At 44.7% G+C, this 72089-nt stretch overlaps 1 protein-coding gene across 1 annotated transcript; it reads left to right on the plus strand.

Moving 5' to 3' along the window:
- The first annotated feature begins 915 nt into the window (after window positions 1–915).
- Window positions 916–18521, plus strand: CLU (clusterin). Its single transcript, XM_052644838.1, has 9 exons — window positions 916–1026; window positions 5101–5217; window positions 6610–6758; window positions 9066–9236; window positions 11134–11542; window positions 13348–13449; window positions 16918–17147; window positions 17850–18019; window positions 18270–18521. The coding sequence occupies exons 2-9, from the start codon at window positions 5139–5141 to the stop codon at window positions 18277–18279; spliced, it is 1320 nt and encodes a 439-aa protein (XP_052500798.1). The 5' UTR covers window positions 916–1026; window positions 5101–5138; the 3' UTR covers window positions 18280–18521.
- Window positions 18522–72089: the final 53568 nt, after the last annotated feature.

Here is a 72089-nt window from a genome sequence, read left to right on the forward strand (position 1 = left end):
CAAAGCCCCTGCCACAGGGAGTCTGTTGGCAAGCTTCCTCCTGCCAGCAGAGGGAACTTGGGGCTGGTGGAGATGAGTGAAGGCTTTTGCAGATAGGATCAGCAGCATAATTTGAGAGGCCCTGGGCACAAGGAAAACGCAGGGCCCCTTGTTCAAACACGATTGAGAATTTCAAGACTTGGACAGTAGCTTATCAAATAACGCACGGGGCAGCAGGGTCCCATGTTCATGAAGCCCACCCGGTTTGGCTGAGTCTCAAGTGGATGGGGACAACATTTAGTTAAGGTCCAGGAATCAGAGAGTCAGGGAGGCCTTATGATTTCCCAAACGGATGCTCTGTTCATTCCCAAGAACCTGTTTCTGTTCCTGCCGCCTAGCAGGTCTGCCATGGGATCACCAGGTCACTGTAGTGGTTTGGGAAGCGGTCATTTCACTCTTTCTGTGTTCCTTCTCTATCACGACATCCCTCTCCATTACAGCCCTGTTATTTCTGATGCTGTTAAATGGAGCCGGAGGAGTGGCGCAAGTGAGAAACTAACGTTCAATCGGGCAGCGGAATTGTGAGTTTTGATTTGGGAGTAGGCACCAGCCTGGGGCGCGGAGCATCCCTCCACTTCTGCGGAGCTGGGGGCTCGCCGTGCACGTTAATTCAGGCTCTTCCCTCCTGGGGGCGCCGTGCCCCAGCTCTGAGCCCCAAGGGTGCGATCCCGCACCCCAACGTCTGTCTCCGCTGGAGCCTTTCGCGGTGCCAAAGCGCCCCCCTGCGCCCCCCGCTGAGTGCTGCACCGGATCTCTCCCCCCCTCCACCCCCGGCCAACTGCCCGCCCCCCGCATCTCAGCACCCCCTCCCGCGCAGGCTTCCAGAAAGCTCCCGGTGCTTTCTACGGCATTCTTTGGGCGTGAGTCATGCAGGTTTGCAGCCAGCCCCAAAGTGGGTGTATACGCAGCGGAGCGCTATAAATACGGGCGCCTCACGGTGTTGTGCACGCGGCGTGGCCAGGAGGAGCGCGCGGGCAGCGGTGACCGGTGAGACGTCCCCACCGTTCCAGTTCCCTACGGGGAGCCCCGCCGCCGGGACGATGAGCGAGGGGGTGGGGGTGGAGGTGGCCGCCGGGCTAGGAGAGGATGATCGCTGGTAGTTACAGGGCTGTCAGAGGGGCGCTTTGGGTGGAGTCGGGAGATCAGGGAAGGCAGGTGACCGGAACCCCATCGCCTGCGAGCCTGGCGGGGTCCGAAAATTGCTGGGGTCGGCGCACAGGCAAGGACTCGGGAGCCCTTTTGTTCATGAACTCCAATCACAGTTCTGTGGGGATAAACAGGATAGGTGTAGTGAACCTCTTTTTGTAAAGATGGAGAAATTGACATTTGGAGGACTGCCGCAGACGCTGGAGGCCAGGCTAGTTAGTGGCAGAGCTGGCCCGCTCTGAGAGCCTTCCTGCAGCATTTTCCTTGGAAAGGCGCTGATATCTCCAGGGGTGGCAGTCAGCTTGAGCGCGTGAGTCATCTTGTTTGCTCCCGAGTTCTCTAGTTCTCTGGCTAGTGTGTTTATAAGTATGATGTTTTAAGTATACATTGTGTGCGTGCTCCATCGTGTCCGACTCTGGTACCCCATGGACTGTAGCCTGCCAGGCTCCTCTGTCCACGGAATTCTCCAGGCAAGAATACTGGAGTGGGTTGCCATTTTCTCCTTCAGGGGATCTTCCCAACTCAGGGACGGAACCCGCATCTCTTGAGTCTCCTGCATTGGCAGGCAGATTCTTCACCACTGAGCCACCTGGAAAACTCTTTCTCCTTCCTAATGCCCCAGAGTACATCAGAGAAACGTGTCACACAACCTCCATCAGATTTCAGACGTCTGATTCAAAACTGTCACATTTTAAAGATGAAAATCTGGAAGAATAAACAGAAAGAAAAGTCTCCAAAGATAAACAGAAAGTAGGTATAAGAATTGGGATTAGAACCCAAGTCTTGACCTTCCAGAATTTCTGGACTTACTGAAAAAAAGAAGCTGATTATTACTATTTAAGAGTGAGGTTAAGAATTTAAGAGTAAGTACAAATTCTATAAAAGGATGCTCTTGAGAGTGTTCGTTATAATAATAGTCAGAAATTAAAGACAATTTAAATGCTCAGCCTTGTGGGATGGCAAAACAAGGTACACCAGAAAAAAGACTATTACACAGCCATGAAAGTATGCTTTTAGAGTGTATTTGAAGATAGTAGATGTAAAGGACCCAATTGCATAGAAAAGAGGAAAGATACTGCAGTGCTATTGTTTGCCTCTGGAGGGTGTGAATTACAGGTGAATTGTTTTGTTTTTCATTTAGATAGAGTTTACTTATTTGGGGAGAGAGTAGGAGGGGAGCTTGGGCTTTGAACCCTGCAGCTTACTCTGCCTGATGGTGTCCTCCCCAAGGCTTCTTCTGGGGAAAGGAGGGCCTTTGAGTGGCTTGTTTAATCAGAGCAGTTGGCAACCAGGTGCCTTGGTCTGAAAATGGGAGGGGAGGGGAGTTAGTGCAAAGGGAGGGTAATTTGGCTGCACAGCCGCTGTTCTCATACTGTCTGTTCTTCGGCTAGTATCAGTATTGCTACTGCTGCTGCTGCTAAGTCGCTTCAGTCGTGTCTGACCCTATGCAGCCTCATAGATGGCAGCCCACCAGACTCTGCCGTCCCTGGGATTCTCCAGGCAAGAACACTGGCGTGGGTTGCCATTTCCTTCTCCAATGCATGAAAGTGAAAAGTGAAAGTGAAGTCATTCAGTCATGTCTGACTCTTTTTGACCCCATGGACTGCAGCCTACCAGGCTCCTCTGTCCATGGGATTTTCCAGGCAAGAGTACTGGAATGGGTTGCCATTGCTGTCTCCAAGTATCAGTATTACTTGGAAGCTTTTTAGCACAGCAGTCTCGGAATCAGAATCTGGTGTGATAACAAGACTCCTGGCTAATTCCCAGGTACTTTTAAGAAGCCGATTGCTTCATTAAGGCAAAGCCTGGAGCAGGGAAGGACTGCAGGTGGCCTCTGTGTGCCTGCTTCAGTTTCTCTGTCCCTGTCTCTACATGTGGGACATGTCTCTACATGTCCTCCCACTTCCCTGAAAGATATCGTGCCAGTGCCCACAGTTGGTCCTACGTCTATTTTTGAAGGAGTCAGAATTTCCTGTGGTGACATAAGACTCTTGTGTTTACAGAACAAATTCAAATCTCTGAGGTCTGTATTAGGTCCGTTTTACAGATGGAAAAACTGAGGCTCCAATTTCAGTGACTTGGTGTCAAGGAAAGAACACTGGACTGGGGGATTGGGAGGGCTGGGTTCTCAATCCTGGGGTTGCCACCTGCTGGTAGGCCTTGGGGAGCCCCATCGTGTTTCTGGGTTCTGCCTCCCCTCTGAGGTGGAGGATTGAATGGGAGACAGGTCCCTGTCCCAGCTCTCAGCTCCATGGCTCCGGTGGTCTCCAGACTCCTGATGGCAGATCCTGTACTGACCCCTGGGTTTCTGGACTCCTCATCCAGTGCTCTTGCCTTTGACTTCCCTGACTTCCCTGCATCTCTTTTCCTTCGGACCCAGTGCCCTGTCTTCCGGTCCAAGCCTATTTCGAAGGCTGGTATATGGGTTTCTCAAAAGCCTTCACTTATGGGGGGTGCTCTGCTGGAGGGGTGTTTCTTTCTCTCTGGCTTTGTCTCTCTGGCATGACAAAGCCTCTGTCCCTGCTTGAGGCGTTTCAGGCCTCAGTGAGCAGCTGGGGCAGTGCCTGGCAGACCCGAAATAGCGCCCTGGCTCAGCCGCCCACCCACCATCTCTGGAGAGGTCAATGACCCGCTCTTCTCTCCCACGCTGCTCAGGGACCACAGCCCAGCTGCCTTACTAATTGCATCTCAGGAGAGACTTGCCTTATTCATGTTCTCCCAGGGTCTCAGCCTACGGAGCTGAGAGCAGCTTTGGAGTGAGCGTCATTCCAGGAAGGGGAGAGCCCCTTCCCTTTCTTGTTAGGGGAAGCGGGTGAGTTCAGATGATAAGTTGCGGGGAGGGGTGCAGCGGAAGGGATGCGGGGGGAGGGGTTTCTGTTTTGCAACAACTTCAGCTTTGGGGAAAGGATCCATTGTGTAAGACCAGCTGGTCCAGGGTTCAGGCAGCCAGCCGAGTGTGGTGGAAGGACCTTGGCAGACGCGCTGTGGTGTGTTAAGAGAGACCAGCTGAGTGAAAGGGACCTGGCAGAGCAGAGAGGTGCTCCTCCCAGCAGGACTTCTTCTGGGGAGGCTCCTTGCCCTCCCCGCCCCTCCCCCGACCTCGCCACATCCCCCTCCCCAATCCTTTGGCTTTGCCCCTCCCTCGCTACGCTCCCTGGAGACCACTGTCCTCGCCTTGCTCTACTCTCATCCACACCTCCTGCCTCAAGTCTCACGCTGGTGATGACAAATGGATTTATTTTCCTGTGCCAACCCAGAGGGTCTGAGGCTGTCAGTGCCTCAGGCCCTCAAAACAGCCTCAGACCCTCGAAAAGCACTTTCAGGAGGTGTCGAGACGCGGCTGGGGACAGTGCTGTGATCGATTGGTGATGCCTGCTGTGGGCAGGCTTGGTGATGTCAACAGCAGGGGGCTGGCTGCACTCTGGGCTGCAGTCCCCACGTTAGGGGGATGGAATAGGCCGGATGAGTGACCCAGGAGAGGTGTGTTCAGAGTTGAGTTTGGTGTGAGCAGGTATCATCAGATGGATGTCCTCTCTGGATGCAGACAGTTCCTGTGCCTTTTTCTGGCACAGTCAGCTGTGATGAGAAGAGGAGGAGGAGGGGGAGGAACAGGCGGAGGGTAGCTTGGACCTGAGTCCGGTGGTTCTGACTCCAGATCCTCGTTTCTTCTGTGTGAGGCTGCTTTCCTGCGGTTCTTCCCGGTACCTGCTGCCTCCCACTTTCTTTTGAAAGTGCCCATTGGCAAGACTGATCCTTTCTTGTCCAGTCCCTGGGATAAAAAGGCATTGATGCAAGTAAGGGCATAGCAGAGGGCCAGGCCTCAGCAGGGCTCCAGGAGAGCAGGCGGCAGGCTGGGCCGGAGACCAGCGGGCTGTCTAGCTGTTGCCATGACAGTTCCCTGTTCTCTACAAACAGAGGCGTGCTGGGATTCCAGAAGTGGAGAAGGAGGCAAGATGAAGACTCTACTGCTGTTGGTGGGGCTGCTGCTCAGCTGGGAGAGTGGCCGGGCAATCTTGGACAAAGAGCTCCAGGGTAAGTGACCAGGTCCCCAGGGGTCAGAGACCATTTCCGCCCTGTGCATTGGATCTGGTTTGCTCTGCTCAGGCCCCTCTCTGAGCCCTCTGTCGCCAGCCCAGGCTCCTTGTGGTCAAGTTGTCTTCAAGGCACTTTCAGGTGGAACCCAAGCCCTTTCTGACCGCTCCATCTCCTTCAGCTGTTCCCTTCCCAGGCCGCTTGGCCCAGCGCCCACACTTCCCCCATGACGCTCCTTGAGGCCTGGACCACTGGGGCCTCTGTGGACTTCCCTTTGAGTTTCCATAAAGCTCACTACCTGTATCTGCCACCTTGCCACCTAGAAAACCAATGCTCTGGATTCAGGAAAGAGGAAATATCATTTATTAGGAGGGCTTGTCATCCTTCAAAGCCCAGCTTTTGCTTCCCCTCTTCTCCTAGGTCCTTCCTGACACCTGTCTTCCCTCTGCTTCACTCTCGTCCTACGAGCTGACCAACTCTCCGGGGTAGTAGTTAGAAGCCCTAATGTTGAGATCAGAGGTGGGTGGGAATCTGTCTCTGCCCTCCCCAGCTGTTATAACACTGGGTTATTCCTCCTCTGGGGTGTGTCGGCTCCAGTGTTCGCATTTCTGAGCAGCTGGCTGTAATTGATTCTCAGGCCCTGGGTCTTCAGTGTGCCCTGGAGATGGAACCCGGCATGTGAGTATCTTGACCTCACTATGATTCTTCATCCTCATTTGTGCAGTGGGGTGAAGGCAATGTTGAGAGTCTTAAATAAATTGCATGTGAAGCATCCAGTGTGGTGCTTGGCCCAGGATAAGCACCAGAGAAGCATGGGCTGTTACTTTCAGTACCTCGGTGACATTATCTCATTGTATTTGTCACACGATGTGGTGTCTGATCACAGTCTCACCTCCGTGTCCCTGTCACCTGATACCATCCATCAGAACAAAGATGAAATTCAGATGTTTGCTTAAACTGCATTCCAGAAGAAATTGTATCCAAAAGGATACTATTTTATATTTTGATGCTTAAACAATTACGCTTCCAGGATTTTTTTTTTTCCCTGAAAATTTTCTTCCGCAGCTGGTTAGGCTGCTCTTCCAGCGTCCCAGGAGAACACTGGGTTATTCCTCCTCTGCTGTGTGTCTGCTCCAGTGTTCGCATTTCTGAGCAGCTGGCTGTAATTGATTCTCAGGCCCTGGGTCTTCAGTGTGCCCTGGAGATGGAACCGGGCATGGAACCCGGGTCAGGGTGAAGCTGGGACCCTGAAGGCTGCCTGCCAAGGAGACCCCAGCCATGGCAGCCCCTAGACCCCCTGGCCTTTCAGACCCTGTAAACTGGTTCCAGGGTTGTATTCCCAGCACCGTCCCTTCCTCTCACATCATCCACCTGCCTGCCCTTTTCCTGCAGAAATGTCCGCTGAGGGGAGTAAGTACGTGAATAAAGAAATTAAAAATGCCCTCAAGGAGGTGAAACAGATAAAGACCCAAATAGAACAAACCAATGAAGAGCGCAAATTACTGCTCAGTTCCCTAGAGGAAGCCAAGAAGAAGAAAGAGGTAAGGAAGAGCTGAGCTGCCCCCACCTTGATCCTCTGTGCTGGAGGGAGGGCATGGGGAAGCCCTGCCAGGTTGCCATGGTGACCCTCTGTCTTTCCTTCCCGGCTGTGTCAGCTGATATCCAGGGCTGTGGTTAACAAATAGGGAAGGTTTATTTGCTTTTGAAAGCTTCAAGGGGTGAGATTTTGGATCTGGTTTCGTTTCAAGCCTGGCCTAGAGCCTGCTGCCCAGATTCATTTCAATAGATTTTTCTAAACCCCGATTGTGTGCAAGCTCCAAGGTCGGCTTTGGGTAGGGTCTGTCATTGTCACAGGTTAGGAGGTGGATGTCACCCTTCCTTCAGGAAGCTTAATCTAGTGTGAGTAATACCTTTGGGGTACAGCAGGCACACACTATTGCTCACATCTGAGTTCTGGACTACTTTGTAAAGAGACATCTAGGTCCACTGGTAAACACTCAAAACTAAACTACTGTTGTTCAATAAACAGCTTATTTGTGTGGTGCTATGTCGCTTCAGTTGTGTCCAACTCTTTGAGACCCCATGTACTGTGGCCTACCAGGCCCCTCTGTTCCTGGGATTTTCCAGGCAAGAATACTGGAGTGGGTTGCCATTTCCTCCTCCAGGGGAATCTTTCTGACCCAGGGATCGAACCTACTTCTCTTCAATGTCTTCTGCATTGGCAGGCGGGTTCTTTACAACTAGTGCCACCTGGGAAGCCCAGCTTATTTGAAAAATAAATAGTCTCCTTGAAGATATCCTCAAATTCTACTTCTGTTGCTACCCTAACCCAATGACAGAAATGCTGAAATGGGGCCTACGGTCCCTAATGCATGGAGTGAAATCATTATAAAGACTCAGAGAAGTTCTGCAGTAAAGGAGCATATGTGACTTCATTCAACCCGAGTGCTTTCCAAATCCAATTGACCAGGGAATCCATTAATTTTTTTCCTGATAACTTGTAGCACAATTTCATGGAAGCCACTTACAGAAATGTTGGCCTGGGTGCAGCCCTTTCTTTGAAACTTAGTGGCCTTTCTTGGCATGAGTAGAAATTCCCACCATGCTATGAGAAGGCTTCTAGAGTCCACGGAGAAGTGGCAAGTCTTTTTCTTGAATATTTGTGCTACTCACTGGAATTTGATAGTTGACAATCTATGATAAAGCACATCATGTTTGGAAAAAGACTCCATGACTTCTCAGTTGAGGAATATGGGAACGGGAAAGAAAGGAATTGCCTGTGAATTGGCCTAGTAGAAGGCATGGTGGCCTTCCCCATTTGGGAGCAAGAGGCAGTGGACACGGACCAGAGGGACAGGGAACATGAAGCAGGGAAGGACCTCACATAGCTCCTCCTCGTCACACATTCCTAGTGTAGCTTCATTTGGGGGTTTGGGTGGTCTACTTAATTCCTTGAAGAGTAATACACTCATTTATCAAGATTTTAATATAGAAAAGCAGAAGAGGAAAAGTTTTTCCATAATCCTTTTACCTTAGGACAATTCCTTAGGCATCTAAAGATACCTGCATTTGATCTATTTCTTGCTACTTTTTCTCCTCTATACTTTTTGGACAGTGGCTATACTCAAACTCATGAATTTTTTAATGTGAGAAATGCTTATTATAATATTTAACACTTATTATAAGCACCCTTGGTAATGCTACCCTGTTTACCATTTGTAGGTACCACAGTTTCCTTAACTGGTCCCCTAGTTTTGAGGATCTGAGTCGACACCAGTATTTTGTTTTTGCCATTCACAAATATTGAAACAAATATCTTCAGGCATATGAACTTCTCCTTTATTGCAGGAAATCCTTGGGATAGATTCTTGCAGACTTACCGGGTCAAATGTCATGGTCGTGTTAGAGAGTTTTGGTAGTAGATGTGACCTTGAATTTGGAAGCTTACCTATTACCGTGGTATGCCAGGGGCTGTGGTTGCCATAGAGAAACAAGATTCGGGGAAGCTTTGGAAGATGACATTGAAAGTCCTGAAGTTGAGAGTAGAAAGTGGGGTATTTAGTGCGAGGGGAGAAGTCTTGGGGTAAAGACTGTAGGTGCAGCGTCAGAGAAAGAAGTCCAGATGAGCTCTAGGGGCCAGAAAGGAGTAAGGAGCAGGATGAAGATGGGAGGATGTTTAAAACCAGATGAGAACGGACATCCACGTGGCAAATGCAAACCAGGGCAGGGATGGAAACAAGCACCCCATGTGCCCAGGTTGGGCAGAGGTGGGAGGGCCCACCCATGCCTACCTTGGGCAGGGGAAGCCTGTGGTTTCTATGGCTAAGCCAGCCTGTGTCATCCCCTAGGATGCCCTGAATGACACCAGGGATTCTGAAAACAAGCTGAAGGCGTCCCAGGGGGTGTGCAATGAGACCATGACGGCCCTCTGGGAGGAGTGTAAGCCCTGTCTGAAGCAGACCTGCATGAAGTTCTACGCGCGGGTGTGCAGAAGCGGCTCGGGACTCGTTGGCCACCAGGTGATGAGGGCCCCGCTCCTTCAGCACAGCATGGCTTGGGGTGGGGAGTGAGGAGAGCTGAAGATGCTTTTTTGATTCTGCACCGAGTTCCAAGTCAGGGGAGGGATTTCCCCACCAAGGGCTTCTCTCATACCATCTGGGTGCCCTGCAGTTCAGCTCAAGTTGGACCCCATCTACCCGGAGACAGCCTCAGACCCCACAGGTTCAGGGCTCAGTCCCACAAGACTGCCCCATCACACCCACCCCCAACTTCAACAGCCAGTCAGAAGTCCAGGTGGTTACCTGTGCTTCTGACTGACTGGCTGTAGATTAGAGGGTTCCATGACTGCTTCCTTTTGTTGCTGTTGATTCGCTGAGTCGTGTCTGACTCTTTGCAACCCTATGGACTGTAGCCTGACAGGCTCCTCTATCCATGGGATTTCCCAGGCAAAAATACTGGAGTGAGTTGCCATTTCCTTCTCCCAGGGATCTCCTTGACCCAGGCATCAAACCCAAGTCTGCTACAGGTGGCTTGCCCCCTTAGGTGCAATTAATTTGCTCGAGAAGCTCACAGAACCTGGAAAAACATTTCACATAGTAGATAATCAATGTTATAGAAGGATATAACTCGGGGGATTTCCCCAGTGGTCCAGTGGTTTAAGTATCTACCTTGCAGTGCAGGGGACATGAGTTCGAACCCTGGTTGGGGAACTAGGATCCCACTTGCCATGGGGTAAATTTCACATAGGTAAAATCATTTTTAAAAAAGCCACGAATGGGTGACCAGCCCATTGGTCACCCATTTAAAAAAATAATAAAAATAAAAGGATATGAGTGAGGAACAGCAAGATGGAAGAGATGCCCAGAGCTAGAGATGGGGAGTGGTGGGTGTCCTTCGTGTCCTCCCCAAGTGCAACAGTTTCTTGCATCTCCTTGGTGCATGTGTCTATCAACCCAGAAGCTTTACGAGCCCATCCTTTTGGATTTAATAGAGGCTTCACTATACCAGCATGACTGATTAAATCATTGGTCATTGGTCACTGATTCAGTCTCCAGCCCCTCCCCTCTGTAGAGATCAGGGGCTGGGGCTGAAGGCACTAGCCCTTTAATTATGTAGTTCGCTCCGGACAGTCAGCCCCCATCCTTAGTTGCTTTCCAAAAGTCACCTCCCTAACGTAACAAAAGACACCTTAATTGCTCTTATCACAGGAAATTCCAAGACCTTTAGGAGCTTCTTGTCAGGAACCGGACTATATATATGTATATGTATATATACATATTTCTTACGATAAATCACAGTATCATAGCTTCATTTCGCATGTCAGTTGCAATTGATTAATTCTGGCTGCATTGGGGCCCAGAGTGTGTGATTGATTGGTAATGTCTGCTATGAGTGCAGTAATGCAGAAATGTGAAAAACACCTGTGCCAGGTATTTGCCATCTTAAAAGATTCTCATCCAGCTATTCTTAGCTGCATAAGTTAACAAATGGCTCCACGGTAGGGCAGAGCCCTGTGTCCTCTTTAGCAAAAGGAACTAAGAATTTTTAGTATGCTAATATTGATCTACCCTCCCCTGCAGGCCTTGCTCAATTAGGACTCATGAATTTTGCCCTTCCCCAGAGTCCTATTGGTTGGCACTTGGCTGATTGGGGAGGGGGGGGTCAAAGAGGACAGAAGACTAGTCTCACCTGACAGGTCTTGTGACTTTCTTAGCCTCACGGGTCTTCTTACTCCTCCCTGCTGGGGTCAGTAGAATGGAAGGGGGCTGGCCTGGACGTTTCAGAGATGGGGAGCCATGCCCAGCTGGGCCTCCCACCCTCGGCTGTGACTCTGAGATGTCCCAGGTGCAGCTGGGGTGGGCCTGGCCCATCTTGACAAAGGGGAAGCATCCCTGACTCCCCCATCTCCTGTCACAGCTCGAGGAGTTCCTAAACCAGAGCTCCCCCTTCTACTTCTGGATCAACGGTGACCGCATCGATTCCCTGATGGATAATGACCGGGAGCAGAGCCACGTGATGGATGTCATGGAGGACAGCTTCACCCGGGCGTCCAGCATCATGGACGAGCTCTTCCAGGACCGGTTCTTCCCCCGGAGGCCCCAGGACACTCAATACTACTCCCCCTTCAGCTCGTTCCCAAGGGGGTCACTCTTCTTCAATCCCAAGTCCCGCTTTGCCCGGAACGTGATGCCTTTCCCCTTGTTGGAACCCCTCAACTTCCACGATGTGTTTCAGCCCTTCTACGACATGATCCACCAGGCCCAGCAGGCCATGGACGCCCACCTGCAGAGGACTCCCTACCACTTCCCCGTGACGGAATTCACAGGTGAGAAGGAGGGGGATGAAAACTCAGTTCTTTGAGATGCTTAACCTAGTCACACAGGCTGTGATGCTGAACAGACGTACAAATAGCTAAGGAGCTAAGGAAGTGAGGAGGCAGGGAGCCTTAGATGCTCAGATCTATGCCCAGGACTTGGCCTGTATCGTCTGAATCCCCCAAAGAGCAACCTGGGGAGGGGGCTACCATCCCTGTTTGACAGGGAGTGTAGGAACATGCCCAAAGGTTCACGGACATCCCTGTTGGCTCAGCTGTAAAAAATCGGCATGCAATGCAGGAGATGTGGGTTTGATCCCTGGTTTGGGAAATCCCCTGGGATGGTCAAATCTAGCCCTACAGGACTTGTAACTCTGGTATTCTTTTGAATTTTCCAGGCTCCTTCCAACAACTGGTGGGCATGACACTATTTCCTCTAGGGTAGGGTTCCCCAGCCTCTGGGATTTAATGCCTGCTGATCTGAGGTGGAGCTGGTGTAATAGTAATAGACATAAAGTGCACGATAAATGTAACGCTCTTGAATCATCCTGAAACCATCCCCTACCCACCCCCTCCGTGGTCCATGGGAAAATTGTCTTCCACAAAACTGACCCCTTGAACCAAAAAGGTTGTGGACCACTGCCCTTGAGGGCTAGACCCCTTTGTCTTGGGAACTCAGGTGCTTTATATGGATGCCATGCATATATTGGCAATGAATTATATAATCAGCTCACTGTACAGTTAAGAAAGCTGTTTGTGGCTATAACCTTAGGGTCTGGTAGAGAATGGGCACATTGCGAGTATCTTTTGAATGAATGAACTCTAACACGGACACGAAAAGCCGAAACTTTCAGACGTGATTTCTTTCATTGAACCAGTAGACTCTGGTTGGCCAACCCCATCGCCTAAATGCTACGGCTGGGCCAGCACTGTGTTCTGGCTTGTAATGGATTGGAAGTGCGGGAGGGTGCTGACTTAAACAGGTCTCCCTGGTGGCTCAGTGTTGAAGAACTCACCTGCCAATGCAGGAGACGTGGGCTCGACCCCTGAGTTGGGAAGATTCCTTGGAAAAAGAAGTGTCAACCTGCTCCAGTATTCTTGCCTGGAGAAGCCCATGGACTGAGGACCCTGGCAGGCTACAGCCCATGGGGTCGCAAAAGAATCTGACACAGCTTAGCAGCTAAACAACAAATTGACCTGAACAAGCATTTCCTGCATATCCATAAGGTTGCGGGGGGTGGGGTGGTGGTGAAGTGAAGTGAAGTCGCTCAGTCGTGTCCGACTCTTTGTGATCCCGTGGACTGTAGCCCACCAGGCTTCTCCGTCCATGGGATTCTCCAGGCAAGAATAGTGGAGTGGGTTGCCATTTCCTTCTCCAGGGGATCTTCCCAACCCAGGCCCTGTGTTATAAGGAGGTTCCCAGGTAAATCTTACTCCTGCCTTCAAGGAGCTTGCTGCCTGGCCAGGGGGAGAGAAACAAGACAAGACAGAATGCAGAGCAAAACGGGTTATGATACCAAAGAGAAGTACACACAGCTAAGGGAGTGTGGAGGTGGGAGAGGTGTCAGCCGGTGAAGGAGATGAGAGGGTGGCCATGCCCAGCTCAGAGGGGCCTGGGAGCCACCTCCTGGTCCCACTGCAGGGAGTCTCACTGCTGGTCCGAGCCTGGAAGACCAGCGGTCTTCAGGCAGACAGCCAGATGCCAACCTGCTCTGCCCGCAGAATCATCTCAAAGGGCCTGACAGTGGTGTGGAAGGGCTCAGAGAGATGGGGGCAGCCCATGTTGCTCTGTGTGACTTGTCCCCGTGTGTTCCCAGAAAACAACGACCGCACTGTGTGTAAGGAGATCCGCCACAACTCCACGGGATGCCTGCGGATGAAGGACCAGTGTGAGAAGTGCCAGGAGATCCTGGAAGTGGGTGAGTCAGGGACCCCCTGGTCTCCTGTGTCTTCAGGTCCCCAACACCTCACTGGGGTTCCCTTGAGGGGCTCAGGTGGGTGGGAGTTTAATGCCAGCTCTGCTGCCTTCCAGCTGTGGCTTTTAGGTGGGGGGGATTGTCCTTTGCTCGGCTCTGCCTGGATCCCCATCTGGGGTTGAGGGTTAAGATGCAGAGTTGTCCCTGAGGTCAGGAGACAGAATGCTTATCACATCAGCTCATGGTTAACAGGCTGACTGTGGGAGCGGTGGCTGTGCTTTCTACAAAGCTGTCATCCTGTGACTTCCTCCAGTTAGTCTGTTCCCAGGGGCCAAACCTAGTATACGTCTTCTTTTTTGGCTGCAGACGAAAATTTAGATAGTATGTTGTTGTTCTGCTGTTTTGTCGCTAAGTTGTTTCTGACTCTTCGCAACCCATGGACTGTAACCCACCAGGCTCCTCTGGCCATGGGATTTCCAAGGCAAGAATACTGGAGTGGGTTGCCATGTCCTACTTCAAGGGATCTTCCCAACCCAGGGATTGAACTCAAGTCTCCTGTTTGGACAGGCAGATTCTTTACCACTGAGACATCGAGGAAGTGCTTCGACAGCACGGAGACTATTAAACTGTTGCCGTGTGTTTGTTACTAAATACCTTTCTTCTCAACACTTACAAACATTTACTCTTCTCCCTAGAATAACTGGGGTGGCTGCTTTTCTTACAGAGGAGGAGACTGAGTTAGAGGTTTGGTGACCTGCCAAGATTACTGGATGCCCCTCCTGAGGGGGTGTTTGGGAGATGTTCCCCACCAGGGCTGCTGTGTTCTCTGCCCTGAACATATGGTCTCTCCTTGGGGTACCTTCGCTTTCTGGCCACCTTCCCTGTGGTTGGTTGGTCCCTGAGTTAGAGGAAATAGCTCTCTTCCGCTGTTGCTTTCTGTTTTACCAAGGGGACTGAATTCTTTCTACTTGGAGGTCAACAGCTATAAAAGCAGTTGACACACAAAACTTCCTGGCTCACAAAAGTCTATGCCTGGAAGGAAGGAGTTAATTATTTCCCTGTACTGAGTGGATCGATCCCGGTTGGTGTGTCGGGGGGAGGTGGTAATGGTGTTTGCTTTGCATTTAATGCTTTTGGGTGCCTGGGCACCCCTTCAGAGTCTAGTTAAATATTTCTAGTCTCAGTGCTGTGATTTTAGAAGCCACTGCAAAAGTACAAGTGCTATACGAGGCTGATCTGTGAAGGAGTAAGGTGAGTCCACAAACCCGCCTCTTGGGTTTAGCCCATAACATACCATAGTTAGAAAGCCGTAAATCACATAGTGCCTCACGGTGAGAAGGTCACCTTAGGGCCAGAAGGAGAGACCTACCCACGCCCAAGCTCAGATTGGTGCCCCTGCTACTGATCTTAACCGACACTGATCACAACTTCCTGAAACGCTGGCTTTCTTTCCGCCATTGAGGAAGCATGTGTGTGCTGCCTGGGACCTCCAGCCTGGACTTTTGCAGTCTCCATTCTCCTGGCATTTTGAACCAGATCATTCTTTTTTTTTTTTTAATGATAGGCTTCATCATTTTTTAAATAACTATTAAAAAATGTTTTTATCTGGCTGCACTGGGTCCTAGTTGTGGCATGCAGGGTCCTCATTGCGTCATGCGTCGCAGTGGATGGGCTCAGTAGTTAAGGCATGCAACGTGGGATCCTAGTTCCCCAACCAGGGATCAACCCCATGACCCCTGCACTGCAAGGCGGATTCTCAACCACTGGACCCCTGGGGAAGTCCCTGGACCAGATCACTGTTTGTGATGGGGGCTGCTGTGCACTGTAAGTTTAGCAGCATCTCTGGCCTCTAGCCCCTGGATGCCAGGAACCTCCCACTGCCAGCGCCCACCGCCCCCGCCCCCGCCACCCCCGCCAGTTGTGACAACCAAAAGTGTTCTCAGACCTTGTCAAATATCCCTGGGGACAGCGCCGCCCCAGGTGAGAGCCACTGCCCTAGGCTGCATCCCGGTTGCCAGTGACTGTCCTTATTTTCAATGACTCCCTGGCGCAGAGAGTTTAGTCATGGTGCGTATTTCTCAGCCCAGCCGATTGTTCATAATCTTATGTCTTGCTCCACCTAACATTTTATTTTAATTTAATAGAAATGATTATAACCAGCATGATGAAGCATGCAAGAACTCCTCCTTTTCCCTGACTTGCTTGAGTTTCCCTGACTTGCTTGGGGATATTTTTCAGCAATTAAGGGAGAGAAAAACAGAGAGTGTTTAAAGAGAATGTTGTTTCAGCTCTTGTTTATCTCACCATCTGCAGTGGGTAGGGCTGGAGGTGGGGACCAAAAGCAATGAACTGCCCTACTCTCTGGTGAGGTTGGCAGCCAGCCACGGTGGGCAGGTGGGCAAACCTGGACCCACAGCCCTCAGTCCCTGTGTGCTCGTGGTCCGAGGATCCTGGCTGGCTCTTCTGCTACCTAGGTTCTTGGGTCCAGAATTTCCAACTCTATAGATACAGGCTAGCTTGGAGAACTTTCCGGAGCCATAGACTGAGCAGCAAGAGCCCAAGTTTAAGAGTGACAGCTCTGGGTTCACCATCCTGACCTCCCAAATCGTTCATCCTATGACTTTGGGTAAATGCTCAGTTTCATTGCTGGACATCAGAATACATCAGACCATTAGTGATCACTGCTATCCAGAGTGCTTGGTAATGCCTGGGCATAGGCATAGCTGCTGCTGCTGCTGCTGCTAAGTCGCTTCAGTCGTGTCTGACTCTGTGCGACCCCATAGACAGCAGCCCACCGGGCTCCCCCGTCCCTGGGATTCTCCAGGCAAGAATACTGGAGTGGGTTGCCATTTCCTTCTCCAATGCATGAAAGTGAAAAGTGAAAGTGAAGTCGCTCAGTTGTGTCCGACTCTTAGTGACCCCATGGACTGCAGTCTACCAGGCTCCTCCATCCATGGGATTTTCCAGGCAAGAGTACTGGAGTGGGGTGCCATTGCCTTCCCCGATAGGCGTAGCAGTACCGGACAGATAGCAGCTACAGATAACATCCACCATTTCTGGAAATGATTCCTGAGGGGACAGGGCAGTGAGAGGATCTCCTGGTCTGAGCACACGGAGTCCCGAGGCCATGCTTCTTGAGGTGTGGGGCAATGCCCCTCCTGCCCGTCTCCAGGGAGACAGGGCCTTGCACCCAAAGAGAAATCAGTGATGTCACCAAGACAGTTTACTTCAGCTGACACCATCTCTGAGAGCAAGACTTTCTCGATGAAGACAGCAGGTGCTGAGTCACACTCAGGGCCAGCTCTCTGCTTTGTCTTGGGCTGACCGCGGACGCTTGGTGGAAAGATGGCATTCTGAGTAGCTCTGGCTCAGGTCCCGGCTGCATGACTCTGTTGCTATTGGTCTTCATCCCTGTTGAGCTCTCCCTTCACATTTCTGTCATCTGTCTGTGTTCTTTGCCTCTCTGGGCAGACTGTTCGGCCAGCAGCCCGACTCAGACGCTGCTGCGCCAGCAGCTGAATGCGTCCCTGCAGCTGGCGGAGAAGTTCAGCAGGCTCTATGACCAGCTGCTCCAGTCCTACCAGCAGAAGATGCTCGACACGTCGGCCCTGCTCAAGCAGCTGAACGAGCAGTTCACCTGGGTGTCCCAGCTGGCCAACCTCACGCAGAGCGATGACCAGTACTACCTGCAGGTCTTCACGGTGAGTCCGTGCTGGCCGCGCACAGTCGCTGCGCCCGCGGTGCGGTCTGGAGGTCGTGTGGTCCTCCCCAGGGGTGAAACAGCATCAAGATGTTCACGGGGGCATGTCCGCTTTCGATGGAGCACTGGTCCTACCGCAGGAAGCAAACCCTCAGGCGCAGCGGTGCACGGAGGCCCCGTCGCCCACTGAGGCCGAGTGTCACAGTCCCATTTTATGGGTGAGGAAAGGGCGCAGTTCAACAGCTTACCCCGCATCCGATCACCGTCCAGCTGCAGAGCGAGAGCTGTTTCTGGAGAGCTGCCCTGTCCCACGTAGGAGGCCTCATCAACTGGCCTGTTGTTCTCCTCCAGTGAGAAGAAGTTTCTCTCTAGTACCAGGAAACGTTTCTTTTTCTCTCCCTGCTGCCATTTCTACTACCACCTGGCCAGTGGCTGCCCAAAGGAAGCAGGCAGCTCGAAACCATATTTTATTTGGTGGGGCTCCCCCTGGACTGGCCCTCCATGGAAGGTGTTTCCCCCCCAGCCCCTACACACACACAGACTAGTGTGTAGGGCATTTCTGTTCCCCGAGTTGTATAGAATGTGGAGGTGAGTGAAAAGCAAAGGAGCCCGTGGATCCGAGTGAAGCCTGACTTTAGTTGCCAGCCGAGTCTGTGTTGACTGTCATCCCCGCCCCTTCGTGAGCTTTCTTTTCTCCTTCCAGGTGAATTCCCACAGCTCCGACCCCAGCATCCCATCTGGCCTCACCCAGGTGGTTGTGAAACTCTTCAACTCCTTCCCCATCACAGTGACGGTCCCGCAGGAAGTCTCCAGTCCTAACTTCATGGAGAATGTGGCGGAGAAAGCGCTCCAGCAATACCGCCGGAAGAGCCAGTGAGTGTGTGCCCCCTGCCCCACCGCAGTCCATCTGGAGCCAACAGCATCCTGGGGGTCCATAAAAGGGGGGGCAGCCTGGGCATCACTGGAGCTACAGCCAGAGCCCAGGCAGGAAGTCGGGAAGCTGCTAGGAAGTTTCTTCTTTCTTTGGAGGCTGTTCTTTCTGGGTTGGAGAGAATCAAAGTGTTGGTTGCTGCTTCTCAGGGAGTATCAGCCCTCACCTTCCCCTCCCCTGCTTCTTTTTCAGTGAGGAGTGAGGCGTGAAAGTTGCTTTTGCAAGTATGCAGGCGTCTCCACCCACTTGCCCCTGAGATGAGCTTCAGGCCCCTTTAGAGAGCTGTGCACGTCGCCAGATGACCAGGCCCTGACTTGGAGGTCCTCCTGACCCCACCAGCCTCTCCTTTGAACTCCTCTGAAACGCACTAATGCCTGTGTTTGCCGATCACGGGAAGAACTTGCTCGCATGCCACTAACTCAATAAACCACCTTGTAATCTGAATGCTCTGCTGTGTCCTCTTTTTTTTTTGACTGTGCCCTGAGACATATGGGATCTTAGTTCACTGTTGTTTATTTGCTCAGCCTCTATTGATCTCTATCTATTACAGAACCTGGTAGCCCACCAGGTTCTTCTGTCCATGGAATTCTTCAGGCAAGAATACTGGAGTGAGTTACCATTCTCTTCTCCAGGGGATCTGCCTGACCCAGGGATCAAACCCTCATCTCCTGCATTGGCAGGCAGATTCTTTCCTGCTGAGCCCCAGAGAAGCCCCTTTTAGTTCACTAATGAGGGATCACACCCTCGCCCCCTGCATTGGAAGTGTGGAGTCTGGACCACTTGACCACCAGGGAAGTCCTGGTGTGTCCTCCTTATGCAGATTGTTCTGTTTGTTTGTTTTAACCCCCACATATCTTCATTTGGAATTTGAAAAAAAAAGAATAAAGAAAAGCTGGTGTCTAAGCTGGTATAGTCTCATATAATTGAGAATAAAAGGAGTGGGATGATGAAGCTGGCTCCGTTAAGGATTTCCTGCTTTTAGGAAGAGATGTGCCCAGCAGGCGACTAAAACATGTTTCTGAAAAATGAACCTTTTCCATTTTATTATAAAGCAGATGTGTACTCTGATTGAGGTTAGGGTGATCTCCTGAAGGAATGCATTGAAAATTAGGGTGCATATGGGGTAAAAATAAGGCATACCAGTTATTTTAATACATAATTGATATTTTCCTTCTGGAAAATGTACTCCCCCCAAAAGCAAAATGAAGTTATTTTCTTTTAATTGTGAGAGCTTAGAAATGAATCCCTGTGAAACCTTCTTGACTGTGGCATGGTTTCGTTACTGTCTGTTCTATACAACCTTTATATCCTTCCATCGACCTTAAGAAGTTCTCTTCTGCCTGGATTTTTCCTGGTAACTGTTTACCCCTCGGGGCTTCTCAGGTGTCTCAGTGATAGAGAATCCACCACCAGTGTAGCAGAGGCAGGATTGATCCCTGGGTCAGGAAGATCCCCTGGAGAAGGAAATGGTAACCCACTCCAGTATTCTTGCCTGGAGAATCCCATGGACAGAGGAGCCTGGAGGGCAACAGCCCATGGGTTGGCAAAAGAATCAGATCTGACTTAGCAACTAAACATTTCACCCCTCATTCGGAAATATAGCTGGCCTGCAGCACCCTCAGATTGCCAGCAGGTGGCACTGACTAACTGAGATACTTCTCTTCATATAAAGAAGCCTTTCCATTTATGGACCTAAAGAATCCTGTTCATCAAATATACATCAAAGGGAAATAAAAACCATCTGGATGCACCCCAGGTCTGTAACAAAATCCACATGTAAATTAAAAGCTTAAAATATTCTTAGTTTACTTTTCCTTGTCTCTCTTAAGTTATAAGCACCCTTGCCACACAGACAGCAAGCTTATGTCCACAGAAGCTAGTACTTTAGCATTGCTATCAGGGAAATTCAGAGGAAGGTGTGTGTGATTCACTTACACACACACATTAAATTAGGGTTATGGTTCAGAAGGTATTTGCTAAAATGACCGTAACTGTAAATTCACGTGCTTAGAGCCCATGCTCCACAACAAGAGAAGCCAACGCAACGAAAAACCCAGGCACCACAACTCAAGTAGATCCCACCTGCTGCAACTAGAGGAAACCCACATGCAGCAACAAAGACCCAGTGCAGCCACAAATACCACCTGATGTGAAGAGCCGACTCACTGGAAAAGACCCTGATGCTGAGGAAGACTGAGGGCAGGAGAAGAGGACCATGGAGGATGAGACGGTTGGATGGCATTATCGACTCAATGAACATGAGTTTGAGCAAGCTCTGGAAGTTGGTGATGGACAGGGAAGCTTGGCATGCTGCTGTCCACGGGGGTCACAAGGATCAGACAAAACTGAGCGATGGAACAATAAAAGCCAAAAAAAATAAAAAACCCACCAGAAACTGAATCTGACTCTGAGTTTCACTGGGTGCCCCTTTCCCCCTCCTGTTTCCCTCTTTGCATGGTGGCTTGGTTTGAGGGTCTTTGGACATCCCTCCATCTCCGATAGAAATCTCAGCCTGAGGCCCCGGAAAGCCTGAGGCAGGAGATGAGGTCACCAGGGTGCTGGATGAGACCCGGTGGGGATCTTCTGGCTGGGGGTCTGTGGATAACGGGCTCTTGGTTTCTGGCTTCTAGGATCTTTGTGGCAGACAGGGAGCAGGACTTGATGTTCTGAGAAGAGAGGGCTTGACCTCTGCCTGGCGAGGGCGTGGTGGTGGCACGAACCCCGCTCTCAACCTTTATGTGGACACTTGACTGCCTTCTGCCAGAAACTTGTGATAAGATATCGTCTCTGATGACCGCGAGGTGAAGTGACACCAGACTTGTGCAGCGTGCAGCCTGGGCAACTGTAACCAGGAACCCGGGGCCAGCCACAGTTCTCTAACCCCTGGGCCAATTGTTCTGTGTAATCCCATCAGGTCTCCACAGTTACCTTGAGGGCAGTGGTTACTTCCTCCATAGCCTGGAAAGTTGCCAGGGGTGGCTTTCATCAGAGAAGTGCCCTGTGACCAAGAAGGCCTAGAGGGGAGAAGACCACACCCTAGTTTCTTGTAGCCCGGGTTGCAGCACTGGCCTGAAAAATAGCAGGGAATAGGGGAGCGGTGGGAGCTAAGAAGCCCCCCAGAGCGTGAGGAGAGAGTGCGCCACCAACTGGTGGAGATGGGGATGACAGACAGTCACTCGGCTCAGGCCTCCCCGGGCTCCTGGCATCATCTCTCCTGAGGTTACAGGGTCACGGAGTCTGCCCCTTCCTATTCTGCTCAGGTTTGCGGCCCCCACCTCCTCCTCTGATGGGGGAGAGACAGAGCTCGGCTTTGGATGGGAGAGTGACGTTCCAAAGTAATCGGATCCTTTTATTACCTGTGAGATTTTCAGGAAGTAGAACTATCTGCTTGAGCTATTATCAAGGGACAGAACAGTGGTTAGAATGAATAAAATTACTTTTTGTGTGTGCCTCTGAAGGAATGGAAACTCCACAATTAACAGATTCCCAGAGTCGCATCCACAGTTGAGCAAGAGGTTCAGACAGAAAGTGGACCAAGGAGAGGTAATTGCGAGTGTGGTTGTAGACGTAAAGTGTGTGCCTGGTTGCCCAGTGGTATCCCACCCTTTGCAGCCCCATGGACTGTAGCCCGCCAGACTCCTCTGCCCATGGGATTTTTCAGGCAAGAATACTGGAGTGGGTCACCATGCCCTCCTCCTCCAAGGGATCTTCCCAACTCAAGGACTAAACGTGTGTCTCTTATGTCTCCTGCATTGGCAGCTGAGTTCTTTACTACTAGCACCACCTGGGAAGCATAGACATAATAAGAACCATTTATTTGCAGAAATGCAGAATTGGGATCAAACCCAAGTCTAACTCTGGGGTCCAAGGCCCTTGCCCCAGTGCCTTCTCACAATGAGCATTTGTCCGGTGTTTTCTCGCTGTGACAGGATGGGTTGGCAAACCCAGGAAGTAGCAATATTAAATAGATCTAAAGACAACTCAAGGACTCAGGTCTGCAGAACTTATTAACAGAACTGACGATTACCAAATCCGTCAATAAGATAGCAAGTAAACACTGGGCCACGTGGAACAAATGTACCAGGTTAATAATGAACTCTTTGTTTGCCTCTGAGATATCTCAACCCCTGGTGCACAATCCTCCCAGAAGGTGACATTGATCAGAGTGGGGGGGGGGGGGATGGGCTATGACGGTGCCTCCTGCCCCACCCCCACCACTCTTGCTCTCTAATGGTCAACACTTGCCTTCAGCCAGGTCAAGTCCATTGCAAAGGTGGGGAGAGGTATTCAGGCCACAGAAAGGGGAGGAAGACAGGTCAGCACATTTCTTGCCCTCACCTCTTCCCAGGTGGCGCCGGTGGTAAAGAATCCATCTGCCAGTGCAGAAGACTTAAGAGATGTGTGTTCAATCTCTGGGTCAGGAAGATCCCCTGGAGGAGGGCATGGCAACCCACTGAGAATCCCATAGACAGAGGCGCCTGGTGGGCTACAGTCTGTAGGGTCGCAAAGGGTCGGACACAACTGAAATGACTTAGCATGCGCGTTGACTCCAACATCAAAGGAATAAAGACGGTGATCTTCAACTGGTACCAGGTGTTCTATAATCTCCTCTTGATCTCCAGACCCTTCGGTGCCCAATTCAATAAAAAAAAGAGCACTTGACCCAGTCTGACCGCCAAGCAGTCCCATCACAGTGGTGGAGGTGACAGGTGAATTACTAACTCTAGCCGCATGTCCACAAGAGACTTTTGCCCTCTTTATGAAGGACTTTGTGTACACAGACCACATCACAGAGATGCCCTGACAACATCAAAGGAAGGTATTCGTCCCCCAAATTCAAGCCTGTGCCCCTTATCACCTGCCTGGAGTGAACAAGATATCATTCTTTAAAACAATATCCTCCGATTTTCTGGAGCCCAGCAAAACCATTCTTTTACTCTGAGTGTGCGTAAAAGCATCCATTTGTGGGTGTCAAAAATTAAAGCTAGCCAAAAGTTTGACAATTCTCTCTGGGAAGTTTCTGGAAATGTCTGGGCCTCTCTTGACCCTGTCACATGGAGAAGAAACCCAGGGTGAAAATGAAGATAAGCCAGGCTTGTGTATTTAGTATAGCTTTACTCAGGCACTGCCTTGGATTTTCCCCCTTTAGTTCACGGGTTCCTCAAGGAACCACTTTTCATATTTATTTATCCAGCTTCCACTGCCCCATTCTTGGAATAGCTCCTGCCTTTGGCCTCATTTTTTCATGTGGCCAAATGGTAAAGAACCCGCCTGCCAGTGCAGAAGAGATAAGAGACACAGGTTCGATCCCTGGGTCGAGAAAACCCCCTGGAGTAGGAAATGGCAACCCACTTCAGTATTCTTGCCTGGAGAATCCCATAAACAGAGGACCCTGGCAGGCTACAGTCCGTGGGGTCGCAAAGAGCTGGACATGACTGAGCATACACGGGGACCTACGGGTAAGATCTTCCTCGAAGGGGACCCAGTGACACCCCTTCTAAATTTGTTTTCATTTTTTAACTTTCAATATTTTATTTGGCTGCACCGGATTTCACTACAGCAGGCAGGATCTGTTTCCTTGACCAGGGGTAGAACCTGGGCCCCCTGCGTTGGGTGTGGGGAGTCTTAACCACTGGACCACCAGGAAGTCCTCCACCCCTTCTCAATTTGAAACCTGCTTTTGTAGGGAGAGGTCTGTTCCCTTTGGCCCCCCACCCCGTCCTCCAGGGTTTGCTCCCTTTCCTGAGGCCTTCTGGTGGCATCAGCATTTGAGACTAGCCAGCTTCACGCCTTTAGAGTCAGCCTTGCTTGCTTTCTTGTGTGCTGACTCTTCGGGACCCCATGGACTGTAGCCCACCAGGCTCCTCTGTCCATGGGATTCTCCAGGCAAGAATACTGGAGTGGGCTGCCGTTTGCTTCTCCAGGGGATCTTCCCAACCCAGGGGTCAAACCTGCGTCTCCTGCACTGCAGGCAGGTTCTTTACCACTGAGCCACCTGGGAAGGCCTTTAGGCTCAGAGAGGGAGGCTTCGTTCCTCTAGAGCTCGCACCTCGCAGGATCCCGACAGCTGCCACCAGGGGGCGCCATGAGTCCCTGTTTCAGGTCTCACAGTGGATGCTGACCTTGACAAGGAGGATCAGAGCTGTGCTGTGCTCCACAGATGCTGGGCTTCGCTGCGCCGCCCACTCCCGTCAGCTGACCCACCCAGTCCCTCGTCTGTCTTCCGATCCCAGCCCCTGCAGGTGGCCAGGCTGACTTGGTCAGTTTGGGGTTATCCCCACGCAGAGACACCTGCAAGTGAAGAGAGGGGGCGTCATCTTGGCTTTTAAATGTCCCACATCTTGGCATTCGAGGAGGCTTTCTGAGCAGTAGTACATCCTTCTGGGACCCTCAGAGGTCACCTGGAGCCCTGTCTGGAGCCCTCCCTTTCCCAGCTGTGCACTTGCAGGGTGCAGGGGCTGGGCGGCCCCCCGAGGGGAGAAGCTGCCCACAGTCCACTCACTCCACTTGGTGACAATTACACGTTGCTTTTCAGCCGGTGACTGCTCACTCCAAGTTCAATTTTGAGAACTGCTCAGGGCCCAACAGCCACGATGCTGTGCTATGACTGAGCTTCACACTGGCCCAGGGGACCCCTTGCCTCATCCTTCAAAGATGCTGCCGATGATCACTGTTCACTGTTAGGAGCACAGGTTCTGAGTCTCAACAGCCATGATTTTCTGAGTCCCCTCAGATGAGGAGAGTGTTTGCCTGAGGATAGCACTAAGAGATAGGGGAAGATGGCCAGTGGGAATCCGGAACAACGGCCAGGGTGGGGCAAGGGAGGAGAGAAACAGTGATTGGCATCAGCGGTGGGTTCAGGGGCCCAATTTATGGCCTCAGTATACACTCAGCCTCAAAAGGACTCTGCAATGAGAATTTGTGGGGCTAAGATGACATCCAGGCTTTAAAAATTCTCAAATCAAAGGAAGAGTAAATTAGAATTCATTAAAAGCCTGATCTAGAAAGGGGCCCCGGGTTCTCTGGTAATTAGAAAGTCTATTTCCAGAATATTCTTTGGCCTCAGCATTCCAGGAATTTAGGTTTAACTGAATCTCAAGGTTTTGCACTTAAGCCATTGCACTGTGTGTTCCTTGACCTGACCAGGAGAAGGGCTGAGAATAACGAAGGTTGGTTCTCAACAGCCTACTTTGGAAGAATGAATGCCCAACAATAGCTGCCAATTCGGCAACTATTTGTTGGATGAATGAATGAATGAATGAATGAATATAAGATAAAAAGTAGGTGAGATGAGGTAAGAAATTTTTAGATGTGTACATTTGAAGGCAATACAAAAACTATAGACGCAGTAGTTTTTGAGGAAAGTTCATGAAGGTTTGGAGGTTTGGATTTGGAAGTTGTAAGCATAGAGATAGTTCTTGAAGCAACAGAAGAATCTGAGACCACTCAACAAAAAGGCGTAAACCTTAAAGAGGACAAAGGCAGGGATACTAACCTTTGTGGGTATTTAAGGGGCAGACAGAGGAAGATTAGCTGGTAGAGAGGGGAAAGTGGCTGAAAAGAAGTTAGAGGATTGAGGGAATTCCCAGGTGGTCCAGTGGTTAGGACTCTCCATGCTTTCACTGCGGTGGCCTGAGTTCAATCCCTGGTCAGGGAACTAAAGTCCTGCAAAAAAAAAAAAAAAAAAGAAAAAGAGGATTAGGAGGAGGTATGTTTTGAAAATAAAGGAAAGAAACAGAAAAAGAGTGAATGTGTGTGAGTATGTGTGGGGTGTGGGTATGGCGGGTGGGTGTGCTGGAGGGCTGTATTGAGAGTATGTTTTCAGCCTGAATTCTGAAATGTGTTCTACCAAACTCTTCTTTCTAACAGTTTGCCGGTAGATTTAGCTCTCTTTTAAGGTCGTTCCTGGTTCCTGTCTGGTCAACAGCATAAAGGAAAATAGTAGTTTTCCTATTTGCTGTAGCTGGAGGGCCGTACTTATTTCAAGTAGGAGCTATTTCAACTTACTTAGACATAAGGTGGCCTAGGACATGTTACCCCCATCCCCACAGCACGTGTCCCCTTGCGGTATTTAGCCTAGAACTAGCCTTGTTTGAATTTCTCTTGTACTCTTAAGCTTCCACAGCTTTTGAAGATATATTAACACACTCCCCAGTAGATACAAGGGTGCCCATCTCTCTTTCTGTGTGTGAAAATTATTATTAAAAAAAAGCTCTGCTAATGTGTTTGGCAAAGCAGATAGCTCATTTTAATTTTAATTTTGATTTCTACCCCAGGCAATGGATGGTTGTTGTCATTTTCAGATGGTTATGAAACATTTGTATTATTATGTTTTTCTGTAAATTCTGCTTGGTATTGTTCTCCACTTGTGTTTTGGGTCTTAGAGGTCTTTGGATTGATATGTCTATGTTCATTTTCTATTAATGGCATTAATAACCCTCTGTTAATAATCATTTTTCCAAACAGTCATTGATGCAGCCGTGGAAGGGAAGTGCTAACAGTCTTTAGAGCAGGCTCTCCATCAAGTTCTGAGGCTCACCAACCAGGCTTCTTGACCTCTGGCTCTTAACCTTTTGTTTACATTTCTGAGAGCCTCTCCGCCAGGCCCAAGGAGGTCTCCTTACAGAATCAGTGCCCCTTGAAAATGAGGGTGACTGAAGGTGAGCTTGTGGATTGTATCTGCTGTATGGTTTAGCTTCCTTTCTTCTCTCCCAGAGCTCAGGAAGATGTGCCTGGAACTATTGTGGCATCTGGGGTGTTGGGTTTCCTCGCAGCTGAAGGCCTGGAGAGCTGTTCTGAGGGCCCGTCTAAAAGGAATACCTGCACGTACTCTTGTTTGTTGGATAAACAGGAGTTCAGTTATTTAAATATAGGCCATATGACTTCCTTCAGGGTGTTAAATTCATCATCAGATGACTGCTTAGAGAAACCAAATCTGAGCTCCATTGGAGAGAGGAGCTTCCTGGGTAGCTCACTTGGTAAACCATCTGCCCACAATGTGGGAGACCTGGGTTTAATTCCTGGTTCGGGAAGTTCCCCTGGAGAAGGAAATGGCAACCCACTCCAGTATTCTTGCCTGGAGAATCCCATGGACAGAGGAGCCTGGCAGGCTACAGTTCATGGGATCATAAGAGTCGGACCTGACTTAGCGCTATCTTTATTTCTTTCCATTAGGGAGGAGGGAGATGAGAGTTACCATTGTATCATTTTTCAAATCTCATTTCCTTATAGTTTATTCTTGTTGTCTATTAACCTTGTTTACTGGTTGTTGTTGTTCAGTTGCTAAGTCGTGTCCAACTCTTTGCCACCCCATGAATTGCAGCATGCCAGGCTTCCCTGTCCTTCAGTATCTCCCTGAGTTTGCTCAAAGTCATGTCCATTAAGTCCGTGATACCATCCAACCATCTCATTCTCTGTCATCCCCTTCTCCTCCTGCCCTCAGTCTTTGCCAGCATCAGGGTCTTTTCTAATAAGTCGACTCTTCATATCCAGTGGCCAAAGTATTGGAGCTTCAGTTTCAGCATCAGTCCTTCCAATGAATATTCAGGGTTGATCTCCTTGCTGTCCAAGGAACTCAAGATTCTTATCCAGTACCACAATTCGAAAGCATCAGTTCTTCAGCCTTCAGCCTTCTTTATGGTTCAACTCTCACATCCATACATGACTACTGGAAAAACCATAACTTTGACTATATAGGACCTTTGTTGGCAAAGTGATATCTCTTCTTTTTAATATGCTTCTATAGGTTTGTAATAGCTTTTCTTCCAAGGAGCAAGCATCTTTTAATTTCATTGCTTCAGTGACACTGAAAAAAAAATTACTGGTAAGTTTGATAAATTCATTCGTTTGTAGACTGCCTTGCCTCTCACTCTCCCTCCCGCCCTACCCCTCCCCCCATAAAGCCTCTACCACCCTAAGAACCATCATTTGCCTGAGGAGAGAAGAGGTAAACAGAATATCGAACTCACTTTAGCAAGCTTCCCTTTTCTTTGGAGTCTTGGCCCTTCGCATCCTGGTTATTTTGAGAGTTCTCTGACGTGTTTAAACAGATGGCCCCATACCCTGGAGCTATCACCCTCCCATTCCACCTCCCCCCATCCCTAAGCAAACACCGTATCTACTTTATGTATTTATAGAGCTACCTGTTCTGGACGTTTCATGTTGGTGGAATTATATAGTATGCAGTCTTCTGTGGCTGGCTTCTTTCACTTAGCATGATGTCTCAAGGCTCCTCTGCATTGAGCATCTATCAGTACTCTGAAGTGAGTAAAAGTCGCTTGGTCATGTCCGACTATTTGTGACTCCATCGACTATACAGTCCATGGAATTCTCCAGGCCAGAATACTGGAGTGGGTAGCCTTTCCCTTCTCCGGGGGATCCTCCCAATCCAGGGATTGAACCCAGGTTTCCTGTATTGCAGGCAGATTGTTTACCAGCTGAGCTACCAGGGAACATTTTTATGCCTTGGCAAATTGTCATAATCTTTTTTAAGTTTGAATCAGCTTTCAACATTTTATCCTTTGTGCTTTTAATGTCATGAAAGGTCTGAGAGTTCTCTTAACCTTAGGTTTTTGTTTTTTGTTTTTTTTTCCTTGCAGTCTCCCTTCCTCTGGAACACCGGTACGCTTTTGCCACGGCCACTTTCATATCTGAAAGCATCATAACTACCTGCTTTAACTAACCCTTGCAACCTGGATTCGAATTTCACAGCAGCATCCTTATTTGTGCTAATCACTTCACCAGATAGTGTAACATGAGTCAGTTCATGCCCACATATGAAATGATGGAAACTTTTACTGGCAGTGAGAGGTTCTTTTCTGGTCTCCCTTTAATTACTGTTTTCTTTTCATATGCCAGCTGACTTTACCATTTGGCCTGAATGCTGGCTGACCTGATTTGAATGATTTTTTTTCTTGCAGTCTCAATCCTTAGTAGAAGTAAGTGCTCCATTTCAACCATAATTGGCTTTCTGTTGCTTCTACTGATACAATTTAAACTAAATCATGCCGGAGCAACTTTACCTTGTTTTTATATTCACTGAATCTTGTCACTATAGTTTAGACCAGAGCCTCATGGAAGCCTGGATCTTCTTTCTTTTGCCTTTTTTCAGATCTTCTACTTGCAGCCAATTTCACTTCCAATGTTACCACTTTTTGTTTCTTTCCTGCAGTTAATCTTTTTTTGTAAACTGCTTCATTAATTTATCACTGGGAGACAAGGAGCCCATACAACTGTACTAGTCATTGTCTGTGAAATAAATAAGCAACCCATGTGCAGTGGCCGGTCACTGGCAGACTTGGAAAGAAGTGATGTGAGCGGTCACTGAGTGTGATGACCATCTGTTACGTTGTGATTTGTGGAGGGAAGTTTAGCAGCAAAGTTTGTATCTAATGTGATGACTTGAGTTACTAAATGGTGGTCACTGAAATTTGAATTGTTGTATTGAATGACTGGTGTTATGTAACTAAACCGTAGTAACTGCAGTTTGTACATCTTGGGACTGTGCAAAACAAGGGATGTCTGAATTCGATTTCAGTGAATCACCCATCTTTAAACCTCAACTACTTGATAGTCTTGGGTCTTGAACTAACTGCTTTATTTGTGTGAGACTCTTGAGGCGGTACCATTCTGACCTTTGGATTTAAAAATTATGGTAGAGAAGACGATTCCTGGGATTATCATCTCAAAATGAGGGCTACCCTGGCCTCCTACCTCCACTAATGAGGGCTTAGAGCAGCTCTGCCTCTGACATACATTGTTTTATTCTGTGTATAAGACAGCAAAGTCTTCTCTATCTCCGATGTCTGCTGTCTTCTCTGTGTTTCTCTATGTTCTTGTGATTTAAAACTGCCTTCCACAAACATATGGAAGTTTTGCCCTAACACCCACAGTGTCAGAAAGCTAGATACTACCTTTCAAGTAAATAACTCATAAACACCGAAAGAACTATTTTCCCTGAAGAATGCCTCATAGTAGCTGTAACAACCTCTCTTTCAAACCTCAGGCCAATCTGTTTTTTCCCTGTTCAAGAATCTAAGTTTCACAAGCTCTTCTGTAGTATTTCACAAGAGTTTCAAAGGCTCACAAAGGAAAAAAGCTTCCTGAAGTTCTGTCTCTCTTTTTCCTTTGGCACCTTTGAGACATTTTCAGTGTGACAGGTAGGTTTTAAATAGATCCGGAGAGATGCTTTGTGGTGCTTCTGTGTCTCCAAGCACTTAGAACATGGCTAGGCACATAGGAAGCATTTAACAAATGCTTGTCGCTTTATTGATTGAAATGACAAGCTACAGGCATTCCTTTTGATTTACACCTACATTTATTTCTGAAAATTGATTGTTTGAGGAGAGGGAGGGAGACATGATACTGGATTGGCAGAAGGGGGAGAAAACGTGCCTTGAGAAAGTTCGTACTGTGGATCTTCCTAACAGTCACAAATTCAGACGTCTTTTTGATGAAGCTTTGGAAAATCAGTAGTTTGCAAGCAAAATATCTTTTGTTTAAAATCATAATTTAAATATTTTCTTTAAATGTGATAGCTATCTATCAGTGAAAGACTGTTGCCGTCAAGATAAAAAGATAGGGCCATGAGACTTGGGGAAAATGTATTGCGGCTTGTTCCCTGGAGGAGAAAAGCATGAAACCCAATGCGAATGTCTTCTGAGGAGTGCTCATGGCCAGGCTGTCAAATCCTCTAACCTGTTAGAAGTTGAGGGTATTTTCCTTTTCATTTTGTCTCATCTATGATAACTGTGAATTCAGCAGACACCTAATGTGTGTATCGTGAGAGTAACCTCCTCCCTTCTGCTAATTCTGAGCAGCCTCAGGGCTGTTTGCAGGTGTGGACAAACCCTCCAGCTGGCCTCATCTTTATTTCCTCTAGCCCCTAGCAGCGGAGAAGGCAATGGCACCCCACTCCAGTACTCTTGCCTGGAAAATCCCATGGACGGAGGAGCCTGGTCTGCTGCAGTCCATGGGGTCGCTAAGAGTCGGACATGACTGAGCGACTTCCCTTTCACTTTTCACTTTCATGCACTGGAGAAGGAAATGGCACCCCACTCCAGTGTTCTTGCCTGGAGAATCCCAGGGACGGGGGAGCCTGGTGGGCTGCCGTCTATGGGGTCGCACAGAGTCGGACACGACTGAAGTGACTTAGCAGCAGCAGCAGCAGCCTCTAGCAGAGAGGAGGACTGCACACGCAGTTGGTGTCTAGAGGTCTTCACAGAGTCTTTAAATCACGCTTCCTTTAGCAGTTTGTAAGACCTGCTCTGGGAGAATCAAAGGTCAGTTACATGACCGGTTCAGGGCCCCACAAGGAGGATCTGAGAGGTCATGGTGTCAGGTCATGAGGTTAGATTCAGGAGAAGAGCAAGACTCTAGGAACTCCTCTGTGACACGGCTCATTACATTATTCAGATGGTCTAAGGGAAAATGGACCATGGCACTCAAAGCCCCACATAATACCAGCGCTAATTCCACCCAAACAACAGAGTCCAGGGCTTCCTCAGTGCTTACTTAATTTGGTTTTTGTTCACTCATGTTAGTTTATGTTTTAGATGAAGAGCTTCCAGAACGCCGGATTCAGGACTGTATGGATGGAACTGTGACCGCCCCCGCTTCCCCTGCCCAAATTCCTATGTTGAAACCCTAACACCCAGTACCTCAGAATGTGACTGTTTTTGGACACAGGGCCTTCTAAAGATGTACTTAAGGTAAAATGAAGTCATGTGGGTGGGCCCTAACCTAAATATGACTAGCGTCCTTAAGAAGAGATTCGGACTCGGAATCGCATGGGGGAAGATCATGTGAAAATACCAGAAAAAGACGGCCATCTGTAAGCCAAGGAAAGAGACTTTGAAATAAACTAACCCAGTTGACACTTTGATCTTGAACTCCTAGCCTCTACAACTGTGAAGAAATAAATTTCTATTGTTTAAGCCACCCAGTCAGTAGTATTTATTATGACAGCTCTAGAAAACAGATACAAGGTCTATATAAATTTCTATGAATAGTATCAAGTCTCAAGACTGTATGCAAAATAGATGCATTTAATGGAGCAGGCAAAAATACAACAGATGGACAGAAATCTTTTTTTTTCCCCCTTTCACTGGCAGGTATGGCATTTAAAGGCTAGGAATTGAATCAGGCAGGATCAGGCATTATCTTTTCATTATCTTTTATTGTACATCTGAACATCTTTCAACTCTCCCAGAAGCAAGTGTCTGGTGAAATGTGGGACTTCCGAACCACTCTGATGCCATGAGATTAAGTAGAGATTGTGCTGAAAAATGACTTTGGAGAGAGGTTTGGAAATGATGACTAGCTATTATTGTTTGGTCTAGGCAGTGGCACAGTTGATTGCTACACCTTGGTTTTATCAATATCATGGGAGAGATGTTGTAATAATAGAACATGCATTATGTAGCTTTTTTTTTTTTTTTTTTTTGGCCCCCATTCACTATTGAAGGACCTTTTTCCTGCTACGTCTTCTAACTTCTCCTCTTTGTTTCAACTGATTTCCAGGGGAAAATTCTCTTATATCCTTTTGAGCACAGACCTCTCATGATCTCTATAACTGTCTCTAATTATCTATCTATAGATAACAATTTAAAATGTTGTTTGATATGTTTCATAATTTTTATGTTAACTTGGATGTTTTAATTTATTTATACATATTTTATGATGAGACTGATATAACCACAATAAAAGAAAGTTTGGAAATAGATAAAAGAAAAAAAGTCACCCTTAGTCTTATCATTCTAAGGCTTTTTTTTTTTTTTTTTGGTGCATTTGATTGATTTTCCTTTCAACCTTTTAATCCCATGCATAGGAACTTTTCTCCAAAAGTTGAGATTCTAATATATATACACGAATTTCTGTATGATGTAAATTGCAACTTGAGCCTTTGTATGGTGCAATAAAATTTCCTTAAACATCATTTGAGTGATAATATAATATAGCATTGAGTTGACGCAATAGTTTACTTATTAGTTTCTCAATTCTTGGACATTTAGGCTGTTTCAATTTCTTTAAAAACAAGTAACTGTAAACAACACAGACATCTTTGACAATGGATATGTTTGAACATACTTGCTATTTCTTTCTTGTTTTGCATTTCCTTCCTTGGAACACATTCCCATTTGCTGAGTCACTGTTGGGTGAAGTGTGCTCTTTTTGTGTGTGCAGAAGCTGCAAGTGTGTGTTACTGTTGGTGGTAAGACTCCTTGTAGAGTATTTGTATTTTGGGCCACTCTTCTTCATTTAACCTGTGCCAAGATCCCCGATGGCTTGAGGGCTCTGCTGCTGCTTTTGGGGAATCATCTATCTAGTTCATAGCTGGTGCATTTTGCCTAATAAGTTGCATACTGAATTTTACCAGTCTGGTGACATTTAAGGACAAGTGAATAAAGGAGACAGGACAGAATGGGTCTAAGACTCACACAAAGAGTTGGTTTAAGAGTCCTCAGACACCTCACATCATCAGTAACACTTCATATGTCAGTGAAAGAGTAGTGTGAGCACCATAGAGTGGGCACGGAGGAGCAGCTCTGCTGCACCGACCAGGGGGCTGACACAGGAGACTGTGAGACAGGAGACTGTGAGACAGGAGACTGTGAGACAGGAGACTGTGTAGGGGGCTCTCTAGCCACGTCACTGGGTCTTGGGTCTTGTCTGGGGAACAAGCTGTCAAGCTTTCCTAGAGTTAGGGGAATGTGTCTCCACAGCCTGCTACTTTCCCTTTGTTCTGAAAAATCTGACTGTAGCTCAGCTTCTTTGGTATCTTGATACCAGGACAGTGGCAGCACATCGTGTGCCTCACTGTGTTTGCCTCTATTCTGTCTGCGAGGAGGCCACTCAAGAAAGAACACAGGACCCCCTGCTCTGCTTTGTGGGCTGACTTGACTCCCAAAGCCATCTTGCTTTCTTAATTTTATTTGCTCTTTGCCTCATCTTTTTATTTTGGATGTATTTTCTCTTATTAAATGTTTGCATATTTCTAGGTAGCATTAACTTTGTTTTGGAATGAGTCATGGCTTGAATGCAGAAGGAGAGATTGGCTTTCTGGTTTAGGGATTGGTCTGGTTCTCTAGTATGAGCTTGGCACTGAGAGACTGTGCATCTTGGGTCCAGTGTCTGGATCTGACTGATCCGCAGTCAGGCAGTGGCTCCTGATGGTTCAACCTCAGCACTGTCCTGAGGTCCTGTCATTAAAAATTCAGCCCCTCGGTGGGAATATATATTGATCCAGCCACTATGGAAAACAGTATGAGGATTCCTTAAAAAACTAGGAATAAAACCATCATGTGACCCAGCAATACCACTTCTAGGTATATACCCTGAATAAACCAAAATTGAAAAAGACACATATACCCCAATATTCATTGTAAATATAGCCAAGGCATGGAAGCAACCTAGATGTCCATCGGCGGATGAATGCATAAAGCTGTGGTACATATGTGCAATGGAAATATTACTCAGCCATGAAGAGCAACACATCTGAATCAGTTCTGATGAGGTTGATGAACCTAGAGCCTGTTTTACAGAGTGAAGTAAATCAGAAAATGAAAAACAATATCATATTTTAACACACATATATGGAATCTTCCCTGGTGGCTCAGAGGTTAAAGCGTCTGCCTCCAGTGCGGGAGACCTGGGTTCAATCCCTGGGTTGGAAAGATCCCCTGGAGAAGGAAATGGTAACCCACTCCAGTATTCTTGCCTGGAGAATCCAATGGACGGAGAAGCCTGGTGGGCTACAGTCCATGGGGTTGCAAAGAGTCAGACATGACTGAGTGACTTCACTTACTTCACTTACTTAGATGAATCTAGAAGGATGGCATTGATGAATCTGTTCACAGAGCAGCAGTGGAGAGGCAGACCCAGAGAACAGACTTATGGACAAGGGTGGAGGAGAAGAGGGAGACGGTGAGATGAATGGAGAGAGCAGCATGGACGCATATACACTAACAAATAGACAGCCAATGGGAGTTAGCTGTATGACTCAGGGAACTCACACTGGGGCTCTGTAATAACTAGAGGGGTGAGAATAGGCGGGAGGTGGGGGGGTCGGAGATTCAAGAGGAGGAGACATATGTACACCTATGGTTAATTCATGCTGATGAGGGCAGAAATCAAACCTATATTTTAAACCAATCATCAGTCAATTAAAAATAAATAAATACAAAAACCCACAGATGAATGGATACAGAAGTTGTGGTTCATATATACAATGGAATATTACTCAGCTGTAAAAAAGAATGCATTTGAGTTAGTAGATAAGAAGATTCTTTCCCTCTTAAGCTCTACCCTCCTCCACTTTGTGTCTTTTTAAAATGGCATGTGCTGCTGCTGCTGCTGCTAAGTCGCTTCAGTCGTGTCCGACTCTGTGTGACCCCATAGACGGCAGCCCACGAGGCTCCCCCGTCCCTGGGATTCTCCAGGCAAGAACACTGGAGTGGGTTGCCGTTTCCTTCTCCAATGCATGAAAGTGAAAAGTGAAAGGGAAGTTGCTCAGTCGTATCCAACTCTTAGCGACCCCATGGACTGCAGCCTACCAGGCTCCTCTGCCCATGCAGGAGGTAGACTGTATTTATTTATGGTTAAAAGCCTAGTTAACAGTTAAGTATTCTTACCCCATTTGTCTTTTTTACTTCCTTATACACCATACTTCTGTATTTTCAACCTATAGAAACTTTAATTTTGACTGAAGGAGAAAAGTGGATTTAGCTTTCAACCTGGATTATTCTGCTAATTAAATGTCATTATTTAATAATTTAGAATTTTGGAACAGCCCTTTTAATACTTAGTATCTCTTATATCATTGACTTTTCCAGCATTAAAAAAAAAAAATGAATTTACCTCTTCTTCCCCGAAGAAACTCTTGAAGATAGGGACTCTTCATTTTTGAAACTCTCACAAAACTGAAACTAAGTCTTTGCACAAAGCAGGAGCTCAGAACAAGTCTGCTGGACTGAATATTCTCACCTTCAAACAGGCCTGAGAAATGAAGATGTCTGGAAACTCTACCCTATGAAACAGAACAGTCTTGGTAGTAAACATATATAGGATTGATCAACTTGACCGAAGACTGATCTCAGTGATGTCAAAAAAAAGTCCCACCCACCAGAGGTGTCACAATAAGTTTTGGTTTGAACTCTACTTGCAGTCGGAGGATCTTTAATTTTAAGATTGAAAAGTACTGTATGAAGAGTATATGAAGATTGTGTTTTCTTATAATTTGGTAAATGTCACTTCTACTTCATTGTTTGAAATTAAATTTCAATTTTTGTCATAGTGAGAAACAGTCAAAATATTTCACATACAGTGAGAATAAGACCCAAAGCTTGTGGTTATGGCAGGCCAAGAATCTTTGATTTGAGGTGAAAATGTGATTCTTTTGGAAACCCCTTCTAACCTTCCAGTATGTTTTAATTTCCTCCAAAGACTCAAATATTTTAAGACCATATGTAGGCCTAGTCATCTGAGCATTTTAAACATAATAGCTCTACTTTGGGTATCCAGTTCATTACTGTGATGGTCCTTGAGAACAAAAGACACAGAAAAGAAATTTTTTAAAAAAGGTGAATTGCATTCAGTTGCATTAGATTCTGACTAGGGAGCTAAAATAACCCATTTTCAAAGCTCTTCAGAGTGATTGGGCTCTGCATTTGCTGCAGGGTAGCCCTGGTCAGGAGAAAGGGTTTAAATAACCCTACTCGTGATCATTTCTTTTTTTCCTCTTTTGCTTTTTGTTCTGTACTTTCTCATCATTATAACTGATGCTTTCTCATCTCTATTTTTTTAAAAAGCAAAACAGCATTTTTTCTTTTGCTGAAGGGGAAAGGTGGGGCATGTGGCCCCTGAATTCCTGACAATGGACAAGTAGTCACTCACATTCCGTCTGCCGCTGGCAAAATGACCAGTGGAACTGGACATTGAAGCTACGAGGTATCTGTGAACACACCGCACAGGACACGCAGGTGTCAGCTGTACTCACATGGGAAATGCATTCACTGTCAGCCCAGCGTAGGAGAGGACTGAAGTCAGAAGGGTGTAAAGAGCCGCAGGAGGTCGTTGATGTGGTTACTGTGACAAACAAATCATGGACTTTAATAGGAGAATCACCTCAAACTTTGTGAAAAAGAGAGGGGCCATGAAAATCTTTTATACCACAAGAAGTTTTCTGGTCATCTTGAGGCAAAAGAATGGCCTGTTTTAAAGATGAGTATTTACCAAATTTTTTAAAATATGTAATTAGATTGAAATTTGAGTTAGTTTTTATCCACAAAGTAGTTGGGGTTATGAGTAAAACTATGCTGCTGCTGCTGCTGCTAAGTCGCTTCAGTCATGTCTGACTCACAGACAAAGTTGCGGAGCTACATTTTCTCAGCACATCTGAATATATAACATCTCTACCTTTGTATATTCTTTGGTTTAAAATGGCTAAAATTGAGTTACACATTTTTTTTTTTAAACAAGTGTTCTAAATTCACTAACCTCTTCTGTGACACTGGCAGCTGTTGTTTTAAACTTATTATTCTTCAAAGCAAAGGTGACATTTTATCAATGAGAGAAAATACTTGCTTTTCAAAAGAATTCTTGCTGTGGTGAGAACATCTTGAAAATGGATGTTTGGAAATGTTTCAAACATTATATGATTTTGTTGTGGAAAATGATGTACCTCAAACACAAAAAATTTCATACTTTGGTACTTCAGAGAACAGGATTTTCTGACTGGCATAAAAATTTCCATCATATCAAAAAGAATAAAATACCTAAGAATAAACTTAACCAAGGAGGTGGAAGATCTAGACTCTAAAAACTATAAGACATTTTTGAAGGAAATTGAAGGTGATACAAAGAAATGGAAAGACTACCCATGCTTTTAAACTGGAAGAATTAATATTGTTAACATGGCCATACTACCCAAAGCAATCTATAGATTTAATATAACCCCTATCAAAATACCTGTGACATTTTTCACAGAACTAGAGCAAGTAATCCTAAAATTTATTTGGAACCATAGAAGACCCTGAATTGCCAAAGCAAGCTTGAGAAAAAAGAACAAAGCTGGAGATATTACCTTCCTAGACTTCATACAATACTTCAAAGCTATAGTAATCAAAATAGCATGGCACTGGCATAAAAACAGACACATAAATCAGTGGGACAGGATAGAGAGCTCAGAAGTAAACCCATGCACTCATGGTCAACTGATCTATGACAAAGAAGACAAGAATATACAATGGGGAGAAGAGAGTCTCTTTGATAAGTGGTTCTGGAAACACTGGGCATTTACATGTAAATTGATGAAATTAGAACATTCTCTAACACCATATACAAAAAACCCACAAAACACTCAAAATGGATTAAAGACCTAAATGTAAGACCTGAAACTATAATCTCCTAGTAGAGAACTCAGGCAAAATACTCTTACATAAATCATAGCAGTGTTTTTTGGATCTGTCTTCTAAAGCAAAAAAATTGAAAAGCAGGAGCAAACAAATGGTATCTAATTAAATTCGAAAGCTTTTGTACAGCAAAGGCAATCATTGACAAAATGCAAAGACAACTTTTGGAGTGGAAGGAAATATTTGCAAATGATATGACTGTCAAGAGGCTAATATCCAAACTACATAAAGAGCTCATACAACTCAATATCTGGAAAAAAAAAGAAAAACCAAAACTCCAAACAACCCAATCAAAAATGGGCAGAAGACCTGAATAGGCATTTTTCTAAAGAAGACATACAGATAGCAAACGGGCACACGAAAAAGATGCTCAACATTGCTGATTATCAGAGAAATGCTAATCAGAACATAGTGAGATATCACCTCATACCTGTCAGATGGTTATCATAAAAAATCCTATAAATAACAAGTACTGTCAAGAATGTGGTGAAAAGGACATTGTTATACACTGTTGAGATGTAAATTGGTGCAGCCACCATAGAAAACAGTGTAGAGATTCCTCAAAAAAATAAATTTAGGAGTATATATGATCCAGCAATTCCACTCTTGGTTATATATCCAGAAAAAAAGAAAACATTAATTCAAAAATATAATACACTCCAGTGTTCATAACAGCACTAGTTATAATTACCAAGATATGAAAGCAACCCAAATATCCATCACCAGATGAAAGAATAAACAAGATGTGATATATATATATAATTGAATATTATCATATATATTTATAATGGAATGTATTACTCAGCCATAAACAGAATGAAAGTCTGCCATTTTCAGCAATGTGGATAGACCTAGAGAATATTACACTTCGTGAAGTAAGTCAGAGAAAGACTGATACTATGTGATATCACTTATATGTAGAATCTAAAAAATAAACAAATGTATATTACTAAGCAGAAACAGACTCACAGACATAGAAAACACATTAGTGGTTACTGGTGAGGAAAGGAAAGGGGGAGGGGCAAGATTAGGAGTACGGGGTTAAGAGCTACATACTATAATGTACAACATAGATGAGCAGCAAGGATATATTGTACAACCCAGTAAATTATCAGCATTATTTTGTAGCAACTTTTAATGGCGTATGATCTATAAAAATGGGCTTCCCATGTGGCTCAGTGGTAAGGAATCCGCCTGTCAAAGCAGGAGACTCAGGTTTGACCCCTGGGTCAGGAAGATCCCCAAGAGGAGGAAATGGTAACCTGCTCCAATATTCTTGCCTGGAAAAATGACATGGACAGGAGCCTGGAGGGCTATAGTCCATGGAATTGCAAAGAGCTGCAGACAGCTGAGTGGTGGATCATAAACGCGTGCAATCTGTGAAAATGCTAAATCACTGTGCTGCATACCGGAAACTAGTGTAACAGTGCAAATCAACTGTACTTCAGTTGAGATTTCCAGAAGAGAAGTTCAGTGGGCTTGATTGGTTCTCTGAGAACTGTTTGATATCAGAGAACACAGGAATTTATGAGCCTAATTTCAACAAAAGTCTTTGCATAATTGGTAACAGGGATTAAAAATTCATAATGTTGAAAATTCTGCCAATGATATGGTTTTTCTTTCCCACTTGGACCTACTGTCATTATAACTGAGGTTTTCAGCTATGCAGAAAAATTAAAACCAGCTATTATGTATGAACGTATCATCTGACATGATTTTCTGTGTCATTTGTTGCTGTTCAATCACTAAGTCATGTCCAACTCTTTGCGACCCCACAGACCACAGCATGTCAGGCCTCCCTATCCCTTGCTATCTCCTGGAGTTTGCCCAAGTCATGCCCAAGTTTCTGTGCCATAGAGTTGAATGAAATCTATTGAAACAATGAATAATAAATAATAAAATGTAAATATTTTATTACTAATTATGTTATGGAGAATACAAAGCTTATATTAATTATAATGTAAAATATTTAAAATATCTGAATTCATTTAAATGTTGGAAAGAGCAAAAAATTATGTTTATATAGTTTATATACAACTATAAGCATTATGAATATGATTATGAATACAATTTGTAAATAAGGACATACCTATAGCATAGCTCATTTTATTGTGCTTTGCTTTACTGTGCTTCGCCCATACTGTATTTCTTATAGATTGAAAGTTTGTGGCAACCTTGCATCAAGCAAGTCTATTAGCACCATTTTTCCAACAGCATTTTCTCGCTTTGTGTCTCTAGAGTCACATTTTGGTAATTCTCGCAATATTCAAACCCTTTCATTATTATTATTATTTAATCAATTGTTATGGAAATCTATGATCAGTGATCTTCGATGTTACTTCGATGTAGTTGTTTTGGGATGTCACACACTGCACCCTTGTAAGATGATGAAGCGAATTGATAAACATGTGTGTTCTGACTGCTCCCCTTAGTGGCCATTTTCTCCTTTTCCTCCGGTCTCCCTATTCCCTGCAACGATATTGAAATTAAGCCATTTAAAACCCTGCAATGGCATCTAAGTGTTGACGTGAAAGTAAGTCACACTTCAAGTCTCTCGCTTTAATCAAAAGCTAGAAAGGAAGGCTTCCCTGGTGGTCCAGTGGCTAAGAATCTGCCTGCCAATGCAGGGGATACTGGTCTGATCCCTAGTCTGGGACCACATGCCATGCACCATGACTGCTGAGGCCAAGGGCCCCGGAGCCTGTGCTCCAGGAGAGAAGCCACCACACAAAGAGGCCTGTGCATCGAAACTAGAGCGTAGGCCCTGCTCACTGAGACAAGAGAGAGCTCACATGCAGCAGTGAAGAGCCAGCACAGCCAAAAAGAAACAAATCATAAAAATATTTTAAAAGCTAGAAATGACTATGCTTAGTAAAGAAGGTTCCCAACAGCCAAGGTAGACTGAGAGCTAAGCCTCTTGCACCAAATGGTTAGCCAAGTTATAGAGGCAAAGGAAAATTCTTGAAGGAAATTAAAAACTACTACTCCAGTGAACACCTAATAGATAAAGTGAAGCAGCTTATTTGCTAATATGGAGAAAGTTTTTTTGACGGTCTAGACAGAAGATCCAACCGGCCACAAGTTTCCAAAGCCAAAGTCAAATCCAGAGCAAGTTCCTAACTCTCTCAGCTCTATTAAAGCTGAGGGAGGTGAGAGAGTGTTGGAAACTAGCAGAGGTTGGTTCACGAGATTTAAGGAGAGAAGCTGGCTCTATAATATGACAGTATAAGGAGACGGATTGGGTATTGATGTAGAAGTTGCAGCAAGTTATCCAGAAGATATAGAAAAGATAATTAATGAAGGTGGCTACACTGAACAGAAACACACTTTCGTAAACAGTGTAGAGGAAATAGCCCTCTACTGGAAGAAGGAAGATGCCATCTAGGACTTTCACAGCTAGAGAGAAGTCAATGCTTGGCTTCAAAGCTTTCAAGGACAGGCTGACTCTCTTGTTATGGGCTAATGCAGCTGATGACTTTAAATTTAAGCCAGTGCTTATTACTATCCCCCAAACCCTAGGGCCCTTAAGAATTATTCTCAATCTACTCTGCAGGTGCCCTGTAAGTAAAGAAACAAAGCCTAGGTGCCAGCACATCTGTTTACAACATGGTTTACTGAATATTTTAGGCCTACTGTGTAGTACTACAAGCGATGTGGGTTCAATACTACTGTTAAGTAACAGTAGTACTGTTACTACTCAGAAAAAAGATTTCTTTCAAAATATTACTGCTCATATAATGTACCTGGTGACCCAAGAGCTCTGATGGAGATGTATCAATACAATGAGAGTCCTGTTGTTTTCATGCTTGCTAACACAACATCTATTCTTCATCCTATGGATCAGGAGTAATTTTGACTGTCAAGTTTTATTAGTTAAGAAGTATATTTCATAAGACTCTAGCTGCCATAGATAGTTATTCCTCTGATGGATCTGGGCAAAGTAAATTGAAAGCTTCCTGGAAAGGATTCATCATTCTAGATGCCATTAAGAACAACTGTGATTCCTGGGAAGAGGTCAAAATATCAACATTAGCAAGAACTTGAAAGAAGTTTCCAACTCTCATGGATGACTTTGAGACTGCAATGGAGGAAGTAATTGCATATGAGGTAGAAATAGCAAATAAAAGTGGAGCCTGAAGATATGACGATAAACTTCAACAGATGAAGATTGCTTCTCACGGATGAGCAAAGAGAGTGGTTCTTGAGATAGAGTCTACTTCTGGTGAAGATGTTATAAAGATTGTTGAAAAGATAACACAGAATTTAGGATATTACATAAACATAGGTGATAAAGCAGCATCAGGGTTTGAGAGGACTGACTCCAGTTTTGAAAGAAGTTCTACCGTGGGTAAAATGCTATCAAACAACATTGCATGCTATAGAGAAATTGTTTATGAAAGGAAGAGTCAAGCAATGTCACAAGCTTCATTGTTATTTTATTTTAAGAAATTGCCAAAGCCATCCTAACCTTTAACAGCTACCACCCTGACCAATCAGTCTTCCCAGATGGTGCTAGTGGTATAGAACCTACCCCTGCCAATGCAGGAGACATAAGCAATGTGGGTTCAGTCCCTGGGTTGGGAAGATCTCCTGGAGGAGGGCATGGCAGCCCACTCCAGTATTCTTGCCTGGAGAACCCCATGGACAGAGGAGACTGGTGGCTACAGTCCATAGGGTCGCAAAAAGTCAGACACAACTGAAGCGACTTAGTGCACACACACGCACCCTGATCAGTCAGCAGTCATTAACATCAAGGCAAGACTCTCCACCAGGAGAAAGACATGACTCAATGAAGGCTCAGATGATGAATAGCATTTTTTAGCAATAAAATTTGGAGAAGGAAATGGCAACCTACTCCAGTGTTCTTACCTGGAGAATCCCAGGGATGGGGGAGCCTGGTAGGCTGCTGTCTATGGGGTTGCACCGAGTCGGACATAACTGAAGTGACTTAGCAGCAGCAGCAATAAAATATTTTAAAATTAAGATATGTACATTGCTTTTTATTTTTAAAATGTGTACAATGTTGTGTTGATTTCTGCCATACAACAATGTGAATCAGCCATAATTATACATATATCCACTTTCTCCTTAGCCTCCCTCTCTTACCCTCATCGGAGCCCTCTAGGTCATCACAGAGTGCCAGACTGGACTCCCTGTGATATACAGCAACTTCTCACCAACTATCCATTTTACACATGATAGTGTGTATGTCATCCCACTTATTCCCTCACCCGCTGTGGCCACACGTCCATTCTCTACATCTGTGTCTCCATTCCTCCCCTACAAAGAGGTGCATCAACACCATTTTCTAGATTTCATATATATATGCGTTAATATACTACATTTGTTTTTCTCTTTCTGACTTACTTCACTCTGTATAACAGGCTGTAGTTTCATCCACCTCACTAGAACTGACTCAAATTCATTCTTTTTTTATGGTTGAGTGACTGGTTCCAAATAGGAAAAGGAGTACATGAAGGCTGTATATTGTCATCCTGATTATTTAACTTATATACAGAGTACATCACGAGAAACGCTGGACTGGAAGAAACACAAGCTGGAATCAAGATTGCTGGGAGAAATATCAATAGCTTCAGATATGCAGATGACACCACCCTTATGGCAGAAAGTGAAGAGGAACTAAAAAGCCTCTTGATGAAAGTGAAAGAGGAGAGTGAAAAAGTTGGCTTAAAGCTCAACATTCAGAAAATGAAGATCATGGCATCCGGTCCCATCACTTCATGGGAAATAGATGGGGAAACAGTGGAAACAGTGTCAGACTTTATTTTTTTGGGCTCCAAAATCACTGCAGATGGTGACTGCAGCCATGAAATTAAAAGACGCTTACTCCTTGGAAGAAAAGTTATGAACAACCTAGATAGCATATTCAAAAGCAGAGACATTACTTTGCCGACTAAGGTCCATCTAGTCAAGGCTATGGTTTTTCCTGTGGTCATGTATGGATGTGAGATTTGGACTGTGAAGAAGGCTGAGCACCGAAGAATTGATGCTTTTGAACTGTGGTGTTGGAGAAGACTCTTGAGAGTCCCTTGGACTGCAAGGAGATCCAACCAGTCCATTCTGAAGATCAGCCCTGGGATTTCTTTGGAAGGAATGATGCTAAAGCTGAAACTCCAGTACTTTGGCCACCTCATGCGAAGAGTTGACTCATTGGAAAAGACTTTGATGCTGGGAGGGATTGAGGGCAGGAGGAGAAGGGGACGACAGAGGATGAGATGGCTGGATGGCATCACGGATTCGATGGACGTGAGTCTGAGTGAACTCCGGGAGTTGGTGATGGACAGGGAGGCCCGGCGTGCTGCGATTGATGGGGTCGCAGAGTCAGACACGACTGAGCGACTGAACTGAACTGAACTGAACTGAATGTCCCACTGTGTGTATGTACCACCTCTTTATCTGTCCATCTGCTGATGGACATCTAGGTTGCTTTCACATCCTGGCTATTATAAACAGTGCTGCAATGAACCCTGGGGTACTAGTCCTTTAGAATTGTGGTTTTCTCAGGATACATGCCCAGTAGTGGGCTTTCTGGGTCTTATGATAGATTTATTCCTAGTTTTTAAAAGAAAGCTCCATATTGTTCTCCATAATGGCTGTATCAGTTTACATTTCCTCTAACAGGGTAGGAGGGTTCCCTTTTCTCCACATCTTCTCCAGTATTTGTTGTTTGTAGATTTTTGATGATGGCCATTCTGACTGGTATGAGGTGATACCTCACTGCAGTTTTGATTTGCATTTCTCTGATAATTAGTGATGTTGAGCATCTTTTCATGTGTTTGCTGGTCATCTGTATGTCTGCTTTGGAGAAATGTCTGTTTAGGCCTTCTGCCCATTTTTTGATTGGGCTATTTATTTTCCTGATATTGAGCTGTATAAGCTGCTTATATATTGTGGAGATTAATCCTTTCTCAGTTGTTTTGTTTGCAATTATTTTCTCCCATTCTAAGCGTTGTCTTTTAATCTTGTTTATTGTTTCTTTTGCTCTGCAAAAGCTTTTAAGTTTAAGTAGGTCCTATTTGTTTACTTTTATTTCCATTTCTCTAGGAGGTGGGTCAAAGAGCATGTTGCTGTGATGTATGTCAAAGAGGGTACTGCCTATGTTTTCCTCTAAGAGCTTTATAGTTTCTGGCCTTATATTTAAGTCTTTAATTCATTCTGAGTGTATTTTTGTTATGTTGTTAGGGAGTTAGGAAGTGTTCTAGTTTCATTCTTTTACATGTAGCTGTCCAGTTTTCCCAGGACCACTTGTTGAAGAGGCCATCTTTTCTCCATGGTATATTCTTGCCTCCTTTGTCAAAAAAAGGTGCCCATGGGAACATGAGTTTATCTCTTGGCTTTCTACCTTGTTCCATTGGTCTATGTTCCTGTTTTGTGCCAGTACCATACTGTCTTGATGACTTTAGCTTTGTAATGTAGTCTGAAGTCAGGAAGGTTGATTCCTCCAGCTTGGTTTTTCTTTGTGAAGATTGCTTTGGCTATTCGGCATCTTTTGTGTTTCCATACAAATTCTGAAATTTTTTGTTCTAATTCTGTAAGAAATCCCATTGGTAGTTAGATAGGGATTGCATTGAATCTGTAGATTACTTTGGGTAGTATAGTCATTTTCACAATATTGATTCTTCCAATCCAAGAACATGGTATATCTCTCCATCTGTTTGTGTCATGTTTGAAGGATATGTAGACTGATTTTTAAAGACAATGATATTACACTCTTAATAGACTATAGTGTTGTTTCACATAATTTTTATATGAACAAGAAAACCAGAAAATTCATGTGGCTTGCTTTATTGTGATACTTGCTTTATTGCAGTGGTCTGGAACTGAGCCCATACTATCTCTGAGGTATGCCAGTATTTAAAGTGTAGTTAAACCTTTTTTTTTTTTTTTTTTCTGAGAAGGAAATGGCAACTCACTCCAGTATTCTTGCCCATAAAATCCCATGGACGGAGGAGCCTGGTAGGCTACAGTCCATGGGGTCGCAAAGAGTTGGACACGACTGAGTGACTTCACTTGCTTACTTACTTACTTAAACCTTTTTACTAATAAGGATGTACCATCAAAAAGTTGAGGTGATTGTTTTATACATATAACAAGAGTCTCAATCCCAGAATCCCAAGAAAGAGAAAATAATTGCTTTAGTTGGGGCAGCGTTTCATCTCTGATCCAGTCATCTGTGGCCCGGGAAGGAGGGTGGCATAATATCCCCAATATCTGAGTGGTTATGATTCCAGTCACAACAATTACATGATTTCATGGTGAAGTAACATTTATTACCACGTGAAAATATTCTACTTGTAAATTTGCCTCCTCTCAAGTATTTCCCCTGCTTTGTGCTAGTACCTTCCTCTCCATCTATCAACATATTTTTCCAGTTTCAGTGATGAATATTGTAAACTTTGATAGTATACATGCAAACTCATTGTAAATAGGTTGTGTAGTGCAACTGTCTTTCCTGGAAACATTTTAGGATTTCATAAAATTGAAGAAAATTATGTTTAAATATTGCTCAAATCACCCACAAATGAGGTTTGGGAAAGTCAGATAAGGTAACAGTTGAAGAGAAAACCAATAAGGGTTATGACATGATAGCTTTTCAAAGCAAAAGATTTGATTATACTATTGACACTGGTAAATTAATATGCCCTTGAGTATTTTCTTTGCAGAAATGACCCTGTTTATTCTGCAAGTTAATCCCACTCTTGTATTTTAAGAGCTTTTGTGATAGCAAAACACAACCCCACAACCTGTACTCATATATCTCAATGCATCTTAGACCAGCCCCTTGCCCCTGCCATGTCATTCAGTGTTGACAATCCAAAGAACATTCGACTTTGTTTACAGACTAGCAGCCAGCGGTCCTGTTCAAGAGGGGATGGGTGCACAAAACCACCAACTACAACAGGAAAGTGATGTGGGCTGCATGCGGCATGGAGCCACCAGAATCCTGGGAAGTAGATATTATACATGTTTTAGAGGATGAGATATCATATTGGTTAGGAAATGTGCTGTGTGTACTGGAACAAAGAGGGGGATCTCTCTGGTGAAAAATAGCCTTCTGCATGAGGGAGTGCAGAAGGGGGTCCAGGCAATTAGGCTCTAGCCCTACTCCATCCCTCAGCTGCAGCAAACGAGACAAGGGGGGAAACGAGCCTGTTTATGATCTCACTACAAAAACTGGCATGAAGTGAAGGTTATTATATAATGCTATTATACTCGTGTGCTCATCTTCTCCTGTGAGAAATCCAAAATTACAGCTCACTGCTGAACAACCATCGACAGAAGAATGTTGGATCCCACCATAAAAAGATACCCCACCTCCAAGGCCAAAGGAGAAGCACCAGCAAGATGGTAGGAAGGGCGAAATCTAAATGTGATTTCAAATCCCATATCCGCCAGATGCTCAGAGGGCTCAAACAAAACTTGTGCACACCAGGACCCAGAGACCCCACAGAGACTGAGCCGGACCTATGTTTGAGTGTTTGAGTGCTTCCTGTGGAGGTACGGGTTAGCAGTGGCCTGCCGCAGAGGCAGGGGCTCTGGGTACAGGAGACCTGATCACATCGCCTGTGGCATAAGCCCTCTTGGAGGAGGTCACCATTAACCCCACCATAGAGCCGCCAAGCAGACAATCCACAAACTGCAGAACAGTTACATCTTGCACTGTTAAGAAAGTTCTAGGACCCACAACAGATTTCCCAACCTGGGGATCTGGCAAAGGAATTGAGAAGCCCCAGGGAATTTGACTTTGGAGGCCAAAGGGATTTGATTACAGAAATTACACAGGACTCGGAAACAGACTCTTGGAGGGTACAAACAAAACCTTGTGTGCACCAGAACCCAGAAGACGGGAGCAGTGACCCCACAAGAGACTGACCCAGACTTGCCTGCGAGTGTGCAGGAGTCTCCAGTGGAGGCGTGGGTCGGCGGTGGCCTGCTGCAGGGTGGGGACACTGAGTGCAGCAGTATGGGCATGGGACCTTTTGAAGGAGGTCGCCATTGTCTCCATTACCTCCACCATAGTTTGGCCTCAGATCAAACAACAGGGAGGGAACACAGCCCCGCCCATCAACAGAAAATTGGATTAAAGATTTACTGAGCATGGACCCGCCCATCAGAACAAGACCCAGTTTCCCCTACAGTCAGTCCTTCCCATCAGGAAGCTTCCATAAGCCTCTTATCCTTATTAATCAGAGGGCAGGCAGAATGAAAACCACAATCACAGAAAACTAACCAAATTGATCACATGGACCACAGCCTTGTCTAACACAATGAAACTGTGAGCCATGGTGCATAGGGCCACCCAAGACAGATGGGTCACGGTGTAGAGTCCTGACAGAACGTGGTCCACTGGAGAAGGGAATGGCAAACCACTTCAGTGTTCTTGCCTGGAGAACCCCACGAACAGTATGAAAAGGTAAAAAGATAGGACACTGAAAGATGAACTCCCCAGGTCAGAAGGTGCCCAATATGCTACTGGAGAAGAGTGGAGAAATAACTCCAGAAACAAGGAAGAGATGGAGCCAAAGTGAAAACAAAGCCAGGTGTGGAGGTGACTGGTGATGGAAGTAAAGTCCGATGCTATAAAGAACAGTATTGCGCAGGAACCTGGAATGTTGGGTCCATGAATCAAGCTAAGTTCAGTTCAGCTCAGTTCAGTTGCTCAGTCATGTCCAACTCTTTGCGACCCCATGAATTGCAGCACGCCAGTCCTCCCTGTCCATCACCAACTCCCGGAGTTCACTCAGATTCATGTCCATCGAGTCCGTGATGCCATCCAGCCATCTCATCCTCTGTCGTCCCCTTCTCCTCCTGCCCCCAATCCCTCCCAGCATCAAAGTCTTTTCCAATGAGTCAACTCTTCGCATGAGGTGGCCAAAGTACTGGAGTTTCAGCTTTAGCATCATTCCTTCTAAAGAAATCCCAGGGTTGATCTTCAGAATGAACTGGTTGGATCTCCTTGCAGTCCAAGGGACTCTCAAGAGTCTTCTCCAACACCACAGTTCAAATGCATCAATTCTTCGGTGCTCAGCTTTCTTCACAGTCCAACTCTCACATCCATACATGACTACTGGAAAAACCATATCCTTGACTAGATGGACCTTAGTTGGCAAAGTAATGTCTCTGCTTTTGAATATACTATCTAGGTTGGTCATAACTTATCTTCCAAGGAGTAAGCGTCTTTTAATTTCATGGCTGCAGTCACCATCTGCAGTGATTTTGGAGCCCCCCAAAATAAAGTCTGACACTGTTTCCACTGTTTCCCCTTCTATTTCCCATAAAGTGATGGGACCGGTTGCCATGATCTTAGTTTTCTGATTGTTGAGCTTTAAGCCAACTTTTTCACTCTCCTCTTTCACTAGTTAGAAGTGGTCAAATAGGAGATGGCAAGAGTGAACATTGACATTTTAGTAATAGTGAAATAAAATGGACTGGAATGGGTGAATTTAATTCAGATGACCATTATATCTATTACTGTGGGCAAGAATCCCTTAGAAGACATTGCATAGCTCTCATAATCATCAAAACAGTCTGAAATGCAGTACTTGGGTGCAATCTCAAAAATGACAGAATGATCTCTGTTCATTTCCAAGGTAAACCATTCAAGATCACAGTAATCCAAGTCTATGCCCCAAACAATACTGCTGAAGAAGCTGAAGTTGAATGGTTCTATGAAGACCTACAAGACCTTCTACAACTAACACCAAAAAAAGATGTCCTTTTCATCATAGGGGAATGGAATGCAAAAGTAGGAAGTCAAGAGATACCTGGAATAACAGGCAAATTAGGCCTTGGAGTACAAAATAAAGCAGGGCAAAGGCTAACAGAGTTTTGCAAGGAGAACACACTGGTCATAGCAAATATTCTCTTCCAACAACACAAGAGACTACACATGGACGTCACCAGATGGTCAACACCGAAATCAGATTGATTATATTCTTTGCAGCCTAAGATGGAGAACCTGTATACAATCAGCAAAAACAAGACTGGGAGCTGACTGTGGCTCAGATCATGCGCTCCTTATTGTCAAATTCAGACTTAAATTGAATAAAGTAGGGAAGACCACTAGACCATCCAGGGATGACCTAAATCAAATCCTTTAGAGTTATATAGTAGAAGTGACAAATAGATTCAAGGGATTAGATCGGATAGAGTGCCTGAGGAACTATGGACAGAGGTTCGTGACATTGTACAGGGGGCAGTGACCAAGACCATCCCCAAGAAAAAGAAATGCAAAAAGGCAAAATGGCTGTCTGAGGAGGCCTTACAAGTAGCTGAGAAAAGAGAAGCAAAAAGCAAAGGAGGAAAGGAAAGACATACCCATTTGAATTCAGAGTTCCAAAGAATAGCAAGGAGGCATAAGAAAGCCTTCCTCAGTGATCAATGCAAAGAAATAGAGGAAAACAACAGAATGGGAAAGACTAGAGATCTCTGCAAGAAAATTAGAGATACCAAGGGAACATTCGAAGAAGGCAATAGCAACCTACGCCAGTGTTCTTGACTGGAGAATCCCAGGGACGGGGGAGCCTGGTGGGTTGCCGTCTCTGGGGTCGCACAGAGTCAGACACGACTGAAGCGACTTAGCAGCAGCAGCAGCCGTAGCAGCAGGGAACATTACATGCAAAGATGGGCATATTAAAGGGCAGAAATGGTATGGACCTAACAGAAGCAGAAGATATTAAGAAGAGGTGGCAAGAATACACAGAAGAACTATACAAAAAACATCTTCATGACCCAGATAACCATGATGGTGTGATCACTCACCCAGAGCCAGACATCTTGGAACGTGAAATCAAGTGGGCCTTAAGAAGCATCACTACAAGAAAAGCAGGTAGAGGTGATGGAATTCCAGTTCAGTTCAGTTCAGTTGCTCAGTCGTGTCCAACTCTTTGTGACCCCATGGACTGCAGCACACCAGGCTTCCCTGTCCATCACCAACTCCTAGAGTTTACCCAAACTCATGTGCATTGAGTCGGTGATGCCTTCCAACCATCTCATCCTCTGTCATCCCCTTTTCCTCCCACCTTCAATCTTTCCTAAGATCGGGGATGCTGGGAAATGAGTCAGCTTTTCACATCAGGTGGCCAAAGTATTGGAGTTTCAGCTTCAACATCAGTCCCTCCAATGAACACTCAGGACTGATTTCCTTTAGGTTTGACTGCTTGGGTCTCCTTGCAGTCCAAGGGACGTTCAAGAGTCTTCTCCAACACCACAGTTCAAAGCATCAATTCTTCAGTGCTCAGCTTTCTTCACAGTCCAACTCACATCCATAAACGACTACTGAAAAAACCATAGCCTTGACTAGACGGACCTTTGTTATCAAAGCAATGTCTCTGCTTTTTAATATGCTGTCTAGGTTGGTCATAACTTTCCTTCCAAGGAGTAAGTGTCCCTTTTAATTTCATAGCTGCAGTCACCATCTGCAGTGATTTTGGAGCCTCCCAAAATAAAGTCAGCCACTGTTTCCCCATCTATTTGCCATGAAGTGATGGGACCAGATGCCACGATCTTAGTTTTCTGAATGTTGAACTTTAAGCCAACTTTTTCACTCTCCTCTTTCACTTTCATCAAGAAGCTTTTTAGTTCCTCTTCACTTTCTGCCATAAGGGTGGTATCATCTGCATATCTGAGGTTATTGATATTTCTCCCAGCAATCTTGATTCCAGCTTGTGCTTCCTCCAGCCCAGTGTTTCTCATGATGTACTCTGCATAGAAGTTAAATAAGCAGGATGACAATATACAGCCTTGACATACGCCTTTTCCTATTTGGAACCAGTCTGTTGTTCCATGTCTATTTCTAACTGTTGCTTCCTGACCTGCATACAGATTTGTCAAGAGGCAGGTCAGGTGGTCTGGTATTCCCACCTCTTTTAAAATTTTCCACAGTTTATTGTGATCCACACAGCCAAAGACTTTGGCATAGTCAGTAAAGCAGAAATAGATGTTATTTTGGAACTCGCTTGCTTTTTCAATGATCCAGCAGATATTGGCAATTTGATCTCTGGTTCCTCTGCCCTTTCTAAAACTAGCTTGAACATCTGGAAGTTCATGGTTCACATATTGCTGAAGCCTGGCTTGGAGAATTTTGAGCATTACTTTACTAGTGTGTGAGATAAGTGCAATTGTGCAGTAGTTTGAACATTATTTGCCATTGCCTTTCTTTGGGACTGGAATGAAAACTGACATTTTCCAGACCTGTGGCCATTGCTGCATTTTCCAGATTTGCTGGCATATTGAGTGCAGCACTTTCAGAGTATCATCTTTTAGGATTTGAAATAGCTCAACTGGAATTCCATCACCTCCACTAGCTCCACTAGGAATTCCACTAGAAACTGATGAAAGTGAAAGAAGAGAGTGAAAAAGTTGGCTTAAAACTCTGCATTCAAAAAATAAAAGATATTGGCATCCAGTCCAATCACTTCATGGCAAATAGATGGGGAAACATTGGAGATAGTGACAGGCTTAATTCTGGGGGGCTCCAAAATCACTACAGATGGTGACTGCAGCCATGAAATTAAAAGACACTTGCTCCTTGGAAGGAAAGCTATGAGCAACTTATACAACGTTTTAATAAGTAGAGACATTACTTTGCTAACAAAGGTCCATCTAGTCAAAGGTATGGTTTTTCCAGTAGTGATGTATGGATGTGAGAGTTGGACTATAAAGAAAGCTGAGCACTGAAGAATTGATGCTTTTGAACTGTGGTGTTGGAGAAGACTCTTTAGAGTCCCTTGGATTACAAGGAGACCCAAGCAATCAATCCTAAAGCATATCAGTCCTAAATATTCATTAGAAGGACTGATGTTGAAGCTGAAACTCCAATACTTTGGCCACCTGATGTGAAGAGCTTACTCATTGGAAAAGACCCTGATGCTGGGAGGGATTGGGGGGCAGGAGAAGGGGACGACAGAGGATGAGAGGGCTGGATGGCATTACTGATTCGATGGACATGAGTTTGAGCAAGCTCTGGGAGTTGGTGATGGACAGGGAAGCCTGGCGTGCTGCAGTCCATGGGGTTGCAAAGAGTTGGACAGGACTGAGCAACTGAACTGAACCAATATACTCTTTGTTTAAAATATGTGTCCCCTAACATAAATATTTGAGTTGTTGAAAAATGAAGTATGTAATCATGCCAATTAGAATCTAAATTAAAAAGTAAGACCAAACATATCTTTTTAAATTTTAATTTCATTTATTCAAGATAAAGCCCTAATCCAATGTTCTTCTCCAGCTGTTTACTGTACGGTTTTGTTCCCTATTTGAGGCTCTGATACTCAGTGTATTGTCTCGGGCTGATCCTCCTGAGAGCTGTGAGTGTGAAGGGATATTCTGGACCCAGCCCTTTGCATCTTCTTTGATGAATTCCTGATCATTTACCTCTTCAAATCTGATCCACGTTGAACCCTAATCCTTCTCTTTCCTAGTGTCTGATTTGTTGATGTGAAAAATTAATTTGAGCCAAGGTGCTTCTAAAAGACCATATAATTCAAAAGGTTATTCTTTCTTCAAAAGACTGCTGCTTGAATAGCAGCCATCAGTACCTAAAACCAAGAGGGAAAAACAGGAGAGGTTTGGAGGTAGAGAGAGATGATTGGAGGCAGGGAGTCCTTTTCTCCCATATGCCACCTGTAAGGGCTTGTCTTCACCCTTTACAGAACCCAGCTCTGCTGTTTGGTTGCCACTGTACCATCAGCTCCAATACTGTGTGCCACTGAGGTGGCATCTTGGGGCACAACCCCCCGCATTGACACTTTTGCCATAACCCTTCCACAGAAAAAGAATGCCAAATGCAAATAGATTTCTTTGTCCTAGATTGTGCTATGGCAGTGACATTTCTGTACCACATCAGGAAGGTTGTTTATCACCATTTCGCTTTTGACTGTTTACTATGGGTTCTCATGACACCTAGCAGGTTCCAGTATGCATTTTTATGTATGTGCCTATGAATGACTGTGCATATAAGATCAGTAGCACTATTTTGCTGTACATACAATCAAATGGCTCCTTTCTCCTACCGCTTATGCTAAATACAATTGATTGCCTTAAATGGAGTCTTATTTTCATTAGAGAGCACCAGGTTATGAAATTGTCAAGCATCAAGCTCTAGATGCAAAGAATATTTCACATTTGGTCACTCATCCTTTAAAACATGCCTGGAGTAGACATTTCTGTACAGCTCAAGCTTAGGGAAGGTATTATCGTTTTTCCCCTGTCATTTCCAACATGATGTGCTTTTATATCTGCTGTACTGTCAGAGAAATTTGAGCAGCTTTCAGAGTTAGGAGCTTCAGGGACAATTCTGTTAGGAAAAACCCCAGGGGGAAACAGTAAGGGCTAAAGACCCTTATTTTAGCCATCCACAAGAACACGAGGAAGTAAAGGTTGCTGTGGTTTTATTAGATGCTTGTTAGCTGTACACCTGAGCCTCAAGGTGTACATAGTACATAGTACATAGGAACAAGGTCTCATTGACACGAAATTTTTTTAAAGCCTGTGTTCTCAAGGGGCAGTCTCAGAGCACTGTTGTGGTTAAAATAATACAGTCCAGCATTTAAAAGTAATTTCCAAAGGTCTCAGCCCTTAACTTGCCTTTCTTGAACTCTGCAAGGGGAGATAAGGAGACCACAGTCATGTATCTTTAACATCTCCTTTTCTCTTTCATCTATTTCCCTTACACTGAAGCAGCTCTGCCACCTCCCTCGCCAGCTTCCCTCCAACAAGGTCCCCAGACCACCCCACCAGCTCTTGCCCCCATGCCCCTTATCATCCTCACCAGCTCCTTTCCTCTGAATTGCAAGGCCTCAAAAGAGTTTATTTAGCAAAGGAGGACCGTCCCCAGGTGGGAGATAGAGTGAGGAGGGTCAAGATGGAATACTCTTAAGTGTCAGAAGGAAGAAAAAGGCTGGGAACCAGAGTACATGAACTAGTTCCCTCCTATCAGTCCATCCCTCTTATCCCTCTGTCTTCCTGTACACCCCTTAGAGATTCACTCTCAGATGTCAAGTCTTGAGTTTCATTGTAGTGACTGGGAAAAGAAGGAATGGATGGCAGCCTTCACACTGAGCCCTCTACAGGGTCTCTTCCACTCCTTACCTGGGTCTGCCTTTGGGATTCTATTGCTCCTGCTGTGTGATTGTGGGTTGGAAGCTGTTGATCTGGGCCACGTGTTCTAGTAGCGGGCTCTGGGTGCCTACCAATCAGCTCCTGAGGTGCCTTTGCCATGGCCTTTCCCGTTGGCATTAGGGGATGTCCCCTCTAGATGGCACTTTGGGGATGGCTATCTTTCTTTTAAACTCCTCTAATGCCCTCTTCTGGAATGGGTCTTGAGTTGGCACATTCAGTTGGTAATTTAGGGCCAAAGTCTATTTTATTGCATCGTGAGGGCTTTTAAATCACATTTTATTACATTCAGAGGCACCAGTATTCATCAGAACTACCGAGCTTCACTAACTAGCCCATCGCTTTTATAGCCCCTGCTTTGTGTTGTCCTGAGAGCAGCCTGTAAGCTTAACCTGGACCTCATTTCAGCTGCAGCCTCTCAGGTGGGTGTTCATGTCCTCCTCACTACCTCCATCCCCAGGTTCATGGGGATGAGTATGCCTTTTAGTAGTTTTCTCTTCTCAGGGAAATTGCCCTTTGTCTGCTGTTGCTTGATCTCAAACTTTTTCTTTCTTTAAGCGAAATGTTTTCTCTTATCATATGCGGAATTCAGAGATGCATACTCACTATAGAAATTAGAAAAATACAAAAAACTGTGACGACAAACCACCCACTATCATCCACTGCCCTCGAAAGAACCACAGGCAGAGTTTGGTGAATTTCCTTTGTTTTTACCTGATTCAAATCAGCAGCATATGCAGGTCTGTGTTCTTTCTGTTCTCATCCCAACCCTTAGGAAAGTCATGATGCTGTCCCTGTGTTGTTCCTTACATGCGTGTCTGTGTGACTGGGCTTCCCAGGTGGCGCCAGTGGGAAAGAACCCGCCTGCCAGTGCCGGAGACAAAAGAGACGTGGGTTTGATCCCTGGGTTGGGGAGATCCCCTGGAGAAGGGCATGGCAACCCTCCAGGATTCTTGCCTGGAGAATCCCATGGACAGAAAAGCCTGGCGGGCTACAGTCCATGGGGTCGCACGGAGTCAGACACCACTGAAGCGACTCAGCACAGCACTGTGTAAGTACATACACACACTGTTACTAGTATCTTTGGCTAAGGTGCTGAACTCCTGGCCACTCTACAGCCTGATTTACAACCCTCTACATTTCGGGCTCCTTTTACTAAACTTACTTTTTCCTCATCCTTTGAGTCATCCCCCTTCTTGACCTTTATGTACATATACATATACATATATATATTCTATTGATTAAAGAAATTATTATACAGTGTCTAGAGCCTAACTTTAAATTGGGTAACAGGTAATACTATGAACACAAAGAGGGAGTACCACTTTTTCATAACTTTCTATCAATCTATCCCTTTCGCATTTGGAACCTCAGTTTCCACTCTCCTCAGGTTAAGCTCAACTGTTTATTCCTAAGAGCCCGCAGCCCCTGTCAATTGCTAAGAAACAAAGTCTGAGCACCCAAGGAGAGTTTCCTGTTATTCTCTTGTAAAACGATGACAAGGAGATTTGATAAAAGCTGAATGAATTTTTAGTCTAGGATGTTCTGTTCTTAAGCTATAATTGCTGTTTTCTTTTTAACTCTAGAAGTGATTCTGCCAAACAAAAGAAACTTTAGACTTTGTATGTGTATTTTTATTATTTTATTAAAAAAATTTCTCCTTTAAAAGTGTAATTTAAAAAAGATTTCTGCCTCATTAAAGGCAATTTTCTTCTGTCTTGGAACTGGTTTTATATGAATATCAGAGGGGAAAGATTCACTTTAAAAGTGAACCTTCTTCACAAAGTGAGATACACTTTGCAGTGAATATAGAGAAGACCATGAAATAGCCAATTTAAAAATGCTGAATCATGGTTGTTAAATGCTAAATCAATGCTAAAAATCTTGGTTGTTATGGTGTCTTATCTAAATTATGTGTATTCTACTTCTAAAATTTAATATCACTGAAGATAGCATAAGAGAGTAAGGATGAGATGATGTTTTGGAGGGATTTGAGTTAGACCTTAGCAGTTTTGCAAAATTCAGAGAAACCAGTCTGTGGTCATAGACAAGAGAAGCCTTACTTTGAGACCTGTTAATAAGAGAGCAAGTAATCTGTCTCCTGGTGCAGTGGTGATTCATTGCTAAGTTGTGACCGACTCTTGCGACCCCATGGACAGAGGAGCCTGGCAGGCTACAGTCCATGGGATTCTCCAGGCAAGAATACTGGAGTGGGTTGCCATTTCCTTCTCCAGGGGATCTTCCCAACCCTGCATTATAGCCGGATTCTTTTACCAACTGAGCTACAAGGGAAGCCCTGTCTCCTGGTATTACCCTTTAAAGAATCAATGTCATGAAACAGGAATGCCTCTTTCCAATCAGTCATATGCCTGCAGGTGACTGTGAGTCTTGGTTTTGAGTATTTTAACCTGGATGAGGGATATTGTTGTCAGATTAGTAGAAAATAAATATGGTTTCATAAGCTACATTTTTCTTCCTGTCATGTATGCTCCAATGAGCTAAATTACTTCAACTTACTTCCAGTGGAAAGATCAGATTCAGCATTCACTACATGAATAGCCACAGGGTGTTTATTGTCTATCATAGTTTCTTTCTTTGCACCAGAACTGCAACTTGATGTGACTGTTGAATGTATGGCCGAGATACCCAAGAAGAGATAGCCCAGGGCAACAGTGTGTGAGCTCGAATGGGAGTCAGGTAGCAGGGGTGACAGGAACACTGGCTGTACTGATTCCTTGCTTACTGCTACTCTAGGCGGTGTTGGTCCACGAGGGTAAAACCTTTTTTTTTTTTTAAATTTATTTTGATTGGAGGCTAATTACTTTACAATATTGTGGTGGTTTTTGCCGTACATCAACACGAATCAGCCAGGGGTGAAGCCCCCTCCCACATTCCTCCCCACCCCATCCCTCTGGGTTGTCCCAGAGCACCAGCTTTGAGTGCCCTGCTTCATGGATCGAGCTTACACTGGTCCTCTGTTTTACATATGGTAATATACATGTTTCAGTGCTATTCTCTCAGATCACCCCTCCCTCACCTTCTCCCGCAGAGTCCAAAAATCTGTTCTTTACATCTGTGTCTCTTTTGCTGTCTTGCATGTAGGGTTATCGTTACCGTCTTTCTAAATTCTACATATATGTGTTAATATACTGTATTGGTGTTTCTCTTTCTGACTGACTTCACTCTGAATAATAGGGTTCAGTTTCATTTACCTCATGAGAACTGATTCAAATATGTTCTCTTTTTATAGCTGAGTAATACTCCATTGTGTATATGTACCACGGCTTTTTTATCCATTCATCTGCTGATGGACATCTAGGTTGCTTCCATGTCCTGGCTATTATAAACAGTGCTGCGATGAACATTGGGGTACATGTGTTTCTTTCAATTCTGGTTTCCTGTGTGTGTATGCCCCTCAGTGGGATTGCTGGGTTGTACAGCAGTTCTATTTCCAGTTTTTAGAGGAATCTCTGCACTGTTCTCCATAATGGTTGTGCTAGTTTGCATTCCCCCAACAGTGTAAGAGGGTTACAACAGCAGTTCTTGGGTGTAATTTAAAAAATGACAGAATGATCTCTGTTCATTTCCAAGGCAAACCATTCAAGATCACAGTTATCCAAGTCTATGTTCCAAACAATAATGCTGAAGAAGCTGAAGTTGAATGGTTCTATGAAGACCTACAAGACCTTCTAGAACTAACACCAAAAAAAAGATGTTGTTTTCATCAGAGGGGATGGGAATGAAAAAATAGGAAGTCAAGAGATACATGGAGTAACAGGCAAATTTGACCTTGGAATACAAAATGAAGCAGGGCAAAGGCTAACAGAGTTTTGCCAAGAGAACACACTGGTCATAACAAACACCCTCTTCCAAAAATACAAGAGAAGACTCTACACATGGACATAACCAGATGGTCAATACCAAAATCAGATTGATTATATTCCTTGCAGCCTAAGATGGAGAAGCTCTCTATAGTCAGCAGAAACCAGACTGGGAGATGACTGTGGCTCAGATCATACGCTCCTTACTGCCAAATTCAGACTTATATTGAATAAAGTATGGAAGACCACTAGACCATTCAAGGATGATCTAAATCAAACCCCTTAGAGTAATACAGTGGAAGTGACAAATAGATTCAAGGGATTAGATCAGATAGAGTGCCTGAAGAACTATGGGCAGAGGTTCATGACATTGTACAGGAGGCAGTGACCAAGACCATCCCCAAGAAATAGAAATGCAAAAAAGGCAAAATGGTTGTCTGAGGAGGCCTTACAAATAGCTGAGAAAAGAAGAGAAGTAAAGGCAAAGGAGAAAAGGAAAGACATACCCATTTGAATGCAGAGTTCCAAAGAATAGCAAGGAGAGATAAAAGAGCCTTCCTCAGCATCAATGCAAAGAAATAGAAGAAAACAACAGAATGGGAAAGACTAGAGATCTCTGCAAGAAAATTAGAGATACCAAGGGAACATTTCATGCAAAGATGGGCTTAATAAAGGACAGAAATGATATGGACCTGACAGAAGCAGAAGATATTAAGAAGAAGTGGCAAGAATACAGAGAAGAACTATACAAAAACGATCTTCACAACCCAGATAATCACGATGGTGTGATCACTCACTTAGAGCCAGACATCCTGGAATGTGAAGTCAAGTGGGCCTTAGGAAACATCACTATGAACAAAGCTAGTGGAGGTGATGGAATTCCAGTAGAGCTATTTCAAATCCTGAAAGATGATGCTGTGAAAGAGCTGCACTCAATATGCCAGCAAATTTGGAAAACTCAGCAGTGGCCACAGGACTGGAAAAGGTCAGTTTTCATTCCAATTCCAAAGAAAGGCAATGCCAAAGAATGCTCATACTACCACACAATTGCACTCATCTCACATGCTAGTAAAGTAATGCTCAAAATTCTCCAAGCCAGGTTTCAGCAATATGTGAACCGTGAACTTCCTGATGTTCAAGCTGGTTTTAGAAAAGGCAGAGGAATCAGAGATCAAATTGCCAACATCTGCTGGATCATGGAAAAAGCAAGAGAGTTCCAGAAAAACATCTATTTCTGCTTTATTGACTATGCCAAAGCCTTTAACTGTGTGTATCACAATAAACTGTGGGAAATTCTGAAAGAGATGGGAACACCAGACCACCTGACCTGCCTCTTGAGAAATCTATATGCAGGTCAGGAAGCAACAGTTGGAACTGGACATGGAACAACAGACTGGTTCCAAATAGGAAAAGGAGTACATCAAGGCTGTATATTGTCTCCCTCCTTATTTAACTTATATGCAGAGTTCATCATGAGAAACGCTGGGCTGGAAGAAGCACAAGCTGGAATCAAGATTGCTGGGAGAAATATCAATAACCTCAGATATGCAGATGATACCACCCTTATGGCAGAAAGTGAAGAGGAACTAAAAAGCCTCTTGATGAAAGTGAAAGAGGAGAGTGAAAAAGTTGGCTTAAAGCTCAACATTCAGAAAACTAAGATCACGGCACCCAGTCCCATCACTGCACGGTAAAAAGATGGGGGAACAGTGGAAACAGTGGCTGACTTTATTTTTTTGGACTCCAAAATTACTGCAGATGGTGACTGCAGCCATGAAATTAAAAGGGACACTTACTCCTTGGAAGAAAAGTTATGACCAACCTAGACAGCATATTAAAAAGCAAAGACATTGCTTTGATAACAAAGGTCTGTCTAGTCAAGGCTATGATTTTTCCAGTAGTCATGTATGGATGTGAGAGTTGTACTGTAAGGAAAGCTGAGTGCCGAAGAATTGATGGTTTTGAACTGTGGTGTTGGAGAAGACTCTTGAGAGTCCCTTGGACTGCAAGGAGATCCAACCAGTGAATCCTAAAGGAAACCAGTCCTGAATATTCATTGGGAAGACTGGTGCTGAAGCTGAAACTCCAATACTTCGGCCACCTGATGCAAAGAACTTACTCATTGAAAAAGACCCTGATGCTGGGAAAGATTGAAGGTGGGAGGAGAAGCGGGTGGCAGAGGATGAGATGATTGGATGGTGTCACGGACTTGATGGACATGAGTTTGAGTCAGCTCCGGGAGGTGGTAATGGACAGGGAAGCCTGGCATGCTGCAGTCCATGGGGTCACAAAGAATTTGAGACAACTGAGTGACTAAGCAACAGCAAGGACACTGATACTTTCTGATACAGAGAATAAGAAAGGCTATACCCTCCTGGGTCAGACCTCAGAATACTGCGGAACATAGAGTACCTCTGAGTGGAAGCCTTTTCTACACATCTTCTTGATGCAGGGTCCCCTCTCCATTCTCCTTCCTCTCTCAGGAACTTGCTTTATTTCCTGCCTCAGGAGGAAGGACCCAGGAAGTGATTTTAGAATCTAAATAAGAGTTCCAGCTTTTCTTTCCCAGGCAGAGTAGCAGTTCTAGAATTGGCTGTGACTTCAGCAGTTGCTCTCCAAATGTTTCAGTAATTCAGATCCTCAGGACTTCCAGGGGCCTGGGACTAAAGCCAACGGTCACAGGTTCAACCCTCCAGGAAGCAGGTTTGGCATCATTACCAGCCTTTGGGATTCACCAGCTGGTCCCCTTAGCTTTCCCCCTTGGTGGCTTCTGGAGGCCCTGAAAGTAAAGACATCATGCCAGATGGTCTCACCTAAGCTCTGTGCAGGCAGCACACAGAACTTCTGAGCCTTTAAAGAACTGCCCGTTTTTGATGTGAGCTTACTGCTTGAATGCTAGAAGTTTAACAGCAGTATGTTTAGATACAAGATGAGTTCTAACCTACAATGTTTTTAGGATCCTGCCAGTATAACCCAAGGTTCCTTGAGGCAATTAAAACCATGCCCTTGGCAACATGCATGCTGTTTTGTCAGAGTTAGCATTTCTCTTAGTGCACCTTTCCTCACATTTGGAACAGGTTTGACTGGGTGCACAGAGAAGGAGCTTCCTACGGTGGGGAGAGGGTCTTTTTTGGGCTACGGCTGTGTGCAGGATCTTTGCTGTGGCATGTGGGATCTATAGTTGTGGTATGTGGCATCTAGTTTCCTGGCCAGGGATCAAACCCAGGCCTCCTGTGTTGGGAGCCTGGAGTCTTAGACACTGGACCCCAGGGGAGTCCCAGGGTACTTCAGAATTCTTGGTTATCTACTGTCTCTGGCACACCAGAAGCTGTGTTGGTGGTGATGTGGCAGGGCCCCAGGTGCTCCCCAGCACCTTCATTTTCTTTTAGACCAATGAGGTTCAGTTTACTGGGAAAATCCAGCAACTGGAAGAAAGTACATAAACTGAGGGAGCCATGTGACTAAAAGGCATATCACGTTGATTTGCATGCAGAAATGTAGGCAAGGCGAGACTTCAGGGCCATTTAAAAATTTCCACAAATTCTTTCAGAGGCTTCATCACTTAGACCAAACACACTACGGTGCACCCACATATCAATGAAATGTAAAATTTTCTGTAAAAGTACTGAAAGTATTTTTGTAATTTTGCTTTTAAAATGATTTGCTTATGAATACCGTGTTGAATTCACAGTTGCTTTTGTCTTCTTATCATGTGCCTACTCAAGAATTCTTATAAAAGAATCTAATTCATAAATTATTCTTATATGTAATAAAATTTTTTACAAATAACAAATTGAGTAATTAATGAAGTTGACATAATGTCACATTTTGCAGGCAGTAAACTAAATATTTATTAATTTCAGTTTGCTTTTGTGTAGCTTGGAGCCAATTATCTTTTTCTCCCATTGCCCCCTGGAAAGCTTGTAGGCCTCAAGCACTGGGCTTTTTGGGTCTAACGGGTCAAACAGCCCTGCATGATTTGCCTCTGAAGTTCGGCTGGAATAAAGATTTAAAGGTTATAGGATTACTGTTTCAAACATTAAAAGTCTGTCATGTCAAAGAGGAATAAGACCAATTCTGTGGTATGCCACTGTCCTGGAGTGGAAAATTATCCAGAATGTCATATCATAGAGGCTGTCCTGGGAGATGTATGACCTGGAAGCATCCAGTCGGGGCTGGAGGGATAGTTCATGAGGCTGGGAGATTGGAGAGAGTTCAGAGTCAGAAAATCAGAGTTCGAGTCCCGGTCTCAATCGTTACTTATGAGACTGGGAGCTAGTCACTTAATCTTTATATTTATGTTTCCTCATCTATAAAATGCAGACATGTCTCTGCTTCCCTTATCACACAGGATTACTGAAGACCAGAGTGAGATCATTTCAAACTCAAGGTAATAGGTTCTATACAAATGTTAATCCCCATTCAACTGTTAGAGTCATCCTATTCTAGGATATTAGTGGAATGCCTAGTAGATATACATAGAGTCAAGGCTCTAAAAGACAACCTAAGATGGACTTGGAGTTTTAGAAATAAAGGATTAGAAGAACAGATTTAGAGCTGAAAGAGATCCTAAGCTCTTATTTTATACATAGAGAAATGATGTGCAATGTAATTGACTGGCAAAATGATTGCTATTTATTTATACCCTGTCTTGTCTCATGAAGGATTTCAAGTGGATTGTAAGGATAGGTACAATGGAATAGGGAAATCTCAAATAAAAGTTAGGGTATGATGGGGAATGAGTTAAAGTATAATGGCCAAGTAAAAGGGGGAGTGGCGTTACAGTGACAATACATAACTTTTATAGGGTCAGTTAAACATGAACGATAACCTTGGCTATGAGCTTCCTGACTATCCAAAGCAAAAGTGGAAACTGGGCTAGCGATAGAATCAGTGTCAGAACCTAGTCTTAGGTCAGTTTGCTTTTTGTTCCATTTTAAAATTTCTTTTTATTGAAATTTAAGTTTTTTGGTCTTAAAATTTACTTTTAATTGAAGGATAATTTCTTCAATGTTGTATTGGTTTCTGCTATACAACAACATGAATCAGTATAAGTAGACATATATCCCCTCCCTCTTGAGCTTCCCTCCCCTGGCCCATCTCATCCCAGCCCTCTAGTCGGCACAGAGCACTGAGCCGAGCTCCCTGTGCTCTACAGCAGCTTCCTGCTAGCTAGCTATTTTACACCTGCTAGTGTTATAGGTCAGTGCCACCATCTCAATTCATCCCACGCTGTCCTTCCCCTGCCATGCCCACAAGTCTGTTCTTAACGTCTGTGTCTCTAGTTCAGTTCAGTCGCTCAGTTGTGTCCGACTCTGCAACCCCATGAATCGCAGCACGCCAGGCCTCCCTGTCCATCACCAACTCCCGGAGTTCACTCAGACTCACATCCATCGAGTCAGTGATGCCATCCAGCCATCTCATCCTCGGTCGTCCCCTTCTCCTCCTGCCCCCAATCCCTCCCAGCATCAGAGTCTTTTCCAATGAGTCAACTCTTCGCGTGAGGAGGCCAATGTGTCTCTAGCCCTGCTCTGCAAATAGGTCCATCAGTACCATTCTTCTAGATGAAGACTTCTTCTGTTCTTAGGGTTCTTTTTCTTTCTCTTCATTGGTTCAGTCTGTGGGGCTCGCCTTTGTGAGGAGTGTGAGAGCTGCTGCACGGGCCCAGTTGGCTGGGGAAGGTCTGCTTAGATGCCTGGGTGACGACTGCTTTTCCAACCAGCCTGGTCTCTACTGCCTCCTCCACCTTGACCCTCTGGGAAAATTGAATTGACATCTCGTGCTGCCTCACGCTGAGCCGTTCGTTCCTTATGTTTACTATGCTGTGTCAAGATTTGACATCTTTCTTGAATTCTCTGTTGTCAAAAGTCCTTGATATTATCCATCTCTATTGCTTTACAAATAAGGAAACTGAGGCCCAGAGCTCTTAAGTTACTTGCCCAAGGCCACACAGCAGCAAATGACCTTTATTGAGCACCTACATATGTCCTTATTGTTCTTACTACAAATCTTGATTAGTAAATATTATTATCCCTTTTCACAGTTGAAGAAAATGAGGCATCAAAAGGTGAAGTGCTTTGTTGTTTTGGGTTTGGGTTTATATACCCTTTCTGTGTTTCCTGTTATGGAGAACAGTGTGGAGATTCCTTAAAAAATTGCAAATAGAACTGCCTTATGACCCAGCAATCCCACTGCTGGGCATACACACCGAGGAAACCAGAATTGAAAGAGACACGTGTACCCCAATGTTCATTGCAGCACTGTTTATAATAGCCAGGACATGGAAACAACCTAGATGTCCATCAGCAGATGAATGGATAAGAAAGCAGTGGTACACACACACAATGGAGTGTTACTCAGCCATTAAAAAGAATACATTTGAATCAGTTCTAATGAGGTGGATGAAACTGGAGCCGATTATGCAGAGTGAAGTAAGCCAGAAAGAAAAATACCAATACAGTATACTAACACATATATATGGAATTTAGAAAGATGGTAATGATAGCCCTGTATGTGAGACAGCAAAAGAGACACAGATGTAAAGAACAGACTTTTGGACTCTGTGGGAGAGGGAGAGGGTGGGATGATTTGGGAGAATGGCATTGAAACATGTATACTATCATGTAAGAAACGAATCGCTAATCTAGGTTCGATACAGGATACAGGATGCTTGGGGCTGGTGCACTGGGATGGCCCAGAGAGATGATATGGGGAGGGTGGTGGGAGGGGGGTTCAGGGTTGGGAACTCATGTACCCCTGTGGCAGATTCATGTTAATGTATGGCAAACCAATACAGTATTGTAAAGTAAAATAAATAAATAAATAAATAAATGAAAGAAAAAAATAAAAAGATCAAAATGTGCAGTCAAAAAAAAAAAAAAAAAAAAGGTGAAGTGCTTTTCCCAGGGTCACAAGAAGAGTTAAGTGAGCAAACTGGGGCTTGAATCCAGTCTGTCCAGGTCCAAAGTCTCTTTTTTTCCACAGCCTTCCACCCAGTGCTGCCTCTTGAGATGGTGACAGAGCCCTGATTGAATCCAGTTCTCTGGGCTCTGAGTCTAATGCTCTTCCCACTACACTTTAAAGACAGTCTTGGGGCCCAGCTCCCTTGGGCAGGAGAGGTGTGCAAGACTCACCCCAGAGTTTGGAAAGGTCCACACTGACCTTGACCATCACTGTCTGGCCCTGCTTTTTGGGGACTTTTTTTTTTTTTTTTGTGGCCAGTGGAGTCAGTCTCTATAGACATTTGTGATTTTCAAATGGATCCTTTGGTTGTCAAAAACAAATAGTTTATATCTGTGGGTCTCAGCCATGCTATTAAGATGTACTGTGTGGGGAAATGAGTTTTTATGTGCCAGGATTTTATAGTAAAGTAACCTGGGGCTGGTGCACCTGGGAATTTCAGCTGGGACCTCTCCCAGAACTCATGGACAGGAATAGGGTGTACAGCACATTCTGCATGGAGGACATTGGAGCTAACTGGTCTCAATCCTATCTCTGCATCAAGCAGTAAACTTTTTGTTGTATTTAAACAGTATTTATTTACTTTCAAAGTTATACACCGCCATGTTCCACAAATAAACATGAAGTAACTCAACTTCTATGATATGTATTATAGAATGTCTTTCCATTCCATAGAACCAATCAGATAGTTCTATGAGCTATATGTTATTTATATAGTTCTTTTACATTTAATGTATTTTAGCAGGTTCTATTTAGTTCTAACAATATGTCTCTGAGACCAGCATTAACAGCCCATTTTTATAGTTGAGCAGTAAACTTTAATAAGCATATCCTGCCACACTATGTAAAGAACTCTGCACTTTTTATTCTTATTTAACAAAAGGCAGAGTTGTGATGTCAACCAGCTTAATGTCTAACAGAGAGAGGAGAGCTAACCTGTGTTAAAAGAACAACACACATGTGCGTGCGCGCACGCCCGCACGCACACACACACACACACACACACACACACAAGCATATCAGTGATTGACAGCTGATCTGGTGGCTTGGATCTTTATTGACACTTGATACCATGCAAGTTGAGGGGATAATCATCTTGTGGTCCAGTCCACCATGGAGTCCCATTCATTGAATAACAGATGAGCAAATAACAATTATAAACAAATTAAAGCATTCTATCTCTCCTGAAAATGCCACAGCAAAGCAATCTTAAAGACTCTTTTTCTATCTCCAAGTGTCTCCCTAACACAGTAGGTGCTCCAAAGTCTTTCTTTTCTCCCATAAAAGCTGCTTCCCAAATCTTTACTCAACTGAACTCACATGTGCTCAGTTATCTCCTCACTCTCTCTTCTTTGCTCAGCTCATTATGTAGGTCACTCAAGGAACTCCGGGAGTTGGTGATGGACAGGAAGGTCTGGCGTGCTGTGATTCATGGGGTCGCAAAGAGTCGGACACGACTGAGCGACTGAATTGAACTGAACTGACAGCCTTTTTGGTGATTTTAATTTTCCTTCTCCCCCATTATCTTGGTTCCACACAATACAGAAAGATCTAGGAGCTGATCTGGAAGTTAACTTCCTCTTTATATAGGAATGGGAGTGGTCTGGGGAAGACCTTGGCTGCTCATGCATGTTTTGGTCAAATCAACTTTAAGCACATCCATTGTGGTAAATTAAAAATCTCAAATTTTTACCAGCTTATGCTCCAATATATGGGTTCCTCTCCTTCTGTCACTTGGTGTGTATCTAGAAAAATTGAAAAAGTACATCTAAATATTATTCTAGAAACTATATTAATATAGGCCCAGCTATACCCAAAATATATATAGTATATTCTGAAATAAAAAGTCAGTGCTTGGCATTTTTTATTGTCTTAGATTGTTGATGCTAATGTTTTCCTCCCTGGGGTAGATAATACAGCTCATTGACTGTGGTTTGGGGGAAAAGTGTGGGTGGTGTGTGTGTGTAAAAGAGAAATAGTTCATCGGAATCTTTAGTAAGAGAATGGAAAGAAGTTCACAAGATTGCTAAAGAATGATTCCAGAGAAACAGGGACAGGGTGGAAAGGAAAAGTACCAATAGCTTTTGGAGGGCTAGAAAACTAAGTATATTTTTATTTTGAAGGTGAAATGTGCAGCGTATCAAAATTCAGGATTTTGACAATTCTAAAGTCATGTGACATTTACAATTTGTATTGAATTTTCAAATATTTGGCTTTTCATTTATGTCTTTCTTGTTTTTATTTTTTAAAATTTTTATTAGAGTATCAGTTCAGTTCATTTCAGTCGCTCAGTCATGTCCAACTCTTTGCGACCCCATGAATCGCAGCACGCCAGGCCTCCCTGTCCATCACCAACTCCTGGAGTTCACTCAGACTCATGTCCATCGAGTCAGTGATGCCATCCAGCCATTCCATCCTCTGTCGTCCCCTTCTGCTCCTGCCCCCAATCCCTCCCAGCATCAGAGTCTTTTCCAATGAGTCAACTTTTCGCACGAGGTGGCCAAAGTACTGGAGTTTCAGCTTCAGCATCATTCCTTCGAGTATAGTTGATTTAAATTGTTAAGTTAGGGAACCCTTCTCAATATCCTATAATGACCTATATGTCTTTTTAATTGAAATCCTTATTAAATCCATTGCTGTTGACTTTGGTAATGAACACCATCATCTTTTTTAAAAAAATCTTCCTTTTTTTAAAAATTATGAAAGTATGATAACACATTTACAGGAGACTTGGAAAATAAAGAACAAAGTTACATATAGCTCCACTATTTATTATAATTATTTTTTATCTAGATAAATTAAGATTTTTTAAGTTGGAGTTTCAGTATCAAACTCGCAAAAATTAATAGGATGAATATACAGAGAAGTAAAAAGACATAATAGACCTGAAAATCACCATGAACCAATTTAACATAATTAAGATGTATACAATTATCACAACAGTGACTCAGTGATACAAATCCTGTTCAGGTTCCCATAGACTATAAACTAGGAGACACTGGAACATATCCAGGGACATAAAACAAGAATGAGCCCTGACATCTTATTGGTAGACTCACTGTTGCTAGCGATGAATAGCTAAGTATTGATTTTGTGCTGAAGGCTACTGTTTTGATGAATTTTTACAATAAAATATTTAAATCCTATTTCTAGGTTTTGTTTTCTTTCCTTTCTTCCTTTTTTCTTTAGTGGTTTCAGTATCAGATACAAAAGGTGTTTGAGGATAAAAGTTGGATAATAGATTTCACTTGTACCAAAAAAGGTTTGTAAATGACCAGAATCAGAATTTTTTTCCCAAGCCCTTCACAACCCATATTTCCTAACATGGTCAAAATCATTTGGAACCAATCAGGATCTGACAGCCTAGGTTCATGCTATTTGGTCCTGACAGTCTGGTGCCTGTGGTATCAGGCCGCACTCACATGAGGCTTCTGGAGAGTACAACAAAGATTTAGAGAAAGATAAGAGTATATTTAATGCACCTGCTGAGAAATGCTGACTGGTGGCAAAGACGAGCAAAAGAGAGCGCTTATGTCACACTTCTGACTTTCGCAAGGACAAGGCTGAAGGTTATAGATATTGTTCTCTCTTGGTGTCTCTCTCTCTTTTTAAATAGTAACACTCTAAAAAAAAATGGGAGAAATGGACAAAAGATGAAATCTCCCTTTGGAGGCTGAAGAAAATTGTCAGATTAGATGGGCTCTTTGGGAATCATTATTTCTTATAATGCTCTGCATATACCCAGAGAACACAGAAAATCACATGTCAAGGTCACTCTGCTCAGCAGAAAATCTCCTTAATGCCACATAACAATGAGTGAAATGAATGCAAATAAAGCTTTGCCCACCAGCCCACCTCATTAGGACCGTGTGCGTTCCGGCTCAACTTTTCCTACTGTTTCTTCTAGTATGGAGCCTGAGTTTAAAGGCCCCAGTGCTTTTGACAGTGATGGTGATGGTCGATACTTTTCTGCTGAAATTCTGTCCACTTAAGCATCCAAGCATCTTGCGGCCTCCCAGGTTAAAGCCCATCCTGCCCTCCTCTGGGCCCCAGAAGGCAGACTACCTTAGCCCTTGGGAATCCCAGAACCCTGCTGTACTCAGAAAATGAACAGTGATGGCTCTGCTTTTTCAGTCAGATATCTTGCCCTGGTGGTCCGGTGGTCTGCTGTCTAACGCAAGGGACGCAGGTTTGATCCCTGGTTGGGGAACTAAGATTCCACATGCTGTGGAGCAGCTAAGCCCGAGTGTTGCAACCACTGAGCCGGTGCGCTGCAACTAGAGAGAAGCCGGCGTGCCGTAACGGAAGAGTCCACGGCAAAAATCCCGTGTGCTACAACCAAGACCTCATGCAGCCAAATAAATGAATAAATGCTTCAAAAAACAAATTCCATCTTGATGTTCAGAATGATCGTGTCCCCTAGTTATGGTTTGGAAAGATAATCAGGCTCACAGCCAAGTTTGAAGAAAAATGCTGGCCCCAATTCATCAAAACAGTGAGTGATTAGAGTGGCTCTAGGAAATAAACCAAAGTCTTAACAAATAAAGCCATTCAGCTCTCCCAGGTTATTTTACTTGCTACTCTCGTGGGAAAGGAAGGGAACGTACACTCCTTAGGTGGTTACTTTGTGCCAGGGGCTGTGCTAGATGCTTCCTGTACGTGTTTTAACCCAGAGCACAGCCCGGTCAGATGGGTATCGTGGGTTATCATTATCCCCTTGTAGAATGAAGAAACTGAGATTCAGAGAAGCCGTCATGTGGTCAGGAACTTACAAGTAGTGGAGTTAAAATTCTAACCACATCATGGTGTTCTTTTTGAAAAAAAAAATAAATAAAATAAATAAAAATTGTCGTATATACCATTGGTCACTTCTACACTGCTTGGTGTAGATGAGTGCTGTCTGATGAGTTAGCTGGGAATGAACTCCTCAGGTATTTACAATGTGTAGAAGGGATTTATGCCACTGATAAGGCAGTATGTGCCAGCACTGGTTTATGTATCACCAATGGGAAGTTTTAAAACACTGTAACGGTTGTGGTTTTAATACATATTAGGAAAAAATTAACCAGGATATCAGCTTGTGATTTCACAGATACTACATTTAGACAAGTGAACTAAATAAATAAGCCCTTTTATGGAAACACATGAAATAGATAATAGAGGTTCACAGATATTCCAAAAATCGTGACTGTAGTGTATGACTGATGGTGTTTGAGGAGTCATCACGATTAGGAATGGACAGATAATATGAATGTCCCTCTCCACTCTGAGAGGCATTGAGTTTAAGCAGCCTGTGGTCACTTCTTAGTGACCCAGAGACTGTGTTCAACAGATTAGAATCCCTAACTATTCTCTCTCTGATACCAAGCCCATTCGTGGGGCACCAAGTTCCACTGTCACCTTGGATGAAATCAGGAATTCAAAAGAATTTGAGTCTCAGCCTACCCAAAATCTAATCATGCAGATCAAGGTAATGCAACAAAGCAAAAGGAAAGGATTTTTAGCTGGTCCAGCTTTGGAGATTCTGAGGATCACAGCTATAAACATCGATGTAAACGGCAACTCTTTGCCAAGAAACTCCACCTCTGTTTACTTTTAATCCATTTGAGGTCGTGGCAGCCACTGGACAATTATTTGAATCTGGATTCTAGACTCAGCTCTATGACCAGTCAGGTGTACGACCT

Source organism: Budorcas taxicolor, chromosome 8 (genome assembly GCF_023091745.1).
Source record: "Budorcas taxicolor isolate Tak-1 chromosome 8, Takin1.1, whole genome shotgun sequence".
NCBI classification, from domain to species: Eukaryota; Metazoa; Chordata; class Mammalia; order Artiodactyla; family Bovidae; genus Budorcas; species Budorcas taxicolor.

What these genes read in the sequence shown, in the direction of transcription:
- CLU (XM_052644838.1), top strand. Translation starts at nt 5,139, where the DNA reads ATGAAGACTCTACTGCTGTTGGTGGGGCTGCTGCTCAGCTGGGAGAGT. An exon ending in AAGCCAAGAAGAAGAAAGAG is followed by an intron (nt 6,759 to 9,065) that starts GTAAGGAAGAGC and finishes GTCATCCCCTAG; the next exon opens with GATGCCCTGAATGACACCAG. An exon ending in CCCCGTGACGGAATTCACAG is followed by an intron (nt 11,543 to 13,347) that starts GTGAGAAGGAGG and finishes GTGTGTTCCCAG; the next exon opens with AAAACAACGACCGCACTGTG.